At 39.5% G+C, this 72,089-nt stretch overlaps 5 protein-coding genes across 5 annotated transcripts in view; 2 read left to right on the forward strand and 3 right to left on the reverse strand.

The window, feature by feature from the left end:
• The window catches only part of fmr1 (fragile X messenger ribonucleoprotein 1), a 12,994-nt gene extending 10,710 nt beyond the window's left edge, over nucleotides 1-2,284 (reverse strand). Inside the window, 1 exon segment of the mRNA XM_069171925.1 lies at nucleotides 1,840-2,284. Within this exon segment, the coding sequence (XP_069028026.1) occupies nucleotides 1,840-1,890 (51 nt within the window). The 5' untranslated portion in view covers nucleotides 1,891-2,284.
• A 3,436-nt stretch (nucleotides 2,285-5,720) lies between these two features.
• Nucleotides 5,721-12,993, forward strand: LOC138211631 (putative leucine-rich repeat-containing protein DDB_G0290503). The gene is made up of 3 exons (XM_069171602.1): nucleotides 5,721-10,228; nucleotides 10,391-10,514; nucleotides 12,790-12,993. The coding sequence occupies exons 1-3, from the start codon at nucleotides 5,721-5,723 to the stop codon at nucleotides 12,991-12,993; spliced, it is 4,836 nt and encodes a 1,611-aa protein (XP_069027703.1).
• Nucleotides 12,994-14,081: 1,088 nt separating this feature from the next.
• On the reverse strand, nucleotides 14,082-25,553 carry rab33a (RAB33A, member RAS oncogene family). Its single transcript, XM_069171023.1, has 5 exons — nucleotides 25,262-25,553; nucleotides 23,190-23,743; nucleotides 19,613-19,753; nucleotides 17,762-17,842; nucleotides 14,082-16,967 (listed from the first exon to the last, which is right to left on the reverse strand). The coding sequence occupies exons 2-5, from the start codon at nucleotides 23,589-23,591 to the stop codon at nucleotides 16,743-16,745; spliced, it is 849 nt and encodes a 282-aa protein (XP_069027124.1). The 5' UTR covers nucleotides 23,592-23,743; nucleotides 25,262-25,553; the 3' UTR covers nucleotides 14,082-16,742.
• Nucleotides 25,554-27,873: 2,320 nt separating this feature from the next.
• LOC138211284 (matrix-remodeling-associated protein 5) lies at nucleotides 27,874-50,054 on the reverse strand. Its single transcript, XM_069171054.1, is given in 17 exon segments — nucleotides 27,874-29,100; nucleotides 29,776-30,922; nucleotides 31,303-31,383; nucleotides 32,358-32,484; nucleotides 32,623-32,886; nucleotides 33,341-33,512; nucleotides 33,647-34,165; nucleotides 34,418-34,609; nucleotides 34,745-35,012; nucleotides 36,399-36,643; nucleotides 36,804-37,108; nucleotides 37,190-39,965; nucleotides 42,454-42,605; nucleotides 42,971-43,209; nucleotides 44,218-44,347; nucleotides 49,395-49,531; nucleotides 49,968-50,054. Coding segments are annotated over 17 exon segments (7,395 nt in total). The 3' UTR covers nucleotides 27,874-28,546.
• Nucleotides 50,055-70,413: 20,359 nt separating this feature from the next.
• The window catches only part of hdac3 (histone deacetylase 3), an 8,007-nt gene continuing 6,331 nt past the window's right edge, over nucleotides 70,414-72,089 (forward strand). Inside the window, exons 1-4 of the mRNA XM_069170510.1 lie at nucleotides 70,414-70,583; nucleotides 71,290-71,372; nucleotides 71,481-71,623; nucleotides 71,832-71,913. Coding sequence (XP_069026611.1) covers nucleotides 70,529-70,583; nucleotides 71,290-71,372; nucleotides 71,481-71,623; nucleotides 71,832-71,913 — 363 coding nt within the window. The 5' untranslated portion in view covers nucleotides 70,414-70,528. The remainder of the gene's footprint in view (nucleotides 70,584-71,289; nucleotides 71,373-71,480; nucleotides 71,624-71,831; nucleotides 71,914-72,089) is intronic.

The following is a 72,089-nucleotide window of genomic DNA, read 5'->3' on the forward strand; positions in this document are numbered from 1 at the left end:
CAGAATGCAATTGGTGTATTGTTTTTGCCATTATAAGAATAAGCGGATTGGAATATTTGCTAAATAAGCTGCTATTTATAAACAACAGTTTTGTACATTTATTAAGCTTCCTTCTCAAGTTACGATCCATCAGGACTTCTTTATGTGATTTACTGCAGAAATGAATTGAAGCATCTGCAATATTATTTCTCCAGAATTACCTTCACTTGGCACGCATGCAGTAATTATGTTTCATATGTTCACAAGAGTATGTGGCTATAATTTTCCAGTACGACTACCAGCTCATTTATCACTGAAAGACCGACACAAATAACTGCACATCTCCTTGTCAACCGATGCTCAATTTTTAAATAAAGTGTTCATCAGCAAACATTTGTATGTTTAGCATGTGGTCAAGCACACGATCTGCAATAGGCTGCAAACCATTACATTTACCAAACGGACCAAATTTGGCATTAGCAAACTGGAAAAAAGCATTAGCAGGTTCACTTTTTTTCACCACATGAACTTCTGTCCGCTAGTACTGTTGCTCTGAGAAACAAGGTGCCTTAAACCTCTCTGCACTGGGGATTGTTTGATCAAATGAGTTCAGTAGTCACAGCTTAAATCACTGCTTAATCTATGTACATATTTGGTTCAAGGTTTTCGTCTCACTAGTTATAAATGGTAAAGTACTCGCTCTCAAAGTTTGATGCGTCTGGATGTTTGTCTGCCTGGAATAATTACAAACTTCCCATTTGTCTACCTGCTCATTTGGTACTAAAATGTGATCATTAAACCTGCCATTTAAACTGGATGCCATCAATGTCATTTGCATCTATTAAGTAATTTGTTCTTGGCCAGTGTTACACCGAGCTTTGACAATCGGGTACAGCTGTCTGAACTCCAAGATCCATAAAGGGATATGTTTTGGTGAAATACACATCGGTCCACACATGAACAACACTTCAGCTTGAATGCAGCATGAAGAGCCGAAAACAAGGTTTTCAAGAACCATCGCTGTACAAACCAAAACTAATTACAACTCGTGATGTTTTCTGATTGGTGTCGTGCACAGCAACCACATGTATATTTCTTACATTAGTTTGGCAGCAGCAAAGCTTTTACTTCTCGAAAGATGAATTGATGAATTAATCTCATTTACTCTGAACAAGTTGAGCTTCTGTTCAGTGTTTTTATAGTCCGACAATCCTCCACAACTGAAAACACATGGTTTTAATCCCAGAGCACACTAACAATGAACACTAGTATTTTGGACACGTAACAGTTTGTATACGAAATACTGTTTTACTTTGAATTCAGTCGTATTTCGGTTCTCCGGCCAGACAAACACAGGTGTTATATCAACACCATCTCCAGTCAATCAAACACTCGTTCATCGACTTGTTCACCACAACAATATCAGCAGCCTTGATCAAACCAGACCGACCGACCGACCGACCCACCGGGAGCAGACAGCAACACCCAAGTCTGCTGCTGATTTACTTCATCACGTTATTAGAAAAATACAAACCACGAACGATGTTTGTGAATCTGCAAACAGCCTTTCAGCTCACAGATCAACACACGACCAACACCGCCGCAGCGACAACGCTGATTTAACGTGAACATTATCACCAAATAGCTCAAAACAGCAGGACGGTTTGGAGCAGCATCGTCAGCTTTGTCTGCGGGTTGTGCGGCTCCGCGTCCCGGTGCGGGCTGCGAGGAGCACCGAGGCCGCACACACAGCCGCACACCCCGGAGCTCCCGTTAACACGAGTCCGCGTTAGTTAGCCGTACGTCTGTGCGTGGTTCGGTACCTGAGGTAGCGAAGCTCGCCAGAAGTCACGAACTTACCTTATAAAAGGCTCCGCTTGTCCCCCTGACTTCCACGACGAGCTCCTCCATGACGCGAGTTACCGCAGCTCGCTAGCTAGCTAACTGCCGTTAGCGATGTTAGTCGCTAGCTAGCTAGCTAGCTGGCTGGCTAGCCTGATGCTAGCCTTAGCTATCGTTGGCTTCGCTTGCTAGCCCCCCCCCCAACAAAAATCCTGCCAGCTGGGTGCAAGAAGAGGCCACGATAACTGTGCGCGACCGTAATGTTGTTTTCCGGTGTGCACCGTCTATTAATTGTGCGTTTGTTTCTTGCAGATTTGCAATTCCGAATGTTTGACAAATCAAAAGCGAAACAAGTGGCTAGCCAGGTTAGCTTGTCGTAGCTAGTTCTGATAATGTGTGATTATTGGTGAAGCAGCTGCTGCTGGTGGCATCTCTCCACGTGACGTCTCATCTCGCCACGTGACGTCTCATCGCTCCACGTGACGTTTCATCTCTCCATGTGACGTCACCGCTCTCTTCCTCTACTGAAATCTGAGGCAGCTCACACTCATGTGAGCCTGTTGCTGCTCTCCACGGGTCATAAACAGGAGTACCTGTTTGATTTAACAGTAAATCCATAATAATCTCGTACCCCATCCAATTGGTCAAATAAAAACAGATATATTATTAAATTATTTTAGCTTTGGAAACTACCTTTTCTTTTTTCTCTCCAAGTTATGTTGTCACATCTAACCCGTTATTCGCTCATTTGTCTGCTTGACTCAATTTTACAATGTGCATTCACAGAAGCCAATCATTCGGTTTAATGGGGACAATACTGATTTTATTTGATCACCAGGATCTTTTGGGTAATCTTTGGTTCTTCGACCTCACCGCCTCCCTGTGTGGAAAACAAATCCCAAAGTCCTCAAGAGGGATTTCAGAACCTAGGACAGCGACCATTTTCTGTAAAATAGAGGTAAATTCAGTAAATTAATCATCTTTTAGTGTCCTTTATCACACCTTCTCCAGATTGACTGAGTAATGTAGTGAAATATGATATAATCCAATATAATAAAATACAGTATTAATATTATAGGCTATGTATATTTTGATCATTTAAATTAGACTCCCATAGTTACTGGTGGCTCTTTAGTGTCTGTCTAGCTGACTTGACAAATCCCATCCTCCACTCCAAAGAATATTTTGCAATATTTCAATGTCCAACTTTGTTTTCTTCCATGTTTGGGTACATGTGGGGTTTTGATGCTTAAAGACATCCGTTGAAGCAATTTGTGTGACAATAAAGTAGCTATTTTATTTATAAATGCAGAACACGTCATGTGGGCCTATAACTTTTCAGATATAGCCAATAGAAGCAACAGACCTGTAGAGTCAATATCAAGAATAAAATAAAACATATATATTTTACTCTTTAAACCTCTCAGTCTCTCAACAATCAGCAACACTTATCTGTTACTTTAATTAATGGACACAGTAATTGAGAATTACATTTCCTTGGACGGTGAACAGCAACAAGCAACATAATTGGAGAAAGAGAAAAAGGAAAATTGGAGAAAGACTGAAGGTGGAGTGAGATGTGAGGCAGAGAGGGAAAAATAAATAGAAAAGTATTTAGGTTCAAAGAAGCACTGACAGTGAAATATGAGATGAGCATAGAAGGACTTAAAGGGATAAACTCTCGCGAGATTAAGACAGAAATAGAGTGAGAGGGCAGCAGAAACAGGGTGACAAATGAAGGGTGAAATAAGATACAGGTCATAGAGAGAGAACGGAAAAACAGACATGAAATCTGAAGTTTCTGTTTGTGAGAGAGAAACACTCACTGAATACCTTCATCAGGAAACAAGTGCCTGGTCAGAACAGATGTGTCACTGAAAACCCATCATGTTAATGCTTCGGGGCACACAGTCTTAAAAAACTGATTTTACTCATTTATTAGTGCAGAAAAATGTAACATAAAGAATGAAGCTCTGAGTCAAGTGGAGCTTCTTCAGCAGTTTCGTAAGAAGTACAGTTGTGAGATTGTAACAAGAACAATGTTACATATGGAACATACACAAGATGACATTCAGAGACACTCAAAAACAATAGTCAACTGAAAAAAAAAACGATTGTCATATTGCAGTCATAGATTATTTTGGAAAACTACATCACTTTTATGACTGTTAATAAATCAGGTCATAAGAATTGAGAAACATTAGTTGTGACTATAATTTATATTTTGTTGTAGCATGTGGGCATGCATTAAATAGTGTGGATTCTTTTAAAATCCCCTGGTAATACACAAAGTTTTACACGGATTAATTTATGATGGTTTCATGCGCAAACTCAGACATCAGTTCATGATAACTAATGTAGAATTATGGACATTAAAGATCAAATGCATCACGACTTCATTTTGAGAGTCCACAATCATGATACGCTCTGTTGGTTGTGTTTGGTTCAGTGGTCCAACATTTTTTCAAACAAAGACTTACGCTTACGCGAGGCTTACGCTTTTTAGATCATGATGATGTGCTCACCTAAGATAATGCTTTATGAAATGTGTTATTTATGTATAAATACATAAGGTACTTAACTCATGTTAATTTCTGATGGCTCATGAGATATTAATGCATGAACTAATGCATAAGTCATACATTCTTGATAATTATTGTAACCTGACCATAAGGTGTACAATTTTAATTGATTAATGATTTAAAATTTAGACTTGCAATTTATTGGCAATTCCCACAGGTTTACCACAAAGAAAGTCAAACAAGCTGCTGCAAAATCAAACTTTTTAAAATTTTAATAATAATAACAACAACAACAACAAAAAGGAGATTTTATATTTGGACCACAAAAAAATACTGAGCATGATTGAATATCTTTTGACTTTAGGGATGTCATTGGAGATGCACAACAAGAATGGAATCTAATGGAATGTCATTTAGATTTGTGATGTCATAGGTGATGCACAAGTAGAATGGAATCTGATGGAATGTTTTGTAAGTTTGTGATGTCATAGGTGATGCACAACTGAATACCAGACACTTCGTTGGTACTACGTTCCTTTTTCACACCCTGAGGAAAACAGATTTTGTCAAAGTTTACACCTATTAATACTTCCAGTCAGTGACAGGACATCAAAATGGTAAGTCAAACCCCACATCCTTTTAAATTTACAAATGAATTGGTAACACTTCACAGATCTCATGCATAAACAACACATTAATTAAACAATGAACTAAGATGAGTACATCGTCAATGATTATGAATTATTAAGCATGATCATGATGGATTCTAAGTAAACATTTTGTGCCAGCGAACCAAACTCTACACCACTTTAGGGGCCACAAACATGATAAACTCAGAAGTAACTTATGCTTAGTTAATTATGGGCTCTGTGCTGCAGTTTGTTTCAGTGGTCTACGATGTTTGCTTAGAATTCATCATGATCATGCTTAATAAATCATAATCATTGATATATTCACCTTAGTTAATGTTTTAATGAATGTGTTCATACATGGAAATATGAATGAAAGACTTTTAACTTATTACTTCCCAATGATTTTATGCAGTATTAATGCATCAAGTAGGCGTAAGTAAGGAATTCTTGCATGAATCTTTGATAATTCATACACACTTATGTGAAGTGTTACCAATGAATTTACACTCCTTCAAAATTACATGAAAAAAGCTTTTTGGATATTTCCACTCTCTGTGATGCATACATGTATATCTTTTTTTTTAAAAAATTTTTTTTTAAAGTATTATGAAAGGTACTTATGCTGCCTTTATGTTCACAGGATGAACACAAACACAAATAAACTGGCTCGCTATTAGATGATGTACAAGCACATTGTGGAGGCATGTCTTTAACCAACTCTGTTTTTTTTTTTCTGCAGATGGACATGTCTTATGAATTAGATCTCCTGAAGAAGGAACTGGAGTGCAGCAAACAAAGCAACCTTACTCTTTGGGGAATGGTAGAAGAAAAAAGAAGGGAAAAACATAGTATCCAGAATGCATTAGAAAATGAAAAGTCTTCAAAAATTGAGCTGGAAACGACCCTGGAAATGGAAAAAACGGCCAGGGTGGCTCTTGAGAAAGAACTGCAAAGTGAGAAATTATCCAAAACTGTGGCTCTGACTCAGGAAAAGTCAGCAACTGCTACTCTTGAGAAGGCGTTGCTTAAGGAAAAAGCCAACAACACAGCTCTCCGGGAGACTCTGAAAAAGAGGAAAGTGATCATTTCTGAGCTTCAAGCTAAACTTGCAGAACAGCATTTGAACTCTGGTGAAGGTCATCAAAAGGTGGAAACTATTAAAACTGGCTTCAGCAGTTATGAGAAAGAAAAGAAGCAGTTCAGGGGGGATTTAACATATTGTGGGAGAAATTTTAAAGAGCAAGTAGCACCAGGCGATGAGCTGTATGAGGAGACAAACAAAGGAATTCAGCATCTTCAGGAGAATTTGCTTCAGGAAAAAGTCAACAATGCAGTTCACCAGCACTCTCTAAAAAATAAGAAAATTGTGATTTCTGACCTTCTAGCTGAACTTGAAACTGTCAGAACTGAGCTCAACAATTGTGAGAACACAAAGATGGAGCTCAAGACTGATTTAGTTTGCTGTGAGAGAAAGTTGAATAAACAAAAGGCAGCACATGACGAGTTGGTCGAAGAAATGAAGCAGCTTCAAGAGAATTTGCTTGAGAAAAAAACTGACAACGAAGTTCTCCGGAAGTCATTGAAGAACAGGAATGTCACCAATGGTGAACTTCAGGATAAATTTACAGAAGAGCAGTTGATCTCTGCTGAATTACAGTTAAAGGTGGAGACCCTCACATCTGAGCTCAAAAGTTGTGAGAAAGCAAAAAAGCTGTTCAAGAGGGATTTAGCACACTGTGAGAAGAATCTGGAAGAGCAAGCAGCAACAAATAATGAGCTGGCTGAGGAGAAAAATGACGAAATCCGACAGCTTCAGGAGAATTTAGTTAAGAAAAAAGCAGACAATGCAGGTCTCCAAAAGTCTCTGACGAAGATGAAAAGCACCATTTCTGACCTTAAGACTAAACTTGAAGAAGAGCAGTCAACCGCTAATGAAGTCCAGCTAAAAGTGGAAACTCTCACGTCTGAGGTCAACAGTTGTGAGAAAGCAAAGAAGCAGTTCAAGAGGGATTTAGCACAGCATGAGAGAAATCTGAAAGAGCAAGTAGCAGCAAACAATGAGCTGGCTGAGGAGAAAAACGATGAAATACAGCATCTTCAAGAGAATTTACTCAAGAAAATAGCCAACAATGCAGCTCTCCAAAAGTCTCTAAAGAAGAGGAACATCACCATTTCTGAGCTTCAGGCTAAACTTTTGGAAGAGCAGTCGACCACTGCTGAAGTCCAGCTAAAACTGGAAACTCTCATATCTGAGCTCAACAGTTATAACAAAACAAAGAAGGAGCTCAAAGGGGATTTAGCACATTATGTGAGAAATTTGAAAGAGCAAGTAGAACCAAGCGATGAGCTGGCTGTGGATAAAAACAAGGAAATCCAACATCTTCAGGAGAATTTACTCAATAAAAAAGCTGACAATGAAACTCTTAAGAAGACTCTTGAGGAGAGTAATGTCACCATTTCTGAGCTTCAGGCAAAACTTGGAGAAGAGCAGATGAACGCAGCACAAGTCCAGCTAAAGGTGGAAACTCTTACATCTGAACTCAACAGCTGTGAGAAAGCAAAGACACAGCTCAAATGTGATTTAGTACACTGTGAGATAAAGTTGAAAGAGCAAAAAGCAGTAAACAATGAGCTGGCTGAGGAGAAAAACGATGAAATACAGCATCTTCAACAGAATTTACTCAAGAAAATAGCAGACAATGCAGCTCTCCAAAAGTCTCTAAAGAAGAGGAACATCACCATTTCTGAGCTTCAGGCTAAATTTGGAGAAGAACAGATGAACTCAGCACAAGTCCAGCTAAAGGTGGAAACTCTTACATCTGAACTCAACAGCTGTGAGAAAGCAAAGACACAGCTCAAATGTGATTTAGTACACTGTGAGGTAAAGTTGAAAGAGCAAAAAGCAGCAAACAATGAGCTGGCTGAGGAGAAAAACGATGAAATACAGCATCTTCAAGAGAATTTACTCAAGAAAATAGCCAACAATGCAGCTCTCCAAAAGTCTCTAAAGAAGAGGAACATCACCATTTCTGAGCTTCAGGCTAAACTTTTGGAAGAGCAGTCGACCACTGCTGAAGTCCAGCTAAAACTGGAAACTCTCATATCTGAGCTCAACAGTTGTAACAAAACAAAGAAGGAGCTCAAAGGGGATTTAGCACGTTATGTGAGAAATTTGAAAGAGCAAGTAGAACCAAGCGATGAGCTGACTGTGGATAAAAACAAGGAAATCCAACATCTTCAGGAGAATTTACTCAATAAAAAAGCTGACAATGAAACTCTTAAGAAGACTCTTAAGGAGAGTAATGTCACCATTTCTGAGCTTCAGGCAAAACTTGGAGAAGAGCAGATGAACGCAGCACAAGTCCAGCTAAAGGTGGAAACTCTTACATCTGAACTCAACAGCTGTGAGAAAGCAAAGACACAGCTCAAATGTGATTTAGTACACTGTAAGATAAAGTTGAAAGAGCAAAAAGCAGCAAACAATGAGCTGGCTGAGGAGAAAAACGATGAAATACAGCATCTTCAACAGAATTTACTTAAGAAAATAGCCAACAATGCAGCTCTCCAAAAGTCTCTAAAGAAGAGGAACATCACCATTTCTGAGCTTCAGGCTAAACTTTTGGAAGAGCAGTCGACCACTGCTGAAGTCCAGCTAAAACTGGAAACTCTCATATCTGAGCTCAACAGTTGTAACAAAACAAAGAAGGAGCTCAAAGGGGATTTAGCACATTATGTGAGAAATTTGAAAGAGCAAGTAGAACCAAGCGATGAGCTGGCTGTGGATAAAAACAAGGAAATCCAACATCTTCAGGAGAATTTACTCAATAAAAAAGCTGACAATGAAACTCTTAAGAAGACTCTCGAGGAGAGTAATGTCACCATTTCTGAGCTTCAGGCAAAACTTGGAGAAGAGCAGGTGAACTCAGCACAAGTCCAGCTAAAGGTGGAAACTCCTACATCTGAACTCAACAGCTGTGAGAAAGCAAAGACACAGCTCAAATGTGATTTAGTACACTGTGAGATAAAGTTGAAAGAGCAACAAGCAGCAAACAATGAGCTGGCTGAGGATAAAAACAAGGAAATCCAGCAGCTTCAGAAGAATTTGCTCGAGCATGAAGCCAACTTCGAAGTTCAGAAGTCTCTTGATGAGAGGGATGTCACTATTTCTGAGGTTCAGGCTAAACTCAGAGAAGAGCAGTCAAACTCTGCGCAAGTCCAGCTAAAGATGGAAATTCTCACATCTCAATTTAACAGTTGTGAGAAAGGAAATATGCAACTCAAAAGGGATTTAGGACAAAGTGAGAGAAAGCTGGAAGAACAAAAAGAGGAAATCCAGCAGCTTCAGGAGAATTTAATAAAGGTAATGTCAGACAGCGAAAATCTCGAGAGGTTTCTTGGGGAGAGGGATGTCACCATTTCTGAACTTCAGGCTAAACTTACAGAAGAGCAGCCGATCTCTGCTGGATTCATATTAAAGGTACAGACATTTGAGCTCAACAACTTTAAAAAAGCAAACACGCAGCTCCATTGTGATTTAGCAGACTGTGAGAAAAAGTTGAACAAGCAAAAAGTAGCAAAAAAACAACTGGTTGAGGAGCAGAGCAAGGAAATCCAGCTGCTGAAGGTGAATGTGCTCAGGAAATCAGCTGACAACAAAGCTCTCAAGAAATCTCTTGAGAGGAAAAACTTCAACATTCCTGTGCTTCGGACTAATAGTACAGATGAGCAGTCCAATGAGCAAGAAGCACCAAGCAATGAGCTATCTGTGAAGAAAAACAAAGAAATCCGGCAGCTTCAGCCCTACGTTGTTGAGCTTCAGGGGAGACACTTGAGGAAAAACACTGTCGAGGTTGAGAGACGGACGTTTAAACGAGAGATTCAACCCAAAGACAATCATCAGCTTTCATCGAGGGAGAACGTTTTCCTCTTTTCAGAGCTACTTGAAGATAAGAATCAGACCACAAGTCAACTGACTTATATTGAAGGGGCGCCGTCTAAACAGCAGGAAGCAGGAGCAAATGTTTTATCTGACCCAGGAAAGGAAAGTAGAGCACAGAAAATCCCACAAATGAAATCCTCCGTAGTCACAAAAGAATTTGTTGGTACCAAAATGCAAGAGAACCTTAACAAAGAGACCACCCAGACACCTCTTCTGGGATATCTCCCGCCTTTGAACAAGGTCAAGAGAAACAAAGGGAAATTTGTGTCTTTTAACTTACAAAAATTCAATCAGGGGTATTCTGACCTAATCGGGTAAAGGGTAAAGACACAACAATTAAGCTCCAACCGAACCTGCAGTCTGAGAAACACCAAAAAAGACTGGGAGAATTTAATGGCAAATAGACCAAAGACACCATATCAAATGTTGAAACAGAGACATTGAAAGATATATGCTTATTTTGAATTTAATGGCAGCAACACGTCTCTAAAAAGTTGGGACAGGGTCAACAAAAGACTGGAAAAGTTGTGTAAAGTTTTAAAAAAAACAAACACCGAGTGGAACATCTCGCAACTAATTAGGTTAATTAGCAACAGCTCAGTAACATGATTGAGTATAAAAAGACTATTTCAGAGAGGCAGTCTCTCAGCTGTAGAGATGGGGAGAAGTGCATCACTGCTTGCATTCAGGGGGGTGCAGTAGTTAGCGTTGCCTCACAACAAAAAGGTTCTGGGTTCGAATCTGGGCCCGGGCTTTTCTGTGTGAAGTTTGCATGTTCTCCCTGTGCCTGTGTGGGTTCTCTCCGGGTGCTCCGGCTTCCTCCCACCGTCCAAAAAAATATGCATCTCATGTTAATTGGAGATTCTACAGATTACCTTTAGGTGTGAATGAGAACATATATGGTGTTTGTCTGTGTTGCCCTGTGATGGACTGGGAACCTGTCCACGGTGTACCCTACCTTCACCCAAAGTGAGCTGGGATAGGCTCCAGCCCCCATGACCCTGTTCAGGATAAAGCAAGTATAGATAATGGATGGATGGGCCTCATTCACCAATTTTTTTTTTCTTAAATTTCTTCTTAAGAAATGTCCTAAGAAAAATTCGACATCAGATTCATGGCGTGTTCTTAAACCCATGGATTTGTTCGCACCTCCGTTCTCATATTCATGTCTTGTATCTGTACGCTGTCCTTTTCTCTCTCTACTCTCCTCTCACCCCAACCGGTCGAGGCAGATGGCCGCCCACCTCTGAGCCTGGTTCTGTCGGAGGTTTCTTCCTGTTAAGAGGGAGTTTTTCCTTCCCTCTGTTGGAGGTTTTTCTCCCTTAAAGAGGAGGTTTTTTTTTGCCTCCTAGCTTATGTGGGAATTGTTGAATTGTTGAATTGTTGGGTTTCTCTGTATAATGTTGTAAAGTTCTGTGCTATGAAATAACCCGTGTTGTGATTAGGCGCTATATAAATGAAATTTAATTGAATTATATTGATGAATCCCACGGTCCTTGCAAATTGAAAGTGTGTGGCAGTTGTAATTAGCATAAGTAAACACCCTGCCAGTGCCCACTAAAGAACATGACACTGTAGTGCCGTATGCACACAGTCACAGAAAGTGATGAAGAAGAGAGAAGTTGAGAGAAATGCTGACAGATGGTGGATCAGTGGACTCCGAGGGGAAGACCAACTGCAGTAGTTCTGAAGTGGAGGTGCTGCTGCAGGAAGTGAACAGAAAAAGCGCGGTCATATTTAGTAATGTATATTTCGTAATATATTTAGTAATTTTAGTAATGTAACTGGATGTAAAATAAAATAACAAAAGATGCATGTAATGGGATTTCTTGTTCAGTGAAGGCTGTATCAGGAGAACGGTGACAAACTGATTAATGTAAAAAAATAACCAGCAGCATGCAGACTGTACCCTCCTGTAGCAGCACCTCCAGACCTGCACCCAGATCCTGTTCACCTGCCCCACATCTAGTCTCAGATGGTCCTGGACATCCAGGAGGGAACAGCCCAAACACTGAGACGGCAAGATCCCTGGTAAGCTGGTATGTCGCTTGGTGGAAAGCAGTACCTACCATTTCCTAGTGGTATGGTACTTTGACTTTTGGTATGCCCCGCCTTCTCTAAGGTGCCATGTACTGATTTCTGGTGGTACGATGAGAGGGTTAGCTAAGAAAGGAGCCTTCCCTAAACTGCCTAAACCAAATCGAACTAACTCAACCCTAGTCTACGTATGTGTAATTGTGGGTAATTCTGCACCTACAGCCTGCTTTCATTGGACAAGACTAACTGCCCCAGCCAATGTTACGGTGATGCCCCTGAGCCAACTGCTGATAGCCATGCGGACAACATACAAAAATAACAAACCACCCCTAGAAAACAACAAATTCAACAGTCCTTCCTGATGAGAAACTGCTGCTACAACCTAACTGGGGAGTGACAAATGCTCTGACTAGAATGGATTTATCCAGCCAACCACTCTCTTCAACGATCACACACTGCATTAGGACACCACCCACAACTGCAGCCAAATGACCTCAGGAAACTCAATCCACTACTTTTCCCAGAAAACAAGCATTAACTCAGCACAAAACCACCAGTTACAATGGGCCTCCCAAACCATTGTTTTTTTCTTGACAACAAAACCACACTTACAACTACTAAGTCGACTTTTACCAAAAGAAACCCGGATGCAAAATTGGCTGAGCCCCCTTTTGTTATGACCGGCTCGTAAACTGGATTAAGTTAATATTTTAATACAAAAAACACCCCACAAACTGTGCAAAAACAGAAGAAGACATGAATCAACCAAACTCAAAGGCTGTCCATGGAGAGCGAGAGCAAACAATGAGGAAGCCTGGCTTCATGCTCTTCCTCTCAGGTGCAACTGATCACCAATCAAGGGCAGGCGGAGCCCCACACACTGGAAACCATGTCAGCAAGGCAAATGGACGGGGCCAAGCAGACCACACCAGCACTGCAAGTGGGCGGAGACATCACTTACAACAGAAAACACAGGGAGCAAAACAGGAAGGAAGAGCTGGCAGCCTCAGCCGTCACACCAGGGATAGGTACACACCCCTGAAGGAGTTGGTATACCACCAGAAATCGGTACATGGCACCTTAGAGAAGGCGGGGCAATAACTAATACTAATAACTAACTAACAACAATTTTTCATTTGTGACAGGATTGCAAGATGTCAACTCAAGTGGACACGTCTGCAACTTGCTCAAAATTACAGCAATTAAAAAAAAATGTTTTTACATCAACTTGCATTGAAATATAATAAAAAAATTAATAAGAAAAATATATTGCTCTGTTTTTTAATAACTCATGCATGAAAGGGCTAAAGCGGCTGTAGATTGTGGATTCAAAATTGTCTGTAGATTGGCGACTTGAGATTAGCAATTTCAAATTGGCTGTAGATTGGCAATTCTAAATTATCTGAAGAATTAAATCTAGACTTGTCATTTTATGTTGTTATGTATGTTTTGACATTGCTACATTACATTTTAAGAATGTTTACAACATGTTTCCCCAGAATGTTCTTAGAGATCACAATTGTACCTTCAAGAAGAACAACCTGGGAATAACCAAATAAAGCTGATAACATATATAGGACATAACATTCTCAGAACGTTTGGGAACAAACAACCTCTCCCTGGGACGGCTGATCATGTACAGCGTGAACAGAATGAGGACTGAGGCCCCATCAGAGCTGAAGTGGATCAGAAAGGTGCGTGAGTCGTCTTTCAAATTAACGGAGTCCCTTTTCTGTTGGTCTACTTTTGGTCAACTTTAAAGGGACTGAGTTTGGTTCGATTGAGGAGGACCATATGGGAAACTAAGATTTCTCAGTTTCAACGTTTGACATGTTGTCTTTGTTCTATATTCCATTAAATATCAGTTTACATGATTTGCAAATCATCACATTCAGTTTTTATTTACATTTTACACAGCGTCCCAACTTTTTTGGAAACTGTTGTACTTTCACTTGCAACTTTTAACCATACATTTTGAAAAATAAACTCTCGCTAAGCTTGACACTTCTGCATTACATACAGAACTATCCCATCCTGAAATAGCAAACTAGTTGCAGATTAATTTTCATCGAACTTATTTCAGATTCAGTACCATGTCCAACTCGTCAAAACATTGTCACGTTCTCATAATGATGTATTCTACAGAATATGTATTGTTTATTATTTCCACATACAGACATTTTGCAAACAAAAATACCAGACAAAATTTCAAAATGTCAAGGCATCCCTTTAAGAGAAACATGGGTTATCAAAAATGACACAAATCAAGGGCAAAAATATTATAACTTAATAAACGTTGTAGATACAGGAAAAGGGAAGAAAAAGCATACATATTGTACATTTGTCATTTTTAGACCTGGTTATGTTAAGTAAGCATACATTTATGATTTCAAATGGATAGAAACAACATTTGGAGAGATTAATGTGATCTTTTTTTTTTCTCATAAATGACACTTATAAACTGTTGAATTAAGTCATTAAAATTGATTTCTGTTGAGGTGACAAAATAATATCTTCCATTTCTCTTTTTCAATCATTGAAACCAAGTATTTTATTAAAATCTGGCAACATTATGATAGAAATGCAGGCACGCTCTTCCTCTTTTCTCATTGGACTAGTACAGTCCTCTCACTTGTATTACAGTGACTGAATTAGCCCCATTATGCTAACCAAGACAGCCGTACAGATTTGCTAAGAGATAAAAAAGGTGTGCCCCTCCTCTCACGTCATAGGTGCTGGGATATCTTCCAGCCACCAACAATCCTGAACAGAATAAGTGGTATATAAAATGATTAGTAGATGTCCTTTTTTGTATGTTCTTTTGCCCAGCTCTTCTTGGGCCTACAGGCTGTGGGTATGGATATAAAGATAAAGATAAAGATAAAGATTTTCCCGTACAGTGAGAATGAATCAAGATATTCAACAGTAATGTCATGTGACTGCAACAGCTGCTTGATCCTGCTGTTATTGATATACTGTAAGGGAGGTTAAAGATCAACAAAAACATGGTACACCTTAGACAGGGGCCTTCTGGATTTGCACAGTGTTTGAATTATTTAAGTCATCAGAAAATCAGCTTGGAGGGAACACCACTCTGAAATGCCCACTGATTTGACTTCTCTACATTCAGATATAATGATAGCACTGCTCAACAGTAGGCTACAGTGATAGTATATGGTAAATGTGCTGCTCAGTCAAAGTGACAGCATCACAGTCAGGATGTTGGATTGATGACTTAAGGCTTATAGCTTCACCACTGAGTTACAGTGTGTTCCGCCGCTCACAACCCCAATGGGAGCTTTCTCAATGTAGAGTAAATAATTAATATGGCTTTCTACAGAGTTGCATGCGGCCTGTATGACCAATGACTAGGACACTCCTGGACTTCTATTTTTATACAGGCATCAGACTTAAAAACCCACTTATACTGCACATGCTGGCTGTTTAGCAGCACAAAGCCTCTCCATCATCTATACAGGAGCCACCGTTTTCTGAGACAGGAGGCAGTGATGCTGATTCGGACAGCAGATCATCTAAGGTGGCCAAAAGGCCTCTATCTTGAAAAAAGATATTCACCAGAGAACATGGAATTGGTGTGGCTAAAGAGAATGCGAGGAGGTCACTTTAGGCTGAGACTGGATGTTTCTGCATTTGCACACAACAGGAAAGCAGGCTGAGCCACTCTACCACAGAGAAAACATGGAGGGGATATGTTTACATCGGGAGGAGATGAGAAAGAGGAGCTTTGCCTTCTTTTCTTTACAGGAGAGTGTGTGTCTCCTGCAGAGGAGTAAGAGGATCTCACAGCATCTAAATCAATAAGTAACATGCTGCCTGACAACCTATAAATGGGTCCATTTTCAGAAAACCTTTCTTGTTAAAGCCTTCCTACATGGCATTCTTTGACCTCACATGGACCTTTTTGCCCCCTATTTTATCGACACTAACTTTTGTCTAAGGTGTGCATACTCATCCTTCCCATGCTTTCATGAAGTCACAGTGATTTTAAGTCAAATGTCCTACTTGTGAGATATTCGGTACATTAAATAAAAAAATTAAAAATAGTCATATTCATCTTCTGTCCACTTAAGAGGCTGTCAGAGTGTTTGGTTACGAAGGTCATCTCGAGAGGTTCAAAGGCTTAAAACCTTCACACCACTTTTGTTCATTAAAACTGTGATCGAGGCAGCTTTTTAGTTTTTAAGGCAGCAGTAAAAGGTTGGAAAAAGAGGGTGAGATATATGATAAATAAGGACACGATAGCAAAAGACAATTTAAAAGCTCCAATATGCTGCTGTTAATAAAGGCTGTGACAAACATCAAGCCAATGTTGTTTTGAGGGGAAGCTTAGCATTGAGACTGTCTCCTGTGAATCCCATAGAAAGTATATTTATTCAGATTGTGTCAGTGAGTTGAAGAATTTCTACACTATCCTGTAGTCAAAAAGGCAACATCATCTCATTTTGAACCATTAATAAATGCTCCCCAATCCCTTTTTTCCTTCTTTTAAATCCTCATCCTCAAGAACAAGAATACAGCTGATGTTTCAGTCCCTTGAGCTTCAACCCTGTGTCCCTGTCCTGCTTCATTATTTCCTTCACTTGTTTAAAACATATTGCTCTTCATGTCAGCTTCAAGCTCCCCCATCCTCTTCCTAAAGCAGAGGAGTTGCAATTAATTTAAAAGACGTTTTTAACTCAACTCTCCCATTCTCCCTCTCCTCCTCTGCCTTTACATGTACAGTTACTCTTCTCTTTTCCCTTCCATTATGCCTCCCACTCCTCCTTTTCCTCAACAAGGACAATTACTCTTTGTTTCAGTCTGTTGTGTGAGTCGCACTCTGCCATCCTCTCTCTCCACGTCTCTGTAGAGCAGGGATTTCTGGGCCTTCAGGCGGCAGGCCAGGGACATGAAGATAGAGTCGACATTCTGACTTTCCCTCGGGTCCTTTGCCGACGTCTCAAACAGCAGCATGTTGTGGGAATCAGCAAACTTCAACGCCATGTTGGAGGGCACCTGAGAAAGCACCAGTGTTTGAATGTGAACCGAATGGTAAATAAAGTATGAGGTGCGATCAAAAAGTTGCATTTGAATGGAGCACAGTACAGTAATGTGCAAGGAGCAAGGTGAAGCAATGACTTTGCCGGGTAAATATTCCAAATTATGTCGCCTGATCATCAAAATCTGTATTACACATATTTTTGTGACCACTAATATGTTCACATTTGCAATTACACCATGGACCTGAAACTTCAGCTGAGGCAGCACATAAAAAATGTTATCAAATTTTTGGGGGATACACAAAAGTCACAGCGAGTCAAATCCCGTGAATGGGGCTTAGGAACGACAATCATGCTGTTGCGGGCAAGAAACTCACAAGTTTTCAATGTGCTGTGGGCGCACACAGTTCAGGTCGTTTGCACCATATGCTGTCCTTCAGATAATGTCACAGTAGTTGACAGTCTGAACCTGGGGGATACATTCACGGTGCACAACTCAGTGAATGTCAAAGAAAGCCCAACTGGTTGCACTCCTGGCCTGACGCACCTTCCGTAGTCTTTCATGGGGACGTTCTGCCCCTCTAGAAATGCAAATGCCACTCAAAACAACTCACACATACAAGTGGTCACAAAAACACATGTAGCGCAGCTGCTGATGTTGATCGAGTGACATAACTTGCATTACTAACTCATGTAAGGTATTGTTTTCACCTGCTCTATGTGCATTACAATGCGGTGCTCTGTTTGTGTACAACAGGAACATTCTTTCATCGTTTTATCATCTTACAGTCCTTGCTTGCGCACACCAACCTGTATTTGGTCCACAAGGTCACACTTGTTCCCCACCAGAACTCGAGGTACTGATGCTGACACCCGATGGCCATTACACTCCTTGAAAGAACAGGATATAAATGTATAAACCATGTGTCTGTGATACCATACAAGTTTAGATAGGAGTAGCAGGGTGGAAACAAAACGACATGGCTCATCATTACAATAAATTTCTGACAGTTAAAATATTCCTGTACTTAGTGAAAAAACTGTAGTGTCAGCAAACTGGTGTCAAAACGAGGCCTGTGTTTCCTGCAGTCAGTGAAATAAAATCCAAGATTCACTCTGATGGAACAGACTCAGAGAGCGTGTTTAGGATATATCTGGTAAAACCAGATGATATGACTGGGGTTAGCAATGAGAGTAGCCATTTTGGAACAGCAAATCATTTTACTATTACTCTAACTATCAGCACTATCTCTGCAAATAATGTAGCACATGTTACTTCCAGGGCTGTTATTATGTTATATACAATTTTTCAAAAGATTCCAAGCAAAAATTAAACAGAAAAATGTTGTACAACTGATATTTCACTAAACCCCAAAATGACTCTGATGCTGTATCTACTGCTCTTACAAAATACTCCAGTATTACTGTTCATTCAAAAAGGAAATATTTCGACTTATCATCGCAGGATAAGCACAGGTTTACCATAACATTAACAATGATGACTCACTTTCAAGCATCAAAGGAAGCCATAAAAGTGAGTCAGATGCTAAACTAAATGGGATGCAGCTGATAGTGAGTGTTATTAATCACACCTGTGCTTTTATTGCTGTGGCCTCTCACAATGTCTGCTGTGAAAAAGCTTCCATTATTGACTTGTACCACTATTATGACTACTATATTGCTAACATACTGACACCACAATATTATACAATTAGCTTCAACTCCTACTCCTACCATTTACTATTAGCATCACAGCTAGTTATTTTACTACCAGTACCTCTGCAGTAACTATAGGTTGGCTGTTGTATTATTTAGAAGTGGTCGACACATTGCCCACAGATAGTGGCTGGAATAGGTATTTATAATCTGAGCAGTATTCCAGCATGTACTGAAATGATCTTGGCTTGTTTGGAAAGCCACAGCAGTGGTTACATTAGCTGTGTTAGCCTCGAGAGTAGCACACCACGATTTGTCATTGTCAACTCATGGATAGGGATTCGTCTTCGGCACAGGTTCAGCGCTGCCAGAGCGCACAGAAAACAACGCTCGACCACTTTGGTCACAGTTCTCTTGATCTAGTTGAAATTCATTTACATTTTTGAATTGCTTGAAGATCCAATCATCCTTAAAGCATCATGGAAGAGCCGAAAAAAATAAAGGAAATTAACATTAAATTAAATGAACATTTAGGGTGTATTGGATGATTCATGACTCAAAGCCTTGTTTTGATCCTCAACCATTTACAGTGTTTAAATTACTTATTAAGCATTATTACAAACACAGCTGTTTAAAATAAAAGCGCTCCAACTTTTTGTTGTGACTGTAACAACTTTTAACAATTGCATGATCCTATTGTTGACTTCATCAAATTAAAGAGATTCAGATATTTAGGCATTAATATTGATTATTGTATACACACTTTCAACAGTGGTTACACAACCTTAAAAATTGAGCCATGACTTAACAGTACACGCCTCACTGGTGCACTCTGGTACTTTAACAAATAGCACTACACCCCTCTTGGGAAAGGAAGGCACATTGGAGAAACACTGATGGTGCTCGAAGTGTACATGGTGCCATTAAGCAAGGCCTGGGACAAAGACAGTTTCCACCATGCTGCTCTAACGTTAGTATTTTGTTTTTCTGCAGTGCATTGCCAACCTCAATCCATGTCTGTAAATTGCGGAAGGAAGCCATCTTGGTGACATCATACACAAAGACCACTGCATGGACATTGCGGTAGTAGTGTTCCACCATGGATTTACGAAAGCGCTCCTGGCCTGCTGTGTCCCACACCTGCACCTGTAAAGATAGACAAGATACAGTATGTCTGGATTTAATATGACTGAACTGTATTTTCTTAGTGTTTGTGGTTCTCAGAATAGACCATGGGCCAATTTGGATGTCAAATTTTTTCAATTGTTTTATTGTCAGCAATTTCTTAAGATAAATCTCAGTAAATAAGAGGGCAAACATGAATATGAATCTGGCTATAATGAGTTATCCTTACATAAAACATTACATGGCACTGTACCATGTCAACAGGAAAAGCTAAGATATCCATGGCATTGTTGTAGAGCATTACGGGCTGTTCTGCTCAATAATTAACAGACGCTTTAGGAAGTATATTGCAAATACCAAATATAAACAGGCAGTTTTGATTTAAAAACAAAATAAAGCATACAAGCTGGCTAGCCAAGTTCATCACATGCTTGAAATGTTATTTACTGCCCTGGTCAACGATGTTAAATAATAATTAACTGTATTTTTTTCACTAAACCTGTCCTCCAAATTTTTAAAAATGCGTGAGCTACATCAGGTCATGACACAACTGTGTGAATTCATCTAGCTAAAAAATATTAGCATTTGTCTCAAACATTTTATTATTCTGCTGTTTCAAAAAATAATTGTTTGGACTATGATGCCAGATTTAGCCTTGTTCCTCAGGCAGTGCACCCACAGAGCTCCTGGAGATGCTCTATAGTGCCTTCCTTAATTTTAGCATGTAATAGTTCAGATTTAACCAGACGGACAAAGAAGAAGCAGGCATAATGTTCCTCCATGACACAAAAACCTAAAAAAAACAAACAATAAAAGTGGTCATGTTTACACGCCCACAATCAATGTGCTCGATGTTTTGTGATCAGCAGCACTTTCTTCATCAACAGGGATGGCTCCCAACACTGGGCCCAGGCCTGCAGCTTAAAAGGATGAGTGATTTATGTGTTATTACCATTTGAAAGGACTAGCATCAGAGGTTGAATGCAGCATTAATTACATTACATTTCATTTAGCTGACACTTTTATCCAAAGTGACTTACAACACACCGATGGTACACCATTGGGAGCAATTTTAGGGTTCACTGTCTTGCTCAAGGGCACTCAGGCACAGACAGGAGGCGCTGGGATTGAACCACCAACCTTCCGACTAGTGTGCAACCCACTCTACCGACTGAGCTACAGCCTCTCATAACATCAAAGAGCAGTGTGTTAAACACTGATGTACCCTACAATTTGACAGGAAATCTGGAAATATAAATGGATCTTGCTAATAAGGCATCCTATAGGCTACTGTGTATATGTTAATTATTTTTGCCATCGTCTAACAAATGTCTCTTTAAAAAACAGAATGCAGAAGATATGAATCCATTTTAAAACATAAATGCTTAGAAATAAGTAGCAGAGCGAGTCGTTAAAATTTAAACAAATTCTTTATAAAAAGCAATACATTATATATCTTAGCTGTATTCCATCAAAACTTTAGATTCATTATCATTATTTTGACACCTTACTCTGTACATCTATATTTAGTGCTCCGCTCAGCTATTTATAGTCTTCTGCAGCTTATACCATTTGTTGTTGCCAATCTGTGAGCTACTTTTCTTCACCTGCCAGAGGACCATAGAGGAAACGAGTAACGCAGTTAAATCTCTCTACAGCTAGTCTGAGGGAAATTTTAATTAGATGTTAAGGCTTTTATACATAAACTGTGAGAGAAATTTGGACTTATGTTGCAATGGGGTTAGTTCATAATATGCTCTGCTGTACAAGTCAAGTAGCTTGGTTTTTTCGTTAAACAATAAAGGAGTCCAATGTCGTACAATGAAATCACCCTCTGGATGACAAACGCATAATCTTAGCTTCATATCTCAGCTCTGGTGCTGAACTTGTAAGATCATTACAAAGAAAGGGCAAATTCCCTTCAAAGCATGGTGACAATCTGAGGGCAAACTGTGCATTACATGCTCAATATTTTTCTTTTCAAGTGGGAATTGTGTCTCAAACATTTTATTATTTATTATTCTGCTGTCTCTGTTGCTACGTTTAAAGCTGGTCAAGTATTACAAGTGTACATCACGATTAGGCATTAAAAAAACATTCAGCCTGCTTAAGAAATGACCTCTTTTTCCGTATGCTATTGTATCATTGTAAGTATCATCTTCACCTTTGCACTTACAATAGCATACGGAAAAAGAGGTCATTTCTTGATGCACAAGCAACAGAGACGGATGCTAATAATGTACAACAGCGATATTTACAGTGTCACAGTGCTTATTATACAGTGAGGCTATGTCTGTAGCAGGCGTTTCAGGGGAGAGTTTTAATGATTCACACACACTGACCTAACAGGTAACGGGGACAGTGTTTGTCTGAGTGTGTTTGTGAGTCAGCATAAGGGGGCAGCTGGAGGTTGCAGACAGACTGCTCTACTGAGACAGAAAGAGGGGGAGGGAAGCATGAGGCCAGCACCATTCACACACTGCAAGTGTTTGCTATCGTGGTTCAACGTAAGTGAGGAGGGGAAGGTATGTAAATTGCACAATAGAGTGAGAATTCTCAGTGAGGGCTGATATCTTCATAACAGATCAACCAGATGAACCAGTTGGGACATGAGCAACCACTCTTTATCTAAGCAAGACTAAAACCGTGACCATCATTTGCAAAGATACTTCATAGCCTGTTATTAGACTGTGGTCTGACATGGATTTTTGCTACATCTGCCAATATGCATTGCTCCTAATGATGTTGGAAATCATTAAAACAAAAATGTGTTCCATTACACTACTATGGCCTATAAAGCTGCTGCTTTAATTTGTGTAGAATGTGTTGTGATTGTTGTGATACACAGTCCTCACAAACACTGTACAAAGATAGGAATGGATGGGTGGTTATTCATGATGGGTTTAAAAAAAAAAAAAATGTCTGCAGTTATGTGACAACTGGGTGAAGTTACTCTAATTATGTTGGTTTTTTTTTTATTATACCTTTAAATTTTAAGTCAAACACATATATGAATAACTTTAAGGAACTGCAGCTGTATGGATTCTGCAACCAAAGCTGTTTTCATGCAGTTTCAAACAGCATATTTGTCAGTTTGTGATGGTTTTCCAAAGCAGCTTTGACAGTGTCAGTAGAAATTTTACCCACAAAAGCATTTTTAATTTAGAAAAATCCCCAAAGTGCCCATTTAGCCTAAAACAATTTGATAACATTATTGTCTTCCTTTTTGCCATTGTTGACTACAAGGACTAACAAAGCCTGTGCTGCCAAAATGTGCTGCATCTTCCAGCATGTAGTCAACAAAAAGTACATTGAAGTATGTGGATTAAATAAATAAGAATAGGCCCCGTGTCATCCACTAGCAGGCTGATCAACAGAAAGAGAATAGGACGGGGTGGGGGAGGAGGGGTGTGAGTGAGAAAACAACACTGATCAACAGACCCTCTGTTGCCTTTACCTTAATGGTCTCCCGTTCAATCTCCACCGCCTTCTCCCTGAAATCCACGCCGATGGTTGCCTCGGTTTGATCGGGGAAGCTGCCTCCGGTGAAGCGGAAGGTGAGGCAGGTCTTCCCCACGTTGGAGTCCCCGATGACGATAATCTTAAAGATCCGCGTCTGGATGCTCAGCTCCAGGGAGGAGGTGCTCAGATCTACGGAGGATGTGATGCTCGGGGCGGCATCAGTGCTGCTGCTGGCTCGGCTCCGGCCGGCTCTTTGTAAATCCATGGAAGATGTCAGGATTGTGACATTGTCGTCTGCTCGGTTTCTTTTTGAGATTCCTCTCCCGCCACCGCCGCCGCCGCCTCCTCCTCCGGCGCCCGGAGCTCGGGTCTCCTCCTCCGGGGAATCGTTGGTCATTATACTGGAGGAGGCGATGCGAAAATCGGGGTGCGTGTGTGGAGAGGAGAGGGGGTGGATGGATGGATGGATGAGTGAAGGGAGGGGACAGGAGGAGGAGACCAGAGATGCAACAATAACGACGATGCACGCTTTCAGCAGCTGACTGTGGCCTTAAAGGGAGAAGCATTGTAAAAAAAGAGAACATTATTTTATTTCCCTTTTGACAAAGAACCTGAATGAAATGGACATGTTATGGTGAAATAGAAATATAAAATAAAAACCATAACAAAATATATACCACATTACACGAAGTTATTATGTATCTTTGATACATGATATTTTATGAGCATAAACTCCATTGATAAACCTACAATGAAGTCACCACATAAACTGCGTTAGGCTATATATAACATAAGCACACACCTACTGTAAAAAATACTCAAGTGCTGCATTTAGTTTTTTGCTAACTGTAGTTTAGTTGTTTTTTTAAAAATATTTTTACTCCAATATGTTTATTTGACAGATATAGTTGATATGTATTGATTAGCTGTAGAATTTAAATGAAATATTACATGCATACTATTTGATAATGTTTTAATACTTTTTTTGTAAATTAAACCAGCATTTTTCAGTCTTTGGGTTTAAACCCCTGCCAGTGTAGTTGGGGCTCTTTGTTGGCAGTCTCAAAGAGAAATTTATCCTTCCCACTTCCCAGATGTTTGTGTAGCACTTTGTAAATACATATATACATAATGTACATAATGACAGTGGCTGCCTTTAATACGAAATTTGTACTTTTGACACTTTTGACATTTGGACTTGTACTTCAGCGAGATTTGTAATGCAGGGCTACTGGAGGACCTTTTCCACAAGGTAGGGATCTATGGGATCATTACCCTGAAACCACATAATTCAAATTCACATAAAAAAACATTGTCACTATAAACACACTATTTTAAGTCACAGACAAAGTGAATACTTTACAGGATGAATTTATTTATTTCATAGTGAAGGTGGTGGTGCCCAATACAGTTGGTATTGCAATCCAATGCAAATGGGAAAATAACATTATAGTTCAGGTGAGGAGGTCACCCCACTTCCCCATCTCTGTCTTAGTTTAGCAATTTGTTTCCTTCCTGTAGGTTTGTTTTCTTCAGATTTGTTCCTTGCGAAACTGACGCATCAGTGGTTCTTGACTAATATTCCTTAAAACTTTGAAATCACTTGCAGTGAAAATATTCTGATTCTAGACAAGATAATGAAGTATTTCATGCAAAGATTTCTAGTTCAAATATGACGCAACTAAAGATATTTAGTATCAATTTTAAATATTGGATAGCCAATAAACTGTGTATCAACAAAGACTGAAAGCCATGTCCGATCAGTATCTGCTGAGAAATTTCAGTCTGGATCAAATTCATGGACCGACCATCCCTACCACACTGACAGCCACATGGCTCGTATGCCTGAATAACGAAGCATTAGACAGTTTTCTTCCTCGCAGCCTTCTTCCCAATCTCACTATTTGCATGTTTCTCTTTCTGATCAGTATCTAAATTGATTGACTGCCAATAGCTTCCATTATGTTCACTTTTGATTACAGGATACATTGATCAAAATTGCTTATTCATAAAACATTGGAGGTGTAAAACGAAACGCAAGAAAGGACCAGTATTTGTTTTACTCACCGTTTGAGATGGAGCCTCACAAGGAGCTGCAGTGCATTTGAGCTGCTGTGCTTCCATTTTGACTCAACCCAGCAGAAGCAACCCCAAGAAACACACTCTCTTGTTCACATGTACGCACACTCCCGGTCTGTTGATATCAGACGGACATGCAGACGGAATTACCAAACACTTGTCCTGTTTTCCCTCTCTAAGTCAATGTCTATCACATAGACAGGCGTGCCACTCAGTGTGTTGAACAATCCCTCACACACAGACACAATCTCTTCCTCACAGACATGCACACTCTCTTTTTCAAAGAGGCACACATAATCTCTGTCTCATACACACACACAACAAACACACACACACAAACACACACACATCCACACTTGTAGTATGTCGAACAATCCCAACGCTTCTGTCTGACAAAGCTCCCTTCATTCTCAGTAAAAGGCCTGTTTGTCTGAAAGCGATGCTCACTGGAACATTTACATTCTGGTGAACACAAATCAACAGTAAAATATACAGTAGCAGGCACACACACACACATTTGGATACATTTTTACATCACAAAGTTTTTAGATTTTTTTTTTGGGTGCTCCACAGATATTGGTCATATAGCTTTGGCCTCCTCATTAGACAATAACAGCTGCCACTTAAGCTTTAGGAGGAATACAGAGAGACGAAGGGAGGGATCAAGTCTGTCTGTTTTCTATTTCAGTCAGAGTATAGATAAAAAAAAAAAACAATACAAAAAAAACAACCTAATAGGCTACATGTAAAAATCAGTGTGCTGCATTTTTGGATTGTTTAACCAGATTTATCTCAGTCTCACACTTATATGGCATCTTGCTTGGTTCAAGCTTAGCTCAGTTACTAACAGGACAACAATGCAATTAGTTTAAAACCAATTTTATGCCATTCAATTTTGTTTCATATCTGTGTAAATCATGTCTTTGTCATAGAGCAGTTTATCATCTGACAGGGCAGGTGAAAAAAAAAGAATAAGACAACATAGCTAATCTCTGGCTTCCTCCATTTCTCTCCATCCCTTTGTTCCCGGAAAGGTCAGTAATGTCAAGACGGCTTGCTATAATTGTGGGTCAAAGTTCTCTCGAAGCTCACCCACTTGGAGCTCAGGCCTACCTAATCACAAAGCGTCAAACACACAATGTCAAATCTGAAAAAATGAATATAAATCAATGACTCAAAATCTCTGGAGCAGATTTTCCCAAACGTTTTACACCATGCACCACGATGTGCAAAACCAAATTTCTCAAGTACCGCTTCCCATTGCAAATACCCACAATGCTTTTTTTTTTTTTTTTTTTTTTTTTATAAATTAAAGTTACTGATTACAGCCTGAGAAAGGATCAATAAGAACAGCAGAAGACTTGTTTAAAATTAAAGAATTATCTCTTGAAAAACTCCTCTTCTGCATTGAGAGTTTCCTCTGACTTTTCAGGTTCAGCACTTACAATTCCTTCTCAACATTTCTCTTGGACTTTGTAACTATTTCAAAATTTCACCCATTCCACTTACTAAAATCAACAAATAAAGAGTCTGAATCTGACAGCATCAAGCCAACATTAGCGTGATGTGACATTCCCCTACGTGGCAAATCACAGGCACATTTTTATTTCTAAAATATTTCAATGATTAATAACTTTTACATTTGTAATGTGATGTGCATGTTTAATAACTGCTCTGTGTGGTAAAATAAAAATTAACTGACATTTTTGTGGACTTGGGACACATTGAGTATAATTGTTTGGCTTTTCAGGAAGGTTCTTGTTTTTCACCAGGAGGAGCCTTGAATACCTCCATTAGTCCACATACCAGTCTGTGGTATCAGTGCTCTAGATTGTGTTAAAAGTAAAAATAAAAGCTTTCATGTTTGGTTTATGTTTACCACTTTATAATTCTGCTCGTGAGTGGCAGGTGCAACATTTTCTAAACCTATTGGAACGTCATCTGTCAATCATTGTCCTCCGTCGCTGAGTGTACAGCGGCTCATGGTGGGGAATTTCAGTGCTAACAGTGCATTCATCACAGGTAAGGTATTTACTTTGCTTGCGTTGCCTGTTTCAGTTTATCATGCACACGGGCTTCAAATTTGATGCGTCTGTTTCTGTGTGAATGTGCTTCTACAGGTGTGTTACTTTATCAGTGTTTTTTTGGCAGCAGTTGCAGGCTGTTTTCAGACGGGCTTATCGATTTATTTTTTTTACTACCTGCTTTGCTGCCTTTAATGTTGCCTATCTGCACATTGTTTAAATTAAACGTTAAGGTAACAGTTGACAATTTGTCTCTTGTTGTCTTGGAGGTTGGCCAATCTGATTTTTTCTATCTCCATTTATAATTAAGATTTCTGCCTACACAGCTAACTGACTGAGAAAAAAAATACATACCTGTATATTTTATTATTTACTCATAAATTATATACTTCCATATTTTATGTGCACTGTTAATAGCTCAATCTATTATGAACTATTCCTTCCCACAATTACGAACATGAATACACGATATTGACACATAATAATTAGTTTGCTAATATACAATGTAGAGCAGCAATATGGGGTGTTTGTATTCTCATAGAAAAGAGACACTGAAATTTTAATAAAATATGGCTGTTGTATAGTTTATGACAGATCGGGAATTAGGACACTCCACTCATTAGCATCTGTTGATTAAGTGTCAGGCTGGGAAATTAGGCTGAAAACTTCGCAGGCAAGCCTCTCAGTTGTTTTCTGGCTTAAGTTTTGAACTAAATATTCATACAGTTGAAGACACTGTAAATAGTAATTCTGTCAGAACATATATAGACATCAATATGCAGACAAGGGGTACACATTACATTTAGATATATCAATCCCAAGAGAGAAGAGCCTGTAGTTATTTTTCTTGCAGAATAAATCAGAGTAAAATTATACGTCAAAATACAATTTTATGAAGTATAATGCTGTAAGGGGATCGTATAAGTACATCTATGAAGGTAAGGCCAAAAAGGCAAAGGTCTTAACTCTGAAAAAAGCACTTGTGAAAATGAAGAGTTAAAACCTTCTGCACCATAAAACAAAAAACAGCAAATAAAAATCGCAAATGGTGAATGTTCATTTTGCAAAGCAAATAAACTGAAACTGCAATGGATGGTATTTCAAGCCAAGCCATCACTCAGGCAGTTTTAAATCTGCCTTCAGAGCATCCTCATCATCATCAGTATATTCAAATCCATATGGAAAAATCTTCATCCAGTCTTAGTTCTGCTGTGAGGTTTTCCCAACACAGAGTAATTGCAACTATAAGTCAGACAACTTGTAGGTATGTCGATCTGAAATCTGTTCCAAGGGCGTTTTTAGCGTTGCATTTGTAAATACCAGAGTTCATGAGCACAGGATTCTGTATGACCAGACTGCCCTCCTCTGTCATATAAATTCCTCCCTGCACTGCGTACCGGTTATGTGGAACCAGTGTGGTGCGCCCGGGTAATGTCCATGAAATATCCGGCTTGGGAATACCAGTCGCAACACACTTTAACGTCACTGGTGATCCCCGGTTAACTCTGGTGATGGAGAGCAGTGTACTGGTGATTTGTGGAGGAAAAACCATCACTGTGACTGAGTACGGTAGTACTGACGAGCCAAAAGAGTTGGAGGCTTTACAGGTGTACGTTCCTTTGTCAAAGGTGGCAACCTGCCTGAGCTGAAGGGTCCCATTGGTGAGGAAAGATATTCGGCCAATGGTTTGAGGTTTGTCCAAAACGACACCATTGGGTAGGGTCCATGTGATTGTTGCCTGCGGCCAGCCATCCACAGTGCAAGGTAAATTGAGATTGAGACCATATGTGATCTTCATCCCACCTAGAGAAGTAAAGTTATAACATTAAGTACATTTCATGACAGATTAAACAAAGAACACAAGTGAAGCGATAGGATAAGATTCCCCATTGTTTTTTTTAATATGGTTTTAGTGATTTTTAAAACCTGTGAAGTTTAATGAATTAGACTCTTGTCTTGGTACAATTCATTTGTGCAGACCACCTCTGAATGTAAAAAATGTAGTCATACGGAACAAAACAACTGCACTAACACTCTATAGAGGAAGTGGTCTTGGTCCCGCCACAAATTAATTTTGGAATGGTGGGAACATGATTCAAAATGTGTCTGATCCAACAACGAAGCGTACTTTGTTGGTTTGAGCTAAACAGCTCCCATGCCAGGTACTATTTTAGACATTAGTAAAACAGTTGCTATAGCAGCTAGCCTGGACAACATAAAAAATGATGCTGTCTGTCTTATCTTAGAGCCACTTGAACTTTCTTGAAGACCTTCTTGTTTCCATGCCAGACACATTATCACATGGCTTTTAGTGATGATTTTTTACATTTTTTTCTTTGAAATGAAATGAAACCAAGGGGGAATGCAAAAATAATAATCATAATAACATAAAAATACAACTCATCCACTGATTCAAATGGAAGTATTAAGCAAACTATGAATATTTAAGTTTTATCAATTTGATATGTAAAAACATACCTGTAGATCCTCTGATCACTGGCTTTCTGCCTGCCTCCAGGGCATAACGTTTCTCCGCTTGTCCTGCCACATTTTTTGCTAGGCACCGGTACACTCCCTTGTCAGTTGCAACTGGTTGTGAGATCTGAAGAGTTCCATTACGTAAATAATGGGTGAAGCGTTGGAGTCTAACACCAGGCGTTAACATCGTCCCGTTAGGAAGCACCCATGAAAACTCTGGGTTTGGCTTGCCTCGAGCAGGGCACTCAAGGATTAATTCCCCACCATCTTGCTTTATTGGTAAGATTTCAATATTGGGAACAGCAAAGCTAGGTTTCTCAGCTAACGATGCCACATCTAATTCAACAAAAAGTGAGGCTTCACCCAGATGGTTTTTCGCTAGACACGTGTACCTCCCTTCATCTGTCTTCCTCACCCCCCTCAGCTCCAAGCTTCCATTTTGGTGGACTTGGAAGCGGCCTCCGAGATAGGGTGTTGTGAGCGAGTGGCCATAAGGAGTAACCCACCAGACTCTTGGTTCAGGTTTTCCTTCCACTCTGCAATCCAGAAGTGCTGTTTGGTAGGAAACACCCAAAACTTTTGTGGTACTCTTCCCCCTCATGCCATTGATAAAGGGTTCCTGGGGTTCAACTTCAACATTCATGTATTTAATGTCATCACCAGCAGAATTCCGTGCCACACATGCATATTTCCCTTCATCGGCCAGTGTCACTTTCATCACAACTAACGTTCCATCATCCGTTATCTGATATTTGGCTGATGACACTTGTATCACATCCTTTCGTGGTGAGATCCATATGATTCTTGGCATCGGTTCACCTGTGGCCTGGCAACTCAATTTAACTGATTCTCCCAGTTTAACTGTCACCAGTGACTGTGATTTTGATCTAATTTTTGGAGCATTTGGTCCCACTTTGACGCTAACTTTTCTTTCATCTTTTCCCAGTTTGTTCTTGGCATAACAAGTGTAGTCACCCTCATCTTTTTTGCCCATCTGCTGGAGAAGTAAAGTCCCATTGCCAAAGATTACATAGCGGCGGTTGCGAAGGCCGCTGTCATCTGATTGAAGGGCATTGTTGATTAAAGTTCCATCTGGGAGACTCCAGGAAACTTCTGGATCAGGAAGGCCAGTGGCAACACAGTCCACCTAAGTGAGAGGAAGAGTGAGACAAGTGCACAAATGGATTTAGGTGTCATTTTCCAGTAATGATTGATCTTTTAGATTACTACTAGCTCATGACCAATTATGGTCATGGTTGAAAGAAAAAGGAAGCCAACAGCAGTCTGATAATTTATTTGACCCATCAATCCACCCTAAGCAATGGCCCTGGAGTCATAATTTGTCTCTGAAATGTAAACATATTTTTATATTTCGAGGTGAGACAGACTCAAATCGCCAATATTAAATACCAGAAAACACAGGTAACGTGGAAAATAGTTACACTGTTTTAATGGTGCCTACAATGTTGGATCCAGTTTATTTTACTTTAACCCAAGTTTCTTCTTGCAACACATACAAATATATACCTGGAAATTTTCTCCAAAGGTAATCCTGGTTTGCGCAGTCCTCACATGTTCGATTTTAGGGGGGGTCATCAACACCTCCACCTGACAATGCAAATACATACCGAAGGTTATTGAAAAAAAAATTTAAAATAAGAAAATTTCTTTTGCATTTCTGACCCTATCTAGAATTTGAATGGGTTAAATTTGTAGCATCAAATTGTCTGCATCTTTATCATCTGAAAATAAGGTTTCTGTGAAAGCTTAGAAGATACAGACAGTCTTCAGTCAAATATTTATTACTGACACATTCTTAACCTCATCTTTGATTCTTCAGGTACAAAGACATGTTAGCATTTGTCACACCAACTTTGATAATCATGGATAAAAAAGTGCTATCAGACCTTCACCACAGCTGGCGTTATCACCCAGCCTGTGAGTGCACACATGGCAATTCATGCGTCTCCACATGCAGCTCAAGTGACTCACAATTCAAGTGAGTTTGTAATTAACAACCCAAGCTTTCAGGACCCGGTCAGATCGGATCAGATTGTTTAATTAATCCAGCAGGTCAGGCCAATGTTTTTTCATTCCCAATGCGTCAAATACTTCTATTCCCAGGGTGTCAAATACTGATGTTTTATAAAAGCTGTTTGCATGTCATATAGACACACTGAGGAAAAAACACTCCCAAAATTAAGAACCTGCTGTCACGTGAAGGTAACGTGGAAGTACTGCGTAAGATATGAACACAGGAACATTGCACAGGGCAATTTCTATTTCTATTGCTTAACCCTTTAAGCCCTAGAGGCCCCCAATTGGGGGCCAGGGATTAAACTATTATTAAAATATGGACATATATACTGATATTTACACATCTGAACAAATCTCACAAGTGTTCCCTCTATTTTTAAAACTATATTTTTTGTGATTATTTTTTATTGTGGTTGAAGAGATATAGTCCTTTTGCAATTTTCGAGCAGAAGCCTAAAAAATATGTGCATTTTTAAAGGGTTAATCAGAGTACTTCAATTGATAGGTGGCCCTTCAATGTCGGCCCGAACCAATCTTGTTCATACCTGGAAAAGCTCCATGTCCTCTCCATTGGGCCGCTGAAAGACACACAGGTAATTTCCACCATCCAGTTCTGTTAACTGAAGGATCCTCAGAGTCCCATTTCGGAAAACTTTAATTGGTCTCTCCGGACTGGAGGCATATGGAGGAATGAGGTTGAAATTAAAGTGGTTAGTGAAGTTTAATGGCTTCTTCAACCTTTTCATGTATAAATAATTTCATTGCTGTTGTAATGGTTCATAGAGTCACAAAAGGAGATGTTTCAGTTACCTGTATCGATGATCCAGGAGGGTCTTGGAAGGTAGCTGCCAGATGGTCCCTCTTGTGGATCCTGTAGACTCTGGACAGTGGAGGTACACAGCAGAACCGTACATAGCTGAAACAGTGTGTTGACGGGATGGAGTAGCATGGCGATGGGTTGGAGGGATGGGAAGAGGAGGAGACTGGCGAGAGAAGGAGGAGAAATCTGGCCTCACCTCCAGCTGGATTGTTCTTTTGGCGATCCCCACTGCGTTAGTGGCCAAACACTCATACCTGTGAAGTTTAATAGCAGCTAGGTAACTTGGTAACAGCCTAACAGTCTTAGAGGAACAATTAAACATCCAGATTTCTTTTAGTTCAATATTAATCTGTATTTGCTTGAAAAACAAATGTTTTCCATTTTCGCAAGCTAGCATTTGTTAATGACCACTTACATCTAAAAGACTGATGGGAATAGTGTTCATGTATTGGGTCAAAACCAAAAGTATTAGACTAAGTAAAATATTGACCGGCAAAGAACTGCCAAAGTTATTTCAGACTCCTGTTGAGAACATAAATGAAAGAATTTCATGCTGATCTTTGACCTAAATAATGTCGTTGTTAAGATATTTTCCATACAAATCCAAACGTGTCCAATTTATTGTGGCACCAGAGGAGAAGTCAGGTATAACAAAAGTCATACCATAAAGGTTAGATCAGACAGAAAAAAGAAATGCACATCTCTTACCTCCCACCATCGGATGGCAAAACATTCTTCACAAACAGTGTCCCATTGGGGAAGACGAACAGCCTACGTCCCAGAAACTGTGATGGTTTTACATGGACGCCTGCTGGGAGCATCCATTTCAGAGCAGGCACTGGTTCGCCCTTCACAGAGCAGTGAACATACACACTCCTGCCTGGTTAGAAGGGAGTTTATTAGTTTAGAAAGATTGTTGTGATATTGTGAACATGCCATTAGGAAGAGCTTTTGTTGTGGGGATAGTTTGGGAATGTTTCTTTACATGTGTGAATATTAATATCTGTATCGTACCTGGTGGAATGATCACAGTACCCACTGCACCTTCACTTATGCTTGGAGGCAGAGCTGCCACGTGGAGGTAATAAGTGATTGTATCAGCACCTGCCGCATTGCTCGCAATACATTTATATTCCCCTTTGCTGGAGAAGTTGGCAGAATGAATTAACAGGGTTCCGTTTTGAAGCAGAGTCATTGGAGAGAGGAGAGTGTGAACAGTCCCGGCTACTCGAACAAACGTCCTGTCTGGGAGAATCCAGGAAATTTGGGCAGGTGGTTTTCCAGAGGCAAGGCAGTCAAGAGTCACACTTTTCCCTAAGTAGACTGATATCTCTGTGGATATGGGTGGTTGGATCTTGGGTGCCTCAGTCTGGACAGCTAAGGTGATGACCATCCGATCTGATCCAAACCTGTTCTGGACTGTGCAGAGGTACTGTCCTCGGTCCTGTAGCTGGATGTTTTTAATAACAAAAGTTCCATTTCTAATGACTTCAAAACGGGGACCATGTTTTGTGTTGGCTGGGATGGTGGCACCTGAGGAGAGCACAAAAAGGACAAAAGGCAAAAAAGAATATCAACTTCTGTGTGTGGCGTCTCTCAGCAATAGTTTAAAAAAACAACATATTGATATACCAATGAGATGAATTAGCTAAAAGCAATGCATAGACACCATCAAAACCTAAATTATTTACTCTACAATTACAAACATATTAGTTATTTACACGTTTTCTCTTCACTTTGTTTTGTGTCTCCCTCCTCTTTCTCTTTCTCATCACTGTTTCTTACCTGTGGAGACTTTGGTCCATGCGATGCTGGGTTCAGGATTCCCCGTTGCTTTGCAGGGCAGAAACACATCACTCTCTGCCAGCACTGACACACTTGCAGTGGTAACTGTGGTGATCCGGGGTTTCATCCCACCAGCACCCAACCGCCATGGGAAAGGAGGTGCAGCAGTAGGTCGTCGGGAGCTGATTCGTCCTGCTACAAAGTTGGACACAACAAAAAAATAATGCCATTAATCATTTGTAAAACACAATTTGTTTCTAGTCCAGATCTATCACATGTATAGCTTACATATTTCTACTGCACACGTACCTCCAACAGGCCACCAACCTCCATACAGCACCCCAGAGGTGGTGTGCTGGTAAGGGACAACAGTCGGGATAAAACCAGAAAATGATGATGATGAAGGTTTGGCAGAGTTTGAGGGCTGCAGGGTATAAGTGTAAGAAGCAGTGGGTCCCGGTGGTCTGGGGATGTAAGGTCTATGTGGGGATGGAGGGTTAGGTTTTGGTGTGATGACGGATGGAAGATTGTTGTATCCAGTCCGAGGTTTTGGTGTCACCATCCTCCCTAGTTGAGCGATGCGATCGAGCTGCGCCTGAAAATATCCAAAACCAAACCAAGTTCTACATTCAAGATAATTATTGTCATACAGAAATAATAGTCATCATTTTTCAAGTGAGAGTAAATTCCACTTCCAAGAGTGTAAATCACTGTCATCAATAACAATTATGTTGCTTGCCAAACCAAAAGGAATGAAAAATAGCCCTGTAACTTTAGATTCTTGCTATTTTCTTCAAAAGCTATTTGCTAATTTTGTCTATGGCTGTGGTCATTTGGTGCCAGATATGTTGAGTACCAGCCTAGCTTCGCCCACCTATTACTCACAGCTTCAGCTTTTGCTGTGATTATACTGTCGTCTGGAAACTGTGTTCGCATGACGGTTCGCTTAGCCACTCTGATGGGCGGACCAATCATTGGTTGGCTAAGTACAATGATATTGAAGTCAAGCATTGGTTTCAAAATGTAGCTCCAACAATGGATGACAATGGCCGGAGAAGGAATGATGCCTAAGACTGTGATTGTCATTTACCTACTGCGTTGCAGTCCACTCAATTTGATGGAGGGCCTGTGTTTCGTTTCTGTTTACAGATTGGTGAGTTTTGAAACACAACATACATTATATTCATAACATTAAAGGATGCTCCAATAGTATAAACATTATCTTATCTACGGCCATTAAGATGCAAACAATCCCCAATGGATCGTTACCAGACCCAATCTGTCACAAAGAGAATTTGGGTCTGGTAATAGCAGGCAGTGTGAAGCCAGTTTATCTTTTTTTTTAAGTTTTTTGTCTGGAGTCCTGCCTACTGCTTTGCAAAACAGGTTGAATAAAAACAGGTGTTAAATGTTAGGGCCATAAAATAACTACCATGAGCTAAAAGAAGCTAAAAGCCCTGTAAGCTATGGAGTTGGGTGATAAAAATCCAAGTTTCATAACTATATGTATAACTTAATATATTGACGCAGGAATGAAAACAGGTGAATTATAAACCTTGATTGATCAGTAGGTCTAATGGCAGGTAATGACCAGTCAGTCCAGTTTTGCACGCTGCCAAATTGAAGAAGCAGCATATGTTCCTTATACATTTAAATTGATGTAATTTACATAGTTAATACATACAGCGAATATGCTTATGTTGTATTGCAAAACAGGATTGTCAGTTAAGGTTTTTTTTTTGTTGTTGTTCATTACAAAGGTTCAATTCAAAGCTGCAGTAATTAATAGTTTATTAATATTTTTCAGATTAACATTAACAAAAGAATGACCAATCCATGTGAATTGAGTTGTTTTGTGATTAACCTACACTTCTTTTAGCAAAGTGCTACAGTATACACATATTTAGATGCAGAATTAGACTATAGCCCTATGGAACATGTGACTTTTTTTTTGCACCCATAAACCCTCATTTTACTGTACCTGTCTGTATCTGTTTCTCAGCCTTGAAAGCAAAAGTTGATCTATGATTTGGGTCCTGCCATCCACATGATGATTTTGATGTTGATTATGGTGTGACATTTGGGTAGTGAAGAGTGTGAATCTGGAGCTTCCTATTCCAGAAACAGTAGGCGTGGGTTTGGCTGTTTCAGCTGTGATCTCAGGTCGGTTGGTGACAAATGAGCCATGATTCCATGGGTGTGGGAGAGGCCAGGGTCGATGAGTGGCTGCAGGGTGGGATCCAGGACCTAAAAAGAGAACCATATATTTCAAGCACAAGTAGAGTGACATATTTTAACATATGACCCAGTCAATATTTGCTGTATCTTTACTGTTTATCTCTTACATTTAATTTCAAAACAGTTTTTGTTGAGGAAATCATTAAACAGTAGTTTTATTTACCTTGCTTTGGATGAGGAAATAACTTTTGTCCTGGCCAAGAAGGGTAGAGGGGGTAATAATGATGAGGATGATGCTGTGGAGACCAGCGGGAGGTTGGAGAGACTCTGGGATGCTGGGAATGCCTGGCTGGATTCATTTCACTCTGTCGTCCTGTATTTCTATCTTGGTTTGTGTGTGTAATCTTGGAAGTGGTAGCTTGTCCTCTTCCCTGGTTGGTCTGATGAAGCCAGGGGTGAAGTGGCTCCATGATTGGGAAACTGTGAATTTCGGGCTTTACAGTTGGCTTGCTCACCACTTTATTGCCTTTCCGTATCACTTCCTCTCTTGTTCTGGCTCTGTTTGAATGTGATGTAAAAATCTTGGAAGATGAAGTTCTTGTGTGGGTTAGTGTATTTTGTTCTGGTGAAGTTCGAGTGTTAGGTCTTGGTCTACCTTGTGTTGTTAACCAGATGCTATCTCGAGTTTTGTAACTCTCTGTAACCCACTCAATTTTAGATTTTTCGTTGTTTCTCTCGCTGCTTTCTGTGGCTGTGTTGTGTCTTTCTTGTTTTCCCGTTGGTGTTATAATCTCCCTCTGACTCTCACCTGCAAACTTTGAATTGTTGTTGCCATTTTCTTCAGTTTGTTTTCCCAGCTCTACTCTCTTTTTCTCAGGTTTCTCCAGGTGTACTGTGTCTTTCTCTTTTTCTTCAGTAGTCCTTAAATGTGAATTATCTTCCTTTGGGGTGACAATCATTTTTGGATTAGGTAGATTATGTCTACCTGGGGAGCTACTGTCAAAACCATGAGTATTATGAAATGTTTCACTGTTTAAATCTTTATTGGCATCCAAACTGTCACTATCCTTGTAATCTTCATAGTATTCGCCTTCATCTTCCTCTGTCTGATACTCAGCAGAAAAGGTTTCAGGGATTTCCACTGTTGTTTGTACTGTAGTAGCCGTAGTAGTGGTAGTGGTAGTAGTAGTGGTCGTTGTAGTTGTGGTGGTCGTTGTTGTTGTTGGTGTGGTTGTTGTTGTTGAGGGAACAGTTGTTTGGGGCTTATTTGATAGGTGGTAGAAAGGATTTAGATGTGGATGGATTCTTCTTATTAGGGGTTTTCTACGCCTATGAGGGGGCCTTCTCCTGTTTGACTGACCAGGAACAAAGGTGGAGTTTCTTCTTCCCTCTCCAAAGCGCTTATCTTCTGACTGTTCGACTGGCTGACGAGCTCCATTATCAGGAGGGTCTGTGATAGCCTCTGCACTTTCTATGATCCCACCAACATGCGGTAATGATGGTGATGTACTTTTAGGAGACAAAGGTTGTAAAACCTGTGGCTGACTTTCCAATGTCTCAGAGACTTGACTTTGATCCTCTTTTCTTTCTTTTTCTGATTGGACCTTAGACTTAACTTTTGTCTTGATGGGAACATTTGTTGGGTCTATACTAGCACCAGAAGGGGTAGTAGTATGGTGTAAATTGTTTGCAGAAGTAATTATTGTAATGGCTATTGTAGTTGTAGGTTTGGCTGTGCTTGTTTGGACAGTTACAGTGCTGGGCTCTTCGAGTGACTGCTCTGTCGGCAGAGAAACACTTGGTTTAGCATTAGCTTTCGCCAATATCTCCGCCCAACGATTGGGATCTAATTCCTTAACTGATTTATTGGGTTTTCTCTTCGAATCTTTCATTCGTATCCTTTTCAAAAATCCATTAGGATTCTTTTGCTTTGGTCCTACTTTCTCTGGAAGTTGCGTAGCAAAAGGACGTATAATTTCCTGGTAATCTCCCCCTGAACCCTCGCTTTCCTCCACATCAACTGGCAAGATTGGCTTCTCCCTCTCAGCCAGTGCTTTGGACCTATCAGAAGCCTTTCCTCCTGTGACTTCCACCATGTGAGACAGCATGTCAACTCCATATAGATTGGAGGTCAAGCAGCTATATTCCCCTGCATCTTCTTGTGTCAACTTTTTTACCACCAAAGTCCCATTTTCCATCACTTCAGCTCTTCTTGCCTGTTGTCTTGGGAGAAGAACTTGACTTTTGGGGAGGTACCACATAGTTTGACTGGGTTGAACTGAGGTCACCTCACAAGGAAGAGAGAAAGACTTTCCCTTCTCAATTATAATTTTCTTACCATTTAAAGCCGTGGGACTGAGGGAGCGTTCTTTGACGGTGAGTCTCAAAGCAATCAAGTCCACGCCTGCTTTGGTTTTGATGATACAGTGGTAGAGACCTGAGTCAGACAGGCTTGCATTTAAAATCACAAGTTGCCCTGTTTCACGAATTTCTATTTTATCAGACACATCCTCTACAATGGACAAATCTGGAAGCATCCACTCCACTTTCACCTGTGGATCAGATGTGGTGATACTGCACTCCAAATGAACCTTTGAACCCTCGAGAACAGTCTGAACCCGCCCTGGTGTCCCTCTGTGAATTAGTGCCCAGGAAGAAGCAAAGTCGTTGTCATCTTGCTGCCCCCTATGGCTGTTGATGTCCTTTGAAATTAATGTGGTGAAATCCATCACCAGTTTCTTAGTTGTTGTCTGCTGCCTATTGAGCTTCAAAGTGACTCTGGGTTGGAGGAGCCATGAAGGTTCTGCTACCAAATACCCTTTTAATTCTGTGAAATATGGGGAATTTTCATTTACAGCTTGGACATACTGATACGTTACTCTGCTTGCATTTCCTCGCTGTTGACCTCTCTCCAAAATTGCAGGGCTTTCGTAGTAATACGCGACCAATTGCCACAGATTTTGCAAAGTCTCTCGATCAATCTCGCACTCAAGGACAGTAACCAGCGATACATTGACCGATAGCTCCCCAGATGCATGTGGATTTACTGTCCACGTCATGGGGGAGCTGTCTCCAGGATGACGCACATCACATGCCACATGAGCACTGTTCCCATGACTGTCGGAGAGAACAACGGTTAAGTGACCTAATGGTTTTTCAAAGTCGCGCGTGTATGGGAGGTCAGGTTCTGCTTCTGTTTCAGCCCACATTGGATTGTCCCACTGTTTGAGGGGGGATCGAAGAGCTGGTCGTTCGCAGGTAAGTTTGTCTGGAGTTAACCCCAGCATGAGGGTGCCATTCAGGTGTTGAGGCGAGGAGCACTGGGGGCATGTCTCAATGGAGCCACGTTCCTTCTTACACTTTATTATTCCTTGAAGAAAGAAGAGAGAAGAAGAGAAAGGGAAAGGAGAACATATAGATCGACAGATGAGGCAGTTACAAACAATGTACAAAGGTGCAATTGTGAAGGCAGATATGGGAAAAAGTAGAGAATGATTGAAAAAGAAGGGGGGAAGAGATAAAAAAATAAAAAAACAGGATTCTGATATTATAGGTTTGCAGACAACATTTTATCACAGGTCTTAGTACAGTAAAAGTTCATGCATCTTAAAATACATTTCAGGCAGTCATAAACCACTATTTTCTAATGAAGTAGCTCATAAACATAATGACATATTATCAACTGTGCAGCTAATACAAACAGCTAGCATGTAGGCCTGGTTAAAGATGATTTGTAAAAATGCAACAAAGCAATGACAAATGACAGAAAGTGCATGTATCTTGAAAAGTACTACTAAGGTGAAAGGAGTGTCAGAACAAAGTATACAGTTTGCTGCATTTTTTTTTGACTGTGTATGGAACAAATACAGTTTATTGAGTTCATATGGCACAGAGAGGCTTGATGAGAAAAATGCAATAGTTTATTCCTGTACTATTTTCTGCCTCTGGTCAAAAACACTTCTCTGAAGCCCAAAAAAATTTCTATATCGACTTTTGTGTTCATACACTATTAAAATACAGAAGCTACAACCATAATATTAAGTTATCTAATCTGATTAATTTATTGTTGTGTTGATTTGGAGGATTAAAGTCATGGAGCTCTTCTCTTGATGAGAGCTTGTCACTCACTAATCAATCTGTCTTTCTTTACTTGTTCTCCACTTCCACTGTGAAACATATTGTTTTTTAAAGCTGCAGTCATCAATATTTTGTAGGAAGAATGGAACAAATGAATATGTGTAATTAACACAGACCTCAAAGACAATGAAGACAAGGAAAATGTTACTTTTCATTTGTGGGAATCCATGACACAAGTCTAGAAAAAAAATTATGCAAATATATATTTCTGTATATATATTGAATCTCACTATTGTGTTTTTCTCATCACTTGCTATCATTTATACCAACATTTACATTGTCCTTTAATAATTCGTTGTCTGGTTTCAATGAAACCCGAGAAACAAGTAAATACGAGCCCCGTAGTGTCCATAGAGAGCAAAAGAAATGAAATGTGCACACTAATTACTAAATTGAGGCCACGAGATACTAACTTGAGGTCAAGATTTACTATCTCGTGCGCACAAATTAATGAGAATGTGCACGGTGAGATAAGTTTAAATAAATGAGAGACAGAAGAGCACAACAGGCTTTCTCCTCAAAGAAGTACACTGCACCTGCTTCAAGTGTCAGTTGACCATCTATAAAGTCGATAACATCGTTAAAGTTAGCATATTGCCAACGATATAATCCCCAAGCTCTCAACATCATCGTTATTGCCTTTTACTCACAATAATCCTTTGCATCCCTTGAATTGCAGCTGTACTTAGTTAACCAAGTTGTTAGTCAAACTGGCAGCCTGACTAATCAATGACATATTTAGTTGCCAAAAAGTTTAGTACAGACACTATTATAAACACTACTACTAATATAAATACATTGAGTGAGTAAATGATTGCTATTATCGTAGCATAAGGCGTTTTCTCGTGGCGTTAACATTATTGACAAAGACGTCGGGGTGTTTTATCACTTTGATCTATCTTTGGATAGTCTGAAATGATAGTGTATGTAGGCCCTGAGGAAAACTAGCCAATAGTGTTTTACCATCCAACTGCACATGCTGTTTTAAACCGATCATATCCCTACCTATCATCGACTAGTCAGACTTGCTGTGGTGGCGAGGCTAACAACAACAACTCCGTTAACTAAGTCCAACTGTAATATCTACTTTGGGTACATCGTTTGTATTGGTATTAAAGGAGCATCATACCACCAGCTATTGGTACAAAGCAGTGTCATACCTACAGTGATCTCTGCTGCTGCTGCAAGAGCAACACTTCTGTATTAGCCTTTTCGGTGACTATAAATATGTCATTAATTAGTCAGACAGGCTGTGATGGCTACGCTGACAGAAACTCTGTTACCTAAGGTGTAATACAAGGGATGCAAAGGATTATTGTTAGTAAACGGCAATAACAATGACATGGAGAGTTTGTGGATTATATCGTTGGCAATATACTAACTTTGAGGATGCTATCGACTTTACAGATGTTGAACTGACAGTTGGAGCAGGTGCAGTGCACTTCATACTTAATGGAGAAAGCCTGTTGTACTGTGCTGTCTCTCTATATATAAACTTATCTCGTGCGCACAAATTACTCAAAACGTGGGAACGAAATGCTATTTCATGCACACAATTTAGTAATTCGTGGCCACGATTTAAATTATTTTTTTCTCATTATGGCTCCATGAGTAAAGAATACAGCTAACTTCCATAAAATACTAATGGAAGAAAATAAGACTGGACCAAGAATGACCATTCATTCATTCATTCATTCATTCATTCATTCATTCATCCTTACCTTCATGTTTGGAGCTCCATTCCACCAACCAGTGGAGTTGACAGTCACAGGTCCAGGGATTACCATGTAGAGCGAGGAGCTCCAGCCTGGGAGCTGTCTTCAGTGCTGCAGCAGGAAGCTGCTCCAACAGATTGTCTGATATGTGTAAGTGTCTGAGACAAAAACGTAATATAATTTTCTTCATTAAGTAGTCTCCAGGGCAACAAGGAGGAGGCCACATTCATGAATGCATTGTGTATAAGGCAGAGAAACAAATTTAATACAATACCTATAAATTAGGTAAGTCTAAATTACCTGTTTTACATGTAGTAAGTACAAGTATATCTGCAGGTACAGCTGTAGGCAATTTGGGGTACCTATGCATCTTTTCCCTAGCGAGAACTCTTGTTAAAAGCATAGAAAACTTCATATTCCAAATATATTTATCTCTGATTAAATAAATGTACATAGCACATATTGTATTAACTATAGTTAGTTACATTTTGAGACAAATTTCAGATTTGTTTTGACTTCTTACTTGAGTCCAGAGGTCCAAAAGTTTCCAAGGATTGACACTGTTATAAAAGTATGAGGGTGGATTTCTTTGAGAAGGTTCCCTTCCAGCTGCAGCAGTTTGAGGGAGGTCAGGCCAGAAAAGGAATATGGCTCTATGAAGTCTATAAGGTTGTGGTCCAGATGGAGACGGATCACACCAACAAGACCCTCAAACAGACCAGGATTCACGGATGTTAGTTTGTTGTAACTCAGCTTCAAGATCTGTAAAAAATAAGGTTTAACACCATATTAAGCAATGATTAAATTAGAAGACATAAGGACTCAAACTGAATACACAGCCCCGATGCACAATTGTCTTATGAACTTGCTTTGGCTTTAGAGTAATAAGACAATTGCAGCTGGGTCTCTGCCCACTTGTAATATAAAGTCCTGATTGTCTTATGCTTAATTCTGATGTACTGCCATGGATCGTTGGTCGGTTTAAAATGCTAATTTAGGTTGTGATTGGACCCATCTGGACCCAGCAGGACTCATTGCAATTTTAGTCAAGCAATGAAAGTGCAATGAATTACTGGCTTCAATGTGGTTTAGATAGGGAGAAACTGGATTTGGCTCTTAATGCGCATACATTGCATGCACTAGTGTTAGCCAGCCTTGTTGCTCTTTATTACGTTTCAGAAAATAACTTCAACACTTATTACTTTTCTTTGTTATGTGTGTCTCCATAGAAAAAAAATATGTCACACTTAGAGAGGGGGGACCTTGTACCGACAGTGAACTCGGCAATGAAATTTAGTTTCTTCTTCATTTAGCTTTGTTTTTCTCTAAATTGCTCCAGCAATGATTCTGAGGCAAATCTGGAGAAAGCAACATGTGCAGCCCCTCAGCTGGGTTTGGAAGAGGGTTTGATGCAAATAAGAGATGCCACTTCAGTTCCCACAAATATTCACTTTATCTTTCTTTTGACTTGGTTCTGTTGGAACTGCTGGATCTGAACAGAATGCAGGAGAAACTATTAATTCTGTAGTAATTGATAGTTTAAGTCCAGTAAATAATTGGAGTCAATTCTTAATGATGACTAAGAATTAAGTTTGAAAATTCAGTGCTCGGTGCAGGTCCACTTACTCTCAGGTTATTTTGGGTGGAAGTCAACTGTTCAATAATGTACAAAATGCAAGAATCATTTAGACTAAAAATATATTAGTACAATAATTAAAATACCAAAATCCACAAACACAGACACACACAGACAACACGTGTACACTCTACCTGTAGTGATCTCAGGCTGTAAAACGCTCCGGGGTGGACTGTGCTAATGTCATTACCATGCAACATGAGCATTTCCAGTTGCCGTAATGACCTGAATTCTGCCCCCTCCACCTCCGTCAGGCTGTTATAACTGTTAGAGAGAGAACATAAACAGGACCGGTTCTTGTGATGAAAGACTAACGGGGTCATTGGGAGGGTCAGAAAGATCAGCAGCCAAAATGAGTCAACAATCAGTTGTGAAGTGTGCCTGGGCAATGTGAGCTTTCAAATAAAAGGAAAACGCTGGAGGGGATGATGGATGGAAAGAAGAAAAGAGGCATGACAGACAGACCTCAGGCAACCTTTGACCCACAATGATATTCTCCTCCTTAAAGCGCTGTGTGGAAGGTAGAAGATGCAGAATTAACTTAAAAGAGTTCTTCAAAAAAGTCTTTAAACAGTCTTCAGATTTCAGCACATTACAGCAGGCATCCCTTTTGATTAAACGTTATGTGATTTCAGTATTAATCATCGCAGGCTTCAATGTGCTGCTTTTTAAAAAAATATATAATTCAACACTAAAAGCTGATTACCAAGTCCCACTTTCTCTATGCCAGGCTCCTTCAGCTTGATGAACTGCTTGCTAATAGATGTCAACACCCATCTTCTCACAATATAATCCTTGTGTGAGACAGATGATTCCTGTTGGTGGTCTGTACCATCCTCCATGCCGCATACTGAGCAGTCCTTTAGGAAGATGACGGAAACCGGCATTTATTCGAGCAGTTTTCAATGGACTTACAACAGCATTTCTCTAAAACTAAACTAAAAACTAAAAGAGGCCCCAGAGTGTAAATAAAACTCCCAAACATATCTGGTGTGAACATTTTCCAAAAGCTTTGCATTAGAGGCACAATCCCCTTCGTCTGTACCCCAGTTTTCAAGGTGGTCTACTGTTTAGAAAGTTAGAGCCTGTTTGCTCCCTAAAGGCTTGGTCGCCTTCCAAATGTCTTCTCTGATGAAGTGTCCTTGAGAAATTCGCTTTGTTCCCATTACTGACACTGCCTCTGCTGCACACAGAGACACTACCATCAGGAATTAATAAGAAATCGTGAAAAAAGTGGGCAATAACAACACAAGGGACAGTTCTCTGCCGTGAAATCCTGAATATGCAGTGAACAGAAAGCAGTGTAGGTTTTTGTAACTTTTGAAACAATGGGTCCTTCATTTCAGATGAACAGTCGACCAAAGCGGCCTTCCCATTTCTTACCTGCATGTGTTGACCAATGTAACAACTGTCACTGGAAGCTTTCTAGCAACTTACAGAGCTAAGCTAATTTTAGCACCTGGACGTCCCTGTACCAGGACCAGACTTCATCGGTGATAAAAAATGCATCGTTACCAAGCTTGGCACATTCACTGAAGGGGCCACTAAAGTCACTAAAGTGAAGCTAGCATTCGTTGTGCTTCATTTCTGTTCAAGTTTGGTAGACTAGCAGTTGAGAATTTATAGGACAATAACATCAGTGTCACTGGCTCATCGTTATAAGGCTGTTATTCATTATATATTCTATACTTTTGCCAAGGTGGAAATAGAAAAGTCCATTTTTGCTGGAGTTTTTCAAATGTCACTGGCCTGTTGATAAGAACAAGGAGACTTATTGTATTTCAAAACTGTCTCATGTGTCTCTTACCCACAGAGCGCAAGGATGTTCATTTTGGCCTTACAGTTTTGTAGCTTTTACTGACTAAATTTGAGAATGTTTTTTCAGGTGGACCTTAAAAAGTAGCCTAGGGCTTAAGGGATCCTGTAAAGGTGTCTCACTCATGGACTTGATGGATATGATATTGTCCCACACAAAGAGTCACCACCCTCAATGGTTTGAGATAAATATGGTAAAGAAATAGCAACAATTCATTAATGTATTGCCGTATTAAGCTCGTTAGTATAAGAAATATTTAAACTCTAAAGTGGACGGAACTAGAAAACTATCTTCCATACTGTTTAGGCCTGCCACTGACAATCCTGAGAGGCATTAAGCAAATGCCTGAATCAGAAATCAGCCTCTCACTGACTGTTGCTGCCATGTGAAAATCACATAGTGTCCATTTTTCTATCTTTTTGTCCACAGTGACATATCATATTCCATGTGTTTGCGTATGTGTTTTGTTGGTGTTTCCATGTGGCAACATGTCTTTTTAATGGATATTGAAAGAAAACAACATAAAAAGAACAGGATACCCTGTAGTTAGTTGAAGGTATATTTTACTTTATTCAATCTGGCCTGAAGAGGGTGGTGTAATTTCATATGAATGCATCATTTGTCTTCACAGTCCCTGCAGTGTAATGCTGTCTTGAAACAGTATATGCACTTAGTTTTGGTTTATCTGTAGTGCAGTGACGGCTGTTGCAACACTGCACGTAGCACATATGGAGACAGTTTGTCTCCTGTGGATTGCAGCTTGGCACCGTATTGAAGCTTTGGTGACCGTAATACCTCCTGAAATGCTTTATCATGTCTTGCATGAGATCCAAAGGTGAATAGCTGGAGAACTACGTACTCATACTACAAATGTAACATACCTGAAAGGCAGCGCCTTTCCCACAATAGAGCCCCACACTCGAATGGAACCCCTATTGTGAACAGTAGTGTAGCGCTGGCTGCTGCTTGCCAAGCCAGTTTGCCATGAGAATATGTATTGTTTGGAGCCAGTTGTTAGACAAAGCCATTTGTTCCATACAGTACATACAAAACAGTTGCTGGGCTATTTCTCTGCTGTGATGGAGGGCAGTGAAAGCTCCGTCCACAGCACAAAGACCCACATGGAAGTGATTAGGAGGTTTGTTTTAGAACCACATGCTGGCGCTGAGCTCTTATCTTCTGGGCTCTAAAGCAGATGTTGTCAAATTAAATGCATCATGGGCCACTCGCTGGTCAACTTACTGAATCTTTGTATGTAAAAAGGTTTCCTTTGGTGTTTTTTTTGGCAGATTGACATTGGATGAATGGCAAAGCAGCAATTTGTTATTATTAAAGCACCTCATGAGAGTGATGTCTCTGCAGGATGAAAGAATGATCTCATGAAGGTGTTTCACCAACCAAAAACTCTTGCCTCAGCAATTTGGTTTGTTTTTTAAAGAAGTCTTCCCTTTAATTAATACTTCCATATTAGATCAGATCAACCTATCTATTGTAACCGGCTATGTACCGCAGGCTTTTAAAGTGGCTGTAATTAAACCTTTACTTAAAAAGCCTACTCTTGATCCAGCTGTTTTAGGAAACTACAGACCAATTTCCAACCTGATGTTTATTTCTAAAATCCTTGAAAAAGTTGTTGCAAATCAACTTTTTGATCATTTACAAAGGAATGATCTGTTTGAAGATTTTCAGTCAGGCTTTAGAGTTCATCATAGCACAGAAACAGCTCTGGTGAAAGTTACTAATGACCTTTTATTAGCCTCAGATAATGGACTCATCTCTGTACTTGTTCTTCTGGACCTCAGTGCTGCTTTTGATACGATTGATCATACGATCTTATTACAGAGATTAGAAGACGTTACGAGGATTAAAGGAACTGCATTAGACTGGTTCAAATCCTACTTATCAGATAGATTCCAGTTTGTCCATGTCAACAATGAGTCTTCCAGACAAACAAGAGTTAGTTATGGAGTTCCACAAGGCTCCGTGTTAGGCCCAATACTTTTTACTTTGTACATGCTTCCATTAGGAGATGTCATCAGGAAGCACTGCATCAATTTACATTGTTATGCAGATGACACTCAACTATATCTTTCTTTAAAACCAGATGAAACTAATCAGTTAGTAAAACTTGAAGCCTGTCTAAAAGACATAAAGGCCTGGATGACCAAAAACTTCCTGCTTCTAAATTCAGACAAAACGGAAGTTATTGTACTTGATCCTAAACACCTCAGAAGCTCTTTCTGTAATCACTTAGTTACTCTAGATGACGTTGTCTTGGCCTCCAGCAAAACTGTGAGGAACCTTGGAGTCATATTTGATGAGGACTTGTCCTTTAGCCACCAGATAAAACAAATCTCCAGAACTGCCTTCTTTCATCTACGTAATATTAATAAAATCAGGAAAATCCTTCCTCAGTGTGACGCAGAAAAACTCATTCATGCGTTTGTTACTTCTAGGCTAGATTATTGTAATTCCTTGCTGTTAGGATGTCCAAATTACTCATTAAAAACCCTGCAGTTGATCCAAAATGTTGCAGCAAGAGTACTGATGGGATTTAGCAAGAGAGATCATATTTCTCCAGTTTTAGCTTCTCTTCACTGGCTTCCTGTGGAATCAAGAATAGAATTTAAAATTCTCTTGATGACTTACAAAGCCCTACATGACCAGGCTCCATCATATCTTAGAGATCTTATAGAACATATAATCCTAGCAGAGTACTTCGCTCTCAGTACGCTGGTCTACTTGTGGTTCCTAGAGTTTACAGAAGTAGAATGGGAGGCAGAGCCTTCAGTTTTCAGGCTCCTCTCCTGTGGAACCAGCTCCCAGTTTGTGTTCGAGGGGCAGAAACCTTTTCTAGCTTCAAGGTTAGACTCAAAACTTTCCTTTTTGACAAAGCTTATAGTTAGGGCTGGCTCAGGTAGACTTGAACCAAACCTTAGTTATGCTGTTATAGGCCGAGGCTGCTGGGGGACCTCGTTACATGCTGAGCTTCTTTTCTTTCCTCCTACTCTTTAACTGATTCATACCTCACCATCTTTTTCTCTCCCATAGATTTTTCTTATTGTCTGTTGTCTCCATTCAGTTCCTTCGCTCGCGTAGTTTCTGTTCTTTCTTTTGCAGATGTCCCGTCATGGAGCTGCATGTCTCTGCCCTGCGCTTGTCGTCTCCACCAACAGTTCTTCTCTTCTATCTCTATGCTGTCCTTTTCTCTCTATGCTCTCCTCTCACCCCAACCGGTCGAGGCAGATGGCCGCCCACCTCTGAGTCTGGTTCTGTCGGAGGTTTCTTCCTGTTAAGAGAGAGCTTTTCCTTCCCTCTGTTGGAGGTTTTTCTCCCTTAAAGAGGAGTTTTTTTCCCTCCTAGCTTATGTGGGAATTGTTGAATTGTTGGGTTTCTCTGTATAATATTGTAACGTCTTGCTGTAAGGACTGGCACCAATAAAAACATCTCAGTGCTTCTGTGTGCATGTGTTTGTGCACTGTTGTTGAGTCTTACCCCAGGTTGAGCCTCTCTGTGTCTTTAGGAAAAGTGTTTGGTATGGCGGCGAGGTGTCTGAACGTGCAGTGGACCTCTTTAACTCCCGGACAGCTGCAGCTCTGCGGGCAGGATGGCATAGCGTAGACAGGGGCGATCTAGAGGACAGGAGCACAGGTGTGAAGGAGAGGATGGATGAAAGAATGATAGGAAAGGTTGAAAAAGAAAAGTAAAAATGTAAGTAAAAAAAAAAGTTATCCGGTGGTCAGGAATTAAAAAAGGGAGCAGAGAAAAAGAAGCAAGGAGGAATGAGAAATCAATGACCACAAATTCAGAAAAAAGAAAACAGATGAGTTAAGACCAAAACTGACTATTTGGAAATAAATCTATAATAAGTAGAATAAATAGGCTTATAGTTTATACAAAATAGACCAGATGGACAAAGATTGTGCCCAATTCTCTCAACAACAATAATTTATGCACCTGAGAGGCAATGTTTTTTGTGAATCCATCAACACTCACAGCTTTGATGATTTAAGCGACTCCTGGCTTCTATAGGAAATGGAAAACTTCTGCAATAAAGATTTACTGTACCGTTTGGCACAGCAGTGATGAGAAGAGCAGGGGAAGCCACACTGCGGCCAACCTGCAGACGATGTTGGCGCACCACCACAGCGCCATGACTGAATGGCTGTTTGACCGCTCACGCCATGAACACACCTGCAGGAAGCGATGAATTGATGTAAGTGCACAGATTTGTGGCAACAAAAAGAGTTACTGCCGGGCTTTGTACATGTAATAAACAGTAGGATTACACCGTTTTAGTTTGCTGATACTGCTATTGTTCCATGATGTTGGTATAGGTAATGACTCAATGGTGACCTGACCAAGGTGCACACCACCATCCCTCCTACCCAGAAAGCTCCTGAACAAGATCAGCTTTTTGTAGAAATCTTAGATGGATGGAGCATTAAGACGAATTAGAATTTAGTTACTGTACTGATACATGACTTCTTTTTAACCACATTATGGTGCATTAACATACAATATATAGCAAGATGCATTAGCCTGTAATAGACCTGACCGAGCAGATTTTTTTTTTTTGGCCACTCGGTGGCAGCAGAAACAAGCAGCATAGCACTGGCATGTTATCACCATACAGTTGACATGATAAAACCTTTTGGCTTACAGTTGCTTTCAGCAGATACAGACCAATGTTAGCATTTTGCATGTGCTTTTGGAGTCATGTTTGTCTCTTTTAGACTCATCTAGTCTCCAACAACTTTCCAAGAAAAATGCCGGCCTCTTCAGCCTCTAAATGATCGTATTTATACAGAGATAATCTATCTGGGGTCCTATAAATACTGTGCAGTTATTTTTTTTTTTTTGCAGTGCCTAAAGATGACACTTTGGAGTATCCTGCTTATGTGTAGCACATGTAAATCTCTTACCCTGGTTTTTAGAGTCTTTGGATACCTGGAGTACTATGATCAAACCCAGGACTCAAAATGGGGATACTAGTGGACATGTAAACACACTCACTAATGAGAGGAGTGATACTAAATAAAGGTATATGGCCAAAATTAATTTGTCATTTCAAGTGACTCCTTTCACATCACATGCAGCTTTATGACAATATTTACAAATATAGAAGTGGAGGATTAAGGTTAGATTTAATCATTCACAATTGCATATTATATTAGCTTGTCTATATATATATATATATATATGTATATATATTTATATATGTGTGTATATATTGTCTTATATTCTATTATACTGTCTTTACCTTACATATTCAGCTGATTTGTCATCTTTTGACTTTGATATCTGACATGTTTTTGGAACAGGAATAAACTGGTTCTCATTGCAGATTTAGATTTAATTTCAGCTTCAACTAGACATGATTAAAGAGAATAATTATCATAATGTCTTGCAAAATGTATCACATTAATAACCATTTTTCACAAGCCCAAGCTGGTACAACCGCAAATGTTACATTAGTTAGGAAGAAAGAAAGAAAGAAAGAAAGAAAGAAAGAAAGAAAGAAAGAAAGAAAGAAAGAAAGAAAGAAAGAAAGAAAGAAAGAAAGAAAGAAAGAAAGAAAGAAAGAAAGTGATAGCTGTGCGAAAAATCGCTACGTGAGTGAGTTGACAGCAGCTCTCTTAATACCAAAGTATTTGCCCTCAAGGTTGATAAAACACATCAGAGGTTTGAACACTTGTTTAAATCCAGACTGTCTTCACTACACCTTTCCTTGGGGAATTCAACGGAGTCCTAATCCTCTTTTATCCAACATGATCATGTTCAAAACTCGGAAAACAAGTGTATTTGTAGATACATCATCTGTCTGCACTTGGGATTAATGCCTTAAAGTCACCCTCTGTTAGCTCAAACAAATAGAACAGGTTAGAACTCAATACGACACAGTACAAAAGACAAAGTGGAAAATTACTACTTCACACTGACAACTTATCAGTTGTGGTCTCCAACAGTGCCAAGCGGTTTGGCAATCATTATGTTTGTTTAAATGTTAACATACTCCTTTAAGGGCTGTACATACCAATTACATATAACCACACTCAATTAAATGCACAGTCTCATATCCCAACAAACACCACACACGCACACAAATAAGCCCGACAGGTAACAAAGTAAAAAAGAAAAAAATGGGTGGCAGAAGAGAAAGAGACGCATTCAGAAGTAGAACCAAACAACACATACATATTTGAAGTCATTGGAGGCCAGTTTGGGGTTTCTAGTTTCCACTTATGTCTGTATTCTCTCCTAACAGGGAGGCTAATTCACCTAACAGCTGTGTGTGTGTTTGTGTTTGTGTGTGTGTGCATGCGTGTGTGTGTGTGTGTGTGTGTGTGTGTGTGTGTGTGTGTGTGTGTGTGTGTGAGAGCGAGAGAGAGAGAGAGAGAGAGAGAGAGAGAGAGAAAGACAAGCAGGCAGAGGACCAACAACAGATTGATAATTATGCTCTGTAGATCTCACTTACTCCCTCTCTTACACTCATGCACCTACACACACATTTGGAACTTCCTGATCTGACAAACACATGAACCTATGAAGGTCAGTCGAGCCCATTGGTTTCACTGGTGACAATTTAAATCAAATATATTCAGTAGTTTCCGACAGAAAGATCATGTTCACATTTCCACTGATGATTGAAATATAACGTTCTCAATGTCAAGGGGCACATGTTTCCTCAAGCCTCTGGTCTGCTAATTAAAAATCAAGAATATGTCGGCTCTCCAAAAATAACATTGTCACCACTGGATGAACTTCACAGGGAACAGGAAGCGGAGAGGTTACCATTATAGGAAGACAAAGTGCCTCCAACCATTCTAGATGTTTTTTGATGCGTTTCTGGCCCCTCCTATAAGCTGGATGTTAATATTGGCTTGTTAACATGCTAATGTTCAGCAGGTATAAAACTCACTGTTACCCATCTTGGTTTAACATTTGGATGCTAAAGATTGGGCAGTTGCATTAGGGGTCCCTCTTTGTTTTAGCCCACCACGGCATTTTACAAACTCGTACGTATTGTCCCTAGTCTTAAGTGTTATAAAATTATAACTGTAATAACTATGATAAAAAAAAATGTTGTGCAGCTAGAAAGTACTTAATATGAATTGTACAGTAATGTACAGCATAGTGTTGTTAAACTCCCCTAATAAATTACATTGGTTAATCTATGAAGAATTATGGTGTTCTCTAAAGCTCATTTGCTGTTAGTGTGTCCTATGTTACTGGATACCCGGTCATCCATCCTGATCCATTTTTGGCCCTTCAGATTGGGAACCTCTGTTCTAAACACATTTGAGAGAGATTACATTATTATTGTCGTTAGTTTCATAGATATTAAAACTGAAGTTCTGACATATAACTGCATTTTTAATCAGGCAAGAATTTGTATACACAGCAAAGAGTAGTTTTACATGTATATTCAAAAATACCTCAAATACATCCTTAAAAATATTGATTAGTGCTGTGCTAAATTATGATTTGGTCAAACTGCTACTGACAAAGTTTCACACTCAAATACTGTTAATACCGTATAAATGTGCATTAGCAAACATTATGCCAAGAATCTTATTTGGTCCACAAAGGGAAACAGTTTTGTCTTGCATCTTTCACAGGGAGGTTGGAGGTGAAAGGTCAAGTACAGAATTAAAGCTCTGGAGCTGTTTAAAATTCCCTTTTATGGTCAAGGACACCACAGCAGGAGCTAACACCTTGTGGCTGAACATGTGCCCTCAAGACTCTAATGGCCTTTGTCACTTTGTGGCTGAGATCATATACTTAACTTTTAGTTTCTGACATTGGTCATACGATACACTATGACCAATGAATGTCCCATATTGTCCATGTTAGCTTCATCACTCAGTCTATGTTTTAAATGACATGTTGAAAGGACACTTGGTGCAGTTTATTAGGTGTTTAACACAGCTGTGCAGCAACCCCAAATCATAATAAGACTTTGGAGCTAGGTAGGTAAGATAGAATCCTGCTGCAGCAACACTGATTTTATAATGCAGTGAAGGTGTCCATTCAGTGTCAGTCTCCTGTATCAAGGAGAAATGTGATCGCAGCTGAGTGTAGGTGAAAGCCAGTTCAATGGTCCTTCACTCTCTCTTTAATGGCTTTACCATCTCTCTGTGTTAGCAAACTTGAACGAGACGGGAAAGGCAAGGAAACTGAGAGGGTAAAAACATAAGGTAGAAAGCAAGAGGATGCAAAGAAGGACAAAAATAAAGAGGAGAGGAGAGCAAAATAGAAAACAACAGAGACAAGAGAAAACGGATGAAGAGACACGTGGAGATGAGCAAAGGGTTTCCCTGAACTATAAAATCTCATAGCACTCCTCCTAAACTTTCACATGACAGAGACAAAGTGCTGCACTCCCAGTTAAAGCACAAAACTGTCCAACCTCCTGCTTATCAAAATCATATGTTCCCTGGCACAAAGTGGTTTTTTTTTTTCTCAGCACTGCCATAATGCCTTCATTGTTCTGTTTATTTCTTTATGATCTTGTTTTCTTTCCATCTTACAATCATCCACTTCTTCTGTGGTGTACTTTTAAACACAAACAGTAATTCAAATATATAAATATGTTGGTTTATAAAGACATAAGATATTTGTCATAAAATTAAACAGAAAAGCTGCAAAAGACAAAAAGCCGATATTTTGTACTTGTACTTTATCTGGTCATTTATTAAGTTTTGGTTTCACTTGGCAAGGTTTTGACAACACTATCCCTTAGACTTCACACCTTCCAAGTAAGGAGATTTATGGGCGCTTATGGGTACATGACTTTCAGAACAACTAAGTGTTTTTTTTTTTTCTTGGAAAATGTCCCAGTTATTCAGAATAATCCACACATGCCACCAAAAGCTTAAATTGAAGCAGACGGGAGTCATGCATTCATAGCAAGCAGTTTTCACTACAATTGATTCTCAGTTCTGAGATGTGGGTTCAGCATGTGATGGCCTCGAAGACGCAGGTGTGCTGGGTTCTTTTTTTTAACTACATACACACCTTCTCTTGAAGCATCACAGTCACTCAACAGTGCATGCATGCGTAGCTGTTTCTATTTCTATTCAACAATAGTGTCTGATAAAACTGTTTCTACTAACACCGCATGTAGCTACGCTGTGTAGTCTACCAAAACACAGACTTTTATTTGTATTAATTTAATTTTTGTTTGACATTGTTGTGAAGCTGTTTCTGTGCTCCTGTCTGCTATATCTACAGTACTGACCAAAATTAAGCTTACCCAGTCACAATTAGCAAATGTGACAGCAAGACCAAGATTGATAAAATGCCAGAATTTAGCCGAGTGATATTAAGTTGTAAGCTTCTTATTTATAGTGAGCTGAAGATTTTAAGCATTAGAGAGCACTTTTTGTGTTTTTTTTTTCAATTTAATTGAAGTGTAACCATAATGCTAATGTACTTCCCATTTTATTAGCCAACAGTATTTGAGCAAATTTTTCCTTCTATACCACAGCAGCTATTTAATGGCTTTCCAGGCCTTTTCCTTGAATACATTTCAACTTGTCATAGCAAGAACAGCACGTTTTAATAACATTGATAACTCTCTTACATTAGGTCACAGTCCTCATTAATGTTTTTAATAACACCTGTGTTTTTATTGCTTTGCCCTATCAAATTGTAAGAACCACTGCTGTGTTGATGTTATATTGTCTAAACTGTAATTATGAGGAGCCGGACGGGAAAGACATGTTCACTTCAGTCTCTGACTTGCAACATATTGGAGAGTTTGAAGACTGTAAATGTTGCCTACTTAGAGAAAAGAGCTACAGACATGTTAACAAGCCGTTATCAGAATGGCTGCAAGTACACCACGTTATCCAAGAAAGTCCAATATTAACACTGATACAATCAATTCAGTTTGTTTTCTATGACTGTTTGTGTCTGGTTTCACTTTTTAACAAACTGCCACAACAACAAAACACAGTGGAAGTGGTGACTTTAGGCTGTTTATCTTGTGTGACTACAAGGTTGGCCCCAAGTAAGAGTACGAGGTGTTTTTCTGTTCTTTCATTCTGACTAAATTGCGTGAATGCAGTCATGTCCAAGCAAACTGTCACCAACAAATATCAAGGAAAGCACTGGTATTTAACAAGAGATATTTGACCTAGCAGACAGAAACTGGCATAACAAACAGGCTTGCAAAGTGGTTTTCACTACTCGTGCATAATTGACAGTAACTTGTTTCCTACCACCATGAAGACATACTGTATCGAGACATACTCTATTCTGATGCCGAGAACGCATTAGTTGGAGAAAGAAAAAACATTATGTGTCATGTTTTCAAGATGTCCAGTCTGATTGGTCAATGAGCCACAAACATCTTTCCAGTTTCAGTGTAACTTAAAATTGATCAATCCTCTTCAAACCTGGTGTTCCTCAAAGAATGTTGGAGTAAAGCCAATACATCTTTATGTCAAAAGCATTATGCTGATGGCCTGCCAAGTCACAGCTGCTCTATTCAAGATAACACATGTCAGGAGAAGACTACAATATGATTCCCACATGTTTTCCTTGCACGTCTTTAATATCATGTGCTGCCCATATATCCTCATTCAGAAATCTCTTTTAAGATGTGTTGCTATTGGATACCAACCCTGTCTCCAAATGTTTGTCTAGCAAGCTAAACAGTTACGTTTTCTGATTGACAAACATATTGGGACATTTTATCATACTTTTAGTCCATGTGTTGTGATGGTTATTTAAAGCTTATACACCTCAAGAAGGAAAATCTGTCTGTTGTAATGTGATTTAAATGTGTTACATATAAACATGACTTCTGAGGGTTAATAGAGTTCAGTTCACTTTTAAAAGTCTCTTTCCATTATAAGTGTTGTATAACGTGTTGGTCATGTGGACTAAAAATGTGCAACAAACAAGCTTTTTTTTCTCCTTTTTTGTGACAAAGCAACATTTTTTATTTGCATATGGGATGAGACACTTTTATATTTAGAATAATTGCTTAAATTAAATTTAACGGGCATATTCCTTTCAGAGTTTCTTTCCAAGTGTTGGCTGTAAATTTCTTAGAGTTGTATCATGGCTCTCTGCGGTTGGAGAGAAACTCAGGTGGCTTCCAAACTAATCTAAAAGCCTTTGTAGAGTTTACCAAGCTTTCTTTTGCCTCTTGTTTGTTAGTACTGAAAGCTGGCCCTCTTTAGTCGTTAAAACAAACCCGTGTGTGTCTAATAAATGCTAAACAGTGCATTTATGTTGAGCGTCTGTTTGCCAGAAGAGTTCATCGGTACCAACATGAGTGAAATGCACTTTGCCAAAGGACCTGGTTATAGTAAACAAGCTTTCCTAGCAACAGGCTGTGTCTCACAAGTTTATGTCCCGCACACAGTATATCAAGAATAAATATTTAAAGTTCACATACCCTTTGAACATAATTATATGGGAATATTTTTGGTGGGAGATGGGTTTGTATGTCAAATTATTCAGATGAGCTCCACTTCACAGTTTTCCTTTCCGTTACTTGTGAGCAAAAAATGATTGTTGTCAGCAGCTAATTTCACTGAACACAAATCAATTAACAGATGAATTAGAGCGACACTGACTGAAACCAGATTTCAAAGTGAGACGTCATTCTTTGATGGTACAAAGATTAAATACGCTTTTAAGTTGTAATTTTTGCAGCTGTTTGACTCTCATTAGACAATTTAAAGTTATTTAACAGACAATTGAATATTCAGACTTATTAACCGCGAGAAAAGTTGATTCAATTCACTCAAACTAGATAACAAAAAAGATCAGATTTTTAAATAGGAATGAAAAGCACAGAAAACAGTATCCTGAAAACTATCAAACCTGAACTCAAACAACTGCATCTGGGAGTATTTACCACTTCTCATTATAAAAACCACAAGAGACTCACCTGGAAGTTCCTCCAGAAGAGGGAAAACATGAACAGTTTTTGAACACAAAAGACCCCAAAAACAAAATCCTTTAGTTTTGACTGCCGGATAAAAAAATTTATAAGAAAAACAGACGTAAAAAAGTATCGTTTTAGTCCTGATGATGTTTGCTGTCTTGTAAAGCCACCGAGGTCCTGAGGTCTGTGAAGGAGAGTGAGAGAGGGGATGGAGCGCTCTGAATGTGTGTGTGTGTGTGTGTGTGTGTGTGTGTGTGTGTGTGTGTGTGTGTGTGTGTGTGTGTGTGTGTGAGTACGTGTATGCGTGTTTGTGTGTGGATTAGTTTGACCCTCTGTTGGTCCCTAAAGGCATCTGGATTTCAGATTAGCTGCTCCCTCTTTCTCGTCCCGTTCTGTAACTGTGTGGTCAGGAATGCTGCTTCTCCATCCCCTTCTACACCTACGCTCCTTCCTTCACCTCCTCCATTCATCTCCTCTCCCTCTCTTTCTCTCTCTCTCTCTCACGCTGCTTTAACGCTCCCTCATTCTTCCACTCTGAGACTCACTCCCACTTCAGACAAGCGATCCTGGTGGAAACATTATCACTTCCTTTTCCTTTTCACTGTTTTCTTTCTTTGTCACTCCTCTGTGTGTCTTACTTTTTACTCCTCTCTCTTTCTCTGCGTTCTTTCTCTTCCCTCTCTGTCTGTTTTTCTCTTTACACGCTCTCACCTTTCCAATCCTCCTTCTCCCGCTTCCTCCCTTTTCTCCCTCCTGAGGTACATTACAGTGTGTGACTACAGATTAGCCAATTATAATAATCTGTCTACAGATATCGAGTCTGTGCCTGCGGCTACACATACTAACACGTAAAACTTGGCAGGCAGTTAGTATTATTCATTTGATCTGCCAGGATAAAATTTACAATGAATCAAACAGGATGGAGAAGTTTAACAGTTCAATTGCCCCCTAATCCCTGATCCTGTATATAATACATGCTGTGTTGAAACACTGCAGCCCCATATAGTACCCTCGCTTTGTTGACACAGCAATTTGCAGGATTGAAGACTGTAAAGATTGTGGGCTTTTCATAATATGACCGGTGGCATGCATCGGCTAAACATAAGCCCGAGACATATTGTGCATGTTGACTGCAATAGATTTGATTGTGTTGGTACCATTTGGAAACACTTAAGCACGTAAATGACCTGCTCATGTGTAGTGAGAGTCAAACTTTAAATAAGTCTGTATGAATAGGCCTTTTGTTACAGAGCCCTTTTGTTAATGTGCCCCACCTTTCGTTTTTACTTGTATGTAGTTTACTTCAGTTAGCTAAGGAGGTCATGAATATGTGGTTTACAAGCTTAAACTTGTAAAACAATTAGCAAAAGCCTGTTGATATACTTTGATTTATCTCTTCTTGTTGTTCCCACATCCACTCCTGCATTGGAGAACAAATATCTCTGTTCTTACATATTCTTACAAACATGTAGTTCTTGCTTTAAAAAAAATGTCCCTTGTGTCACTGCTCTGATCCTAATGCTTAACCCACATAATTCAAAGGAAATACTTCAGTAATAATGAAGAAGCACACCTACACCAAAGTACATTGGAGTATTGTATATTATTTCAGTTGATTCTATCAGTTGCATATCTGCTGTATTTCTCTTATTACAACCCGGTGTCACACCAAAGTGTGTAATACACCTGTCAGTCTACTTGAGGATATGTCAAAGTTATGTTTTGCTTCAACTATAAGCAGGGTGCCCCTCGGTGTGGGTACCAAACATTTTGTGATTAGAAATAGGAAACGATTGTGGCTTGGATTAAAATTGACTGCCAGCCCAAATACATTTTTTGTCATATCAAGATTGTATCCGGATTAATTTTTGAAAGACTGAACAGCAAAAAAACAACAAGAAACAAACACATAAAATACAATTGTGAAATCTGGATCCAAAGTGCATTTGGAGGTGGTCTTCTGCCTCAGATCGTAAGCAAATTAAATGGGTGTGTTATTCACCTGTTTTTTTTTTTTTTTTTTTTTTTTTTTTTTTTTTTTTTTTTTACATTTAGACAGGTCAAAACACATCATTTTCCTGCACAGCCTGAAATAAGAAGACCAAAACTTGCCACAATATAAAACCAAGCAATGATGACAGAGTGTCCCAGATTATTACATGTATTCATTCTTTCTTTTCTAATCCTCAGGTGTCTCTAACAGGAGACAGCTGTAATTTTGCATCACTCAGCAGTCTCTCTCCGTACTTTTCTTGCATCCTGTGTACAGCTACATGTGCACGCACACGCAAACACACATTCCATTCGTCAGTTTATCATACTGACGATGGTGTCTGGTGCCAGTTCTGTGAGCCAAGTCTCACTGGCATTCTTGTGCCACAATCTTTTTCTGACACACAAAAATGCACACACGTCATACTCACACAAATGGGTCACCGTGAATAATACCAAACTTTGCATTCTGGTTTGACAGGCTTCTCTTCATGGTTTTTGTAATATTGTGATGTGTGAGCATACGTTTGTACACTTGCGCAAGAACATTTGTCATGGCTGATTTTAATTCATTAATAATGTCAATGTTTAAATTATTTCAGACGGCCAGAAAGCACTTGTACAACCATGTCTCACTGGGTTGGGTATAAAACCCACAAAGAAAAATAACTTTAAAATATAAACCCTCTCCCCGTCCTGGAAGTGATACCTTGCTTTAGTGTCGGTTTTCACTTACTTTCTTTGTTTGTTAGGACCCTCGACAGAAAGTTCAGGGTACAGTTATGTTATTCTGTCTTAACCTTTGTATGATATGGGGAGCTCCTCTGTTCTTAGAGTTCTAATCGCACAGGCTCTGAAGTTCTTTTTCATACAGTCTTTCTTTATGCTCCATTTGTCCGCCCCCATATTTCTGTAGTTAAGCTGTCTTCTCCTGCTCTTTGTTTCTCTGCCCTATATTAGAGTCCTGTAGGCTGAGAAACACATTTCAAAGCATACCGCCTTTGAAAAGAAGTCTCGAGTTTATTTCTGATAGCTTTCGTGGAGGGGAGGCTCCATTCTGTCTGTATTAGCAGGTGGATTAGACACTTGTTGACTGTGGCTCAGTTGATGTCTTGATTCAGCTGGTGGGCCCTAACCCTCTATTGTTTATTAGCTTTTCTGCTTGACTCACAGAGGCCTGAATTATCCTAAAATTACACATAGGATGGACTTTATAGAAATGAAATCTTAGGACATGTATATTATGTATTTATTTACTAATGAAAAAACATTTTGATTGGCAGACACAAGAACAAAATTGATAGTCTACAGTCACGCTAGAAGCTCTGTGAGGCTGGACTCAACATTCCTTTGAGCAAAATGTTAAGTGTTAAGTATGAGCATGTTAGCATGACAACACTAACACTGATGTTTAGCAAGTATGAAGTTTAACACATTCGCCATTTTACTTTATTTTGTTAGCATGCATTGGCACTAAACTCACAGTGCAGCAGAAGCTACTGGGACTGTCTTGATTTACCGGTTTTCAGACAAGAGACAGAATATTAGAGGATACATTTAAATGTTGACATGATGCAATTTATCCAAAGAAGAAGCATGAATGTGTGTACCAAATTTTATACCAATCCCTCATCATTGACACAACTAAAGAAACATCGTGGTGATGGAGGGAACATATAAGGGATCACTGAAGTTCGTATCGGCTACATCATCTGGGAACCATGAGGACCCAAAAATGTAAACTTAAAGTTGAAGGAATAATTCAATACGGACCAAAAAAATTAACCAACAGACTGAAATACATTGTCATCCACAAAGAAATGCCACCAGCATGGCTAAACAGTAGCCGGAAAGACAAATGTTGCTCCTTCGTTGTTTACAGATGTTAAAAAGGTAATCTAAAAACAAACTGTATGAAGGAGACCAGTAACACCATGAACGAAGTCAAACGGTCATTCCAGGTTTCTCTAAGAAGTCCTGAGAAAGCTGCAACCTTATGATACCTCATCATTACTTTAAATCTACTGTGCATGTGTCTGTCCATAGCATGCAGAGTGATGCATTGCAGTGTTTTTTTTGTTGTTTTCATTGGTTTCCTTCTATTATTTATTTTTATGATTGTCTTTATAGTACCTCTTATGTTCAGTTTCTTCCCAGTACTCTGTGTGTGCAGCTGTGTTGATTTGTCTGCATTGATGGGAACAGAATCAGTAAGAACAGAAGCATCTGTACGGCTCTCATATACAGTATTTCTCTGCAGCTCTTGTCACGCACTTTCTGTCTTCTCTCATTTGCACACTTCTTCACAGAGCCAAGATTCCATCAGCTGATGGACCATAAAACATGAATGCTCTACATTCGCAGTGTGTTGCACTATTTTATCTGTTCACCTGTTCAATGTTCTGCTTTTGGGGAAAATATAACTATAGGAATGATATAAAATAACATCCTCTGCAATGTCAAGGATAAAATGCAATGTCAATCTACAGGAAGATGCACATACTGTATGTGTGTGTTATTCTCCATGCAGGTGAAACCTATTACAGAAACAAACTGCCCAAATGTCCTTTTCTCTAATCTGACTATTCTTCGCAGCTTTAGTCTTGAGTCTCATTCAAGTCTGGACACCCTGTTCACACTAATGTTTGCTCAGCCACTCTGAAGGGTGAACCAATCAAGGACAAGTTGGGGTGGCTAAGTGCAATGATGTTGACGTAGTTCCAAAAATGGTGGCTGTGGTAGAGCGGCATAATATACAATATATGGTGGCCAGTTTCAGCTGCTCCAATGATTTCAAAATAAACCTGAATTTTACACACAATCAGATGTAAAGACTGGAAACAGTCTTTAATGGCACATGGCCAGATCCATACACAAGGGAAGAAGTTGAACAAAGAGGGCACATCACAGTTTGTGACAAATTATTGGGGGACAGAGAGAAACAGCAGGGAGTTATAAACCAGTGAGTAGGGGTGGTAGGGAGCTACAATCTTGTTGTGGGAACTTGTGCGTTTTCATTGTGCTGTGAGCAGGTGCATGGCCATTTGCACAGAAGGTTTTTCTTCAGACGCCTCAGAAAGTCACATTAGCATTAAAATGATCAATTACAATTTTATCTGGAAAGGCCCTCTCCATATTTTTCTCCTGAGGGAAATTAAAGTGCAAATTGAACACTTGCAAACTACTTTCAGGCCGGCCTGCTACAACAGGTTTCTCTTTGTTTCATGCAGCTTGATGTTACTCATACTCATGGTATTCATAAAAGTATTAGCAGTTTGACTTTTTGGTGGGGCTCCTATCAACTAAATTCTTCCCCAGAAGCACATAAAAGCCTGTTTTACTTCTGACGGTCCACAATTTGTCCACAATTTGCTCACAATGACAATGTTAACATGCTCAAGGTAAGCAGGTGTAATGTTTACCACAATCATCATTTTAGTTGAGGATTTTAGGATACAATATTTACTGATGAGCACTAAAAACAACGAGCAGCTGAGGCTGATGGGAATGTTATTTCTTTTGCAAGTTTGATCATAAACAAAGTGTTGAAGAAATTCTATTTTTGTCTTGATGGCACTTAACAAAAAGTATTTCTGCACTAATTTCTATGGCATGTTATCCAGTAGAAGTTGAGATATTCTACGAAAGAGCACACAAAGGCACGTAGCCTATACATAAGCCTTAAGGTGGTGCTAGAAACAAAGTCATTAGGATTCATCATCCTCAGTCTAATTCTAAGTTTCATGCCAATCCATTCAAAAGTTGATGAGATTTTATCTGAAGAGGTGAACTGATGCTACTGACATCACCATCCAGAGCCATGTAACTGCCTCGGAAAAAAAATACATGTCTTAATAATTTAATGTGTCCTCTAGAGTCTATAATCCTCTGGAAATAAGGCATGTTTTACTTAAACATTGTCTACAAAGTACATCAAACACAAAAATAATTGGCTATCTTATCCAAATATAGTGTATGTATTTTTGATATTAAATACAGTATGCACAAACAGAGAAACTAAAAATTATAAGCTTACAAGGTATAATAAGTTCCCCCGATATATTTTTTTTAATGTCATACACATATATCTATGTTATTTCCATGCAAATTCCTATCATTAAGTGGAGTACCCATGATGAGGGACAAAATGGAAACAGCAGGAGTACATTGTAAGAAGAGTTTGGCACATGGACAGGATGGCCTTGTGGAAGTTGTTAGCTTTTGTAGTGGACTCTTTTGAAGAGAAAAGACGAAGATGATCCACAGCTCATATGATTGTCATAAATCATATTCATCATTATATATAACTCCTAAAGGAGTGGGATGCTCTTTTGCTGTGTCTGGCTGTGGTTTGTGAACATTTTTCATTATGTCCCTATATGTCTGTATTTAATTCTTTCTGCAAGTGGAATTTAAAAAGCTGTCTTATCCTCCTCCATTTCACAGTGACTGAAGAAGCCCTTCGTAGCGGAGATTAGTTTAAGACTTTTCATAGAAGGACATGTTGACCCTTCTGAAAGTATTATTAGCCCATCTCCATGCAGGTTCGTAGATGGGATCCCCCTGTTTGAAGATATTCACATATTTGTGGAATCACACAATCGTTTTTGAATCCTCTGAACTTGACTTTGCTCTACATGGTGCTATATTCTAATGAAATGTAATAAAACATGGTAAATATACATCAGTGGAGATGCTGATGAAGCATATACTGCAGTTTGCTGCAGTCCAGCGACGCCTTCAATACCTCTTTCAGCTTCTGTTTTCACTGCCTCCTTCAAGATGTAATGTTTATTTTTCAAGGCAACAGGAAACAATTTTCTCTTCATGTCATCTGCAATCACATGTTCTCCACATCTGTCATACAGCAGGTGAGGTAATAGATGAGGCAAAGTTAGGAGGAGCTGCACCTACACTGGAGTAAAGTGAAGTCAGTGGAACATCCTGGACAGCGCTGGATCTGAGGACCAAATGACTGTATGTAAGGATTTCTCCATCTGAATCCATTTTAACTGTCTCACTGATCAAATTGAAAAGGTCCAAAACTGAAAAGTGCCCTTTATAGGACCAATGCATGCTCACATCTAAATAACAGAACTGGAGAGTATCAGTGACAGGTGAAGGAATAGACCTTTGTATCGGTTTGTCACGGCAGTTATGCGATCTTCGTTACATAAGTTAAATACATCGTTTTAACACTGAATTTTGGTTTTGCACAGGACATCGTCATCTTCCACCTGCCTCCCGATGTAAACTTTGTCACTTTTCATAGTCTGTCACCTGGCTTTCTCCATTACATCTGTAATACTTATTTTGACCACTAGAGGTTGCAATAAACATAAATATAGACCGTTCTATCACCCTTTAAAAATCTCCAATGTTATCGGTTTCAGTACAAGGACATGCTCAAATATCACAGAAGGCAACATGATCGGAGTACTCTCTAACACATCCTAACTTACTGAAGTACAATGATAGCAGGCAACAGTTATATTTCACGTCATTAAGCAATATAAGATGAATTAAAACTGATCTCGCGTCACAAATTAACCCTGTAAGCCGCTTATTATGGCCCACGGTTACATTGCATGTTGACAGGGCCCTCTTGTGGCCATAGCAATCATAAACGGAGCAAAAGAGGAAGGGAGGTGAGATACTGTAGTTATAGAGCCACAATGTCTGCTCCTGGAGGAGGCTGGGGTGGATGGATGGGTTAACAAAACACTGGACTTTAACGTAAGAGACTGCTGTTTGTTTTCTGTTTCAAAACGATAGTCAACATTACTCTTAACAGTGACTGTTCCATAAACTTAAATGCATGTTTAATATTGTAACCATGGTGACAAAAGCTTCCCCAAACCCTGGGAATCTACATTTCCTCATTCATCAGCTGTACATCAAAACTCACCATGAAACTTTGCCTTCTATTTGTAGTCTGAAAAATCAAAAACAAATGTGCATGTGTGTAGTGCACCAGGTACGTCCAGGAAATGTCAGTTTCAACCTGACTTATGGAGGCGCTGACAGATATAGTTTAATGCTTTGTGGCATTCATAGTCAGCTCATGCTGACATTTTACGTTTTGTTCCCTTTGTTGATTAGAGGAAAAAACAAAACATTGAATACAACTTAGATGCAGAATGCAACAAAATCTATATTGGTGCAGTAGCAATTATTAGAGAAAAGTTTTTTTTTTTTTTTTAGCTTTTTTTGTTGATGATTTTTTTTTTTTCCACTGGCCTGATTCTGATAACTATTTAAGAAAATGCATTAAATCAATAATGACAACTTTGACAAAGATAAAGACTAATTAAAGTCTGTGTTACAAAAAGGCAGTTATTTATCAATGTCATTAATGTTTGTCAATTTTTGCAAATATATAACGCACCTGGCAAAGAAATTTTGATGTTTGCACCATATTTATTATAGTTTGATATTACAAATATGTGTGTATTGTGTGTATCATGTATGTGTGTGCAGGTACAGGTAGAATTTGCAGCTGCCAGACACCAACCACATTAAATTGCCTATGTATGTCACCAAAAACACATTTGTGTTTGGTGTGTTTGGTATACAGCCATGGGAATGAGTTACAGGAATGAGTTAGAGAGGGCACTTGTCCGTGTGGGTGTGTCTGTGTGTGTGTGTGTGTGTGTGTGTGTGTGTGTGTGTGTGTGTGTGTGTGTGTGTGTGTGTGTGTGTGTGTTTCAACAAACGGGCAGAGACACATGCTTGACAGAACAGATTTGGGCCCCGGGGCCAAAACAAGCCAGCTATGGATGTAGCCCACACACACACACGCACATGTGCGTGCACAAACATATGCAGACTGATTTCACAGTTATGTAAATGAAAATCCTGACAGGCCTCTAACATTGCTTTGCAAGAAGTATGCTACAGTTATTCAAGTTTAGAACATGCAAGTTGAAGTTCAAAGGCTTCGGGGTTAACGGAAGGCTGCAACATTTCTTTATTTTTATATCAAAGTAACAGAAAAAAAAACTTTGGTAAAATTGACTTCTAAAGTCCACAAAAAATTGACACAGGTATTCCTGATAGAAATGATTTTTGTCAGCCAACAAACAGAACGATTAAGGAGTACAACCCACCTCGTCAAAGGTGACCTTTATTCTATCACAAGGTGCACATTACTAGCTGTCGTGGAGCAACAGACCTGCAATGCTTTAATATATCCCTTTTTATTGACTTGTCTTTATTTCACACTTTAAGTATGAATAAAGTAAAAAAAACAAAAACAAATCCACAGTCTGTTATGTTTATTATTTAAAACAAATGTTTTAATTAGTATTATACTACATTCTAAATTCAACTTCATATCTATTTGTGGTTTATGTCAGACATATTTGCAATGGTCTTGTAAGAGCCTATTGTAGTGTAAGCCGTGTTCTTTTAGCAGGAGGAAACATAACTTCTGTGTCTACATTGACATTAAAATTAAGGTGAACATTTGTATCTGCTCCATTTGATTAGGATATTTTTTGTGGGAAATGATGAGTAAATAGATCAAAGGAGCCTAAAGTAGAACTTAAAAGTTAACTATCAATGATGGAAATAGAACCTGAATACACACAGATATTCACACAATCTTGCCTAATGATCACCTGTGTTGAACCTACTGTGACCTGAAACTTCAGGGATACATTATACATACACCATTCAATCCAAAGGAGCACTGCCATTTAGCTGGAGGCCGAAAAACATGGAGACGGAGGAAGCAAACAAGCAGCAGGAAGAAAGTCAAATGTACGTCCAGACATTCCAACGCAACACAGCCGACAAGCCAACACACATTCTGTGAAGTGAAGGTTTTATTCATGATGCCAGTCTCTCCATCATGATGCACATCTACTGTATCTCCTCCCTCTTAAACACACCCACACACACCCACACCCACACCCACACACACACACACACACACACACACACACACACACACACACACACAACACACCTTTCAGAACCAGGCTGTTTTATATCCTTATGAGATGGGTTTAGAAATTTTTTTTAAATTTGAGAATAATATTTAAAAGATAAGAAGGTTGAGAATCAAAGGTTTGGCCATTTAAAGCTTTTTTAAAGCAGCGATCTCCAACCAATACCCTGGGAGCTAACGGGTGGATTGCAAGCTATTGGCTGAGTATGTGTGTGTTGAGTGTTGTTATTGTTCATATAAAAGAAGCTTATTAAGCTGGTTTGGTGGAGTCCAGCTATGTGAATAAATGTTTCAGTGTCTGAGAGCTTCTCATGAAACAGAATTAGCTCTCAAAGGAAAAAAAGTTGGAGACCCCTAATTTAAAACATCAAAACTTTAGAGCAAGGCCAATTCATTTCAACTCTCCCTACAGCAGCTGTCTTGGGCCCAGAGTATCTCAACCAGAATTTACATTGTTCTATTTGATGGTCATTAACTTCTCATGTAAACATCACAGCACCAAGGCTTCAACTGAAGAACACACTCCTTCCATTAAATACACAAGCATAAATTACTTGAGTTATTTTATCTGCTGCAGTTAAAACTGGCATATATACTGATGGAAAACTATTTTAATTTTGTTGTTGCCATGACAGTAAATGTTTTTGTCAGAAGTGTTGACTTGTTGAAAGTCCCCTGAAAGGACATGTTGAGATTTGGTGATTAAAAAAAAATCTAATTGAGCTAAACTGAATTGAAAAAGTGAATTGACGGAAAACATGACTACAAATCTTTTGTGTCGAGGTCAACTTTGGTGAACGTTGGTAGTGATAATAAAGTTGTGTCGCTGGGCACAAGCTTTAGTATAATCTGCTCCACAAGAGAGGAATGGTTTGCAGATTATCAAGAGAGGAGTCAGTGATACAAATGCTTCTCTTGAAGATGCTTTGTTAACTAACTAGCTGACCAGCAACTAACAGTTGGCAAGCAAATAAGTTTGTCAGCTAAGTTATCACACAAGGTTCCAGACCCGACCCTTAACTGACATTAAAGGATCATGTGATTAAAGGAAAATTATATTACACACATATATTATAGTGTACCAGATTTTTCTTTCCTAAAAACTGCTCCAATTATTGTGCTCACTTGCAGAAAATAGCACTGGTGATGATGGCTCAGTTCTAGCCAGTGTCCCAATAAGCAATCACAGTGAATCAGCATGCACAGTACCAAGATAATGAAACTGGCTCACCTAAACGGCAGGAAGCACTTTTTATTGTTATCAATTACAGCTGTACTTTCCTGTTATGACAAACCAAAATTTCTGCTGTGAAAAGATCTCTGAAGTCACCCGACTTAATGTACTAGTAAGAGTTTTAGATAGAAATGAAAAAAAGTTCATCTCAGTTTTATACAGTAATAAACTGATTAGGTGATCAGAGGCTTGCAGGTTTCAGGTTTAAAATACTAAACTGTTAAGATTGGGTAGAGCAATAAATCAATTTCTGTACACACATTTATGCACACATACACACATAGATAGTGCAGGCAGACATGACCCTGTCAATGTGAGGTTGTGCTGGGAGAGTTCTCGGGCACATCTGGTCTTACCATCTCACACGCAAATACACACACGCACAATTTTATTCTTTACTGTGGAAAGAAAGAGGGAAAAGGGGGCGGAGGGGAACTGAAAGACAGAAGGGAGGCAAACGTGCACAAAAAGGTGAAGTAAATTAGGATGATGTTTACTGTTTTTTTTGGTTGTTTTTTTAACTGACTGTGTATTGAATCCAGAGGATACCGAGTACACCATGTCTGCTTTATGTTGTACCTCTTTCACCTACCTTCCAGTACCACGTGTGGAAAAATCTGGTTTCCGTCATTTTTTTCTTTTTTTTTTTGAATGAGCGGGTGTTCAAAATAAACACAGTGATTATGACTCAAAAGTAAACATGATCCACTTTTAAATCCATGATGGACACTGCCAGCGCCCATCAGATTTTCACCTGTGCTGTACTTAAGTTGCTGTCAGTCATATAAACAAAAGCAGTTTCTTTTTCCGTAGGTTGGACACCAATGAAAAAAACCTGGCTTAAATTTAGAAACCTGTCTTCTTGTATTTTGCAGGTGTGTCAGCAGCAGGTTTGTTTCTTTATATACTAGTATTATCCTACTTTTTTGAGCAAAATATCAAACTTTTGTGTAGCCTATAGATTATATGTAAGTATATATGTGTAGAATGCTAAAAGTATGAACTAGATACACATATTTTGGTGGACGTTTTTGACATGTGATCAAATTGATCAAATGTTCTTCTACAGTTTATGTAGACACACAATTGTCCGAATCCTTATTTGCATTTAAAAAAAAAAAGTTTTTTACAAATCTGACTTATCAAAGGTAAAATCAATGTAGCGATACCCATGGAAAAAGGAAACATATTTAGGCAATCGATTACTCCAACTATCATTATTATATTCAACCTCTCTCCATTTATTGCAGCATTTCAGAAAAGCCAGGGCCACATGAATTTTGACAAAGCGCATAATAACCTCTAGTCTGTGATGGTGATGATGATGATGATGATGACACTTGACACTGCAAATTCTTCAGCACGAGCGATCTCATTTCCCAGCCTCCTCCTTGCCTCCTCCCCTCTCCGCCATTGCTGTCCGCATGTGATGACGTCACATGGCGGCTCTCTGCTAATTGAAAGAAAAATGCGGGTTTTATCGCTGCTAGAGCAGTAATAGATTTAATTAGAGAACGCCCGGAGATACCGCTTTCAGAATGAACAACAGAACATCTTATTTTTATGACCCAGACGTGGGCAACTTTCATTACGGTGAGTTTAGTGAATGGTCGTGTGCAGGCCTACAAAGGGAACTAGTGCTAACGTAAGATAGCTACAGGCTAATAACTCCAAGGAGGCGTTTTGCTTGTCGGTGTTGTCGGTGGCAGATCACACTCTCTGGCTGCATTTGGAGAATCCTTCTTCTCCCTTTCACAAGCATGCCTTCCTATTTAATGCGACGTGTTTGTATCTTTCAGAGCATGTGACTTGCTGCGCTAACGTTATTAATGTTTCCTTTTTAAATGTCACTCCGGTTCAAATCTGCCCTCACGGTGAAACCGTGCACGTTTCAACTTCATATAATAACATCACTTTTAAACATCAGAGCTGCAGAAAAACACGGAACCAGCATCCACGCAGGGCATGCTGGTTCCTCATGTTTCCTTTGGCTTTGTTGACTGTTGGCCGGAATTAAAACAAGATGTTTGAAGCTGCTTTGGGAATACTGGTTGACATTTTTCGTCATTTTCTGACATTTCGATCAAATAATCTGTTGATTATTTGAAAATATGAATAATTGTTCAAAGTTAAAACCCTGAATTTGATGTAGCACAGGTTCTTTATTTATCGTTCATCAGTCTGCTCGGTGTGGTCCTGAAATACGTCCTCTAGGTTTTGATACCGGTTGTCACAGAAGTCACTCTTAACATGCACCCGTCAATAACCTGCTCTCCAACGTGAACCCTGTCTCCGCCAGGTGCTGGTCATCCCATGAAGCCTCACCGCTTGTCTCTCACTCACAGTCTGGTGTTGCACTATGGACTCTACAAGAAGATGATGGTGAGCGGTGCTGAGAGGTGGTGTCACACTTTCACATCCTGATGATGTTTTACACACTGACATTTGATCGCATACAAAAAAACTTCACACTGTGCTTTTCCTAATCAGGTGTTCAAGCCATACAAAGCATCTCAGCACGACATGTGTCGGTTCCACTCTGAGGACTACATCGACTTCCTGCAGAAGGTCAGCCCCAACAACATGCAGGGCTTCACGAAGAGTCTCAACACGTTCAACGTGGGAGACGACTGGTGAGTCACTGATGGTTTGCATTAGAAAATAAAGCCTTCTGTGTCTTAAAAGGACATTTTAAATGTTGCATCATTTTCAAGCAGCACGATTGCTCTTCTGTAACATTAGTGATCAGTCAAACGTGTAAATGCACCGGCTCATAAGCTCGATTGTTTTACCGGTAAACAAACTCGTAACCAAAACACCTTGTGTGTCCGTGTGCTTCAGTCCTGTGTTTCCAGGTCTTTTTGAGTTCTGCTCACGATACACAGGAGCCTCTTTACAGGGAGCAACGCAGCTCAACCACAAGGTGACACACAGACACACGCTCACAACGACAAACGCACAAACCCAACTGTTGTTTTTGGCGTGGAAGTGAAAATCGCTGCTCTGTGCTGTTGGAGCCGTTTCCCCGTCGAAAGCATCATCGGCACTGATTTAATAGTCGTGTTATGTCGGGTGCCGCCGTGTTCACTTCCTGTCCTG

The sequence above is a fragment of the Embiotoca jacksoni genome, unplaced genomic scaffold (genome assembly GCF_022577435.1).
Source record: "Embiotoca jacksoni isolate LCO1_2020_lvr unplaced genomic scaffold, fEmbJac1.0.p SCAF_5, whole genome shotgun sequence".
Lineage (NCBI taxonomy): Eukaryota > Metazoa > Chordata > Actinopteri > Embiotocidae > Embiotoca > Embiotoca jacksoni.

Coding starts and splice junctions, on each gene's coding strand:
- LOC138211631 (XM_069171602.1), top strand. CDS start 5,721: ATGTCTTATGAATTAGATCTCCTGAAGAAGGAACTGGAGTGCAGCAAA. Junction 10,229..10,390: donor GGGTATTCTGACCTAATCGG/GTAAAGGGTAAA, acceptor ATTTAATGGCAG/CAACACGTCTCTAAAAAGTT. Junction 10,515..12,789: donor GGTTAATTAGCAACAGCTCA/GTAACATGATTG, acceptor TCTTCCTCTCAG/GTGCAACTGATCACCAATCA.
- rab33a (XM_069171023.1), bottom strand. CDS start 23,591: ATGACCAACGATTCCCCGGAGGAGGAGACCCGAGCTCCGGGCGCCGGA. Junction 17,843..19,612: donor ATTTACAGACATGGATTGAG/GTTGGCAATGCA, acceptor TGTTCTTTCAAG/GAGTGTAATGGCCATCGGGT. Junction 16,968..17,761: donor ACCTTGTGGACCAAATACAG/GTTGGTGTGCGC, acceptor GTGCTTTCTCAG/GTGCCCTCCAACATGGCGTT.